Raw genomic sequence first — 72,089 nt, forward strand, 5'->3', positions numbered from 1 at the left:
CAGCTGGATTAGCACCATCCTTATCAGTGCCTTGTGGACCTTCCTTGATTGACTTCCACATTTCAACATCATTATAGCAAACAATTGCTTCAAACAAGACCTTCCATTTTGTGAAATTTTTCTGTTCATACAGTCTAGGAATCTTGTTAGTAGATACTTCTTGTTCTTCGTAACCAAACATTTTGAAAAATCAAATCAGTTTCTTTGTAAAAACAGAGTTTTAAAATAATCAGATCTGAAAATAGGTTGTTCAGATCTGATATATCTGGTGCGATTAGAACAAGATTTAGAAACAAAAATTCAAGCTTTAATTGAAATAAGAAAGAGAAAACACCAAAAGATTGTAGATCTGGAAGAAAAATGAAGAACGGAGCTGCTGACATCACTTTTCAATGGAACAGTGTCTGCTTACGTCATCTTTCTTCAAATCTTCAATCAGCAACAAGAATCTTACTAAAATAGCAGAAACAGGCTCTAATACAACTTGTCAGGTCCCCGATTTCAGGTAGATCTTACACAAATCAAGTCATAACTCACACAAATAAATGTGTTGACAAGGGAGTTAATGTTGGGTTGCTATATTTAGAAAGATAACCATTTGTTAAAGGCGGAATCAATAACAAACAGGGTAGTTGCTAAACAATAATCAAAGGTACCTATCACACACAAGATTCTCTTAAAAAATTTCCATTCATATAATGTTCATCATACAAATGATAATCGATTTAGGGTTTCTTGAAGGAAAAGTTTATCTGTACAATTCCTAGGACGGCTGCCACACTCAGAAATATTCTTTCTTATCCTAAAAGTGTGATTGCCTTAATCCGTCCTTAGGAGGCGTGACCTATGTTATTACTTTTATAGGCCTGACACCCCCTTTACAACTGTCATTCCTTCCAGAAACCCTAAATGCTAATACATATTCAAATTACATATTCAAAATTATTCTAAGTGTAAAACAAGTCTTTCGGGTAGGCTTTGTAGCTGTATTGGCTTTCCGAGTAGACTGTGTGCTCTGCCTTCCTTCAGTACTTGGTAACATAGATGTGTGCCCGGGATCAGTTTCCAGGTAGACTTTACTTAAAGAGTATTTTACCAAGTAAAATCTTCACTGGGTAGACTTCAATCTTCTTGACTTTATCAGACTTTGCCCGACAAACCCTTACGAGCAACCTTGTTCTTCAATGGTCCCTTCAACTCTTTACTATAAAATAGCTTATTAGCAAAATGTGCCAGGCAGCACTGTTCTTTGCTTGAGTTGAACCTTGCCCGATGTTACTTAGAGATATTCCATTAAACCCTCAAGCCTACTTGGACCAATGTATTGTTAAAGAATACCTTGCCTGGTCTTCCAATCACTTGGTTTCATGAGCTTGGTTAGCCAAAAGCTTACTCGGGAGTGAACCTTACTTGGCTATGAAGAACAGACTTGCTTGATAAAGTGATCCTTGCCCGGATTTGCATAAACTAGTGAACCTTGCCTGGTAATACACTAATTTAGGAACCCTTCCCGGATATCCACTAAAGAAGAATTCTAGAAGATAACCTTGCCCGATAGACAAAATATCATGCCCGGCTAAGTAAAACCTTGCTCGGAGGTCTAAGGTGTGCCCGGATCCATACTTAGCGAATTCTGAGGAGGTTGAGAAGATTCCAGTCTTCTATATATCTCTCTTAGGTCAAATCTTTGAACATAGCCCTAGCTGTCTCAATCAAAGTCCTATTCTTTCGTTCAACAACCCCATTCTGTTGTGGTGTATAAGGAGTACTAAATTACTAAAGAATACCACGTTCATCACAGTATTGAAGCATTCGGTTGTTCCTGAACTCAGTACCATTGTCGCTTTTAATTCTTCTGATCGGCAGATTATATAACATCTTAAGCTTCTTGAATAAGATTATTTAGTTGTTGAAGGTGTCATCTTTCGACTCAAAAAACATCACCCACGAGAAGCGTGAGTAATCATCAGTGACCACCAAACAATAAAGTTCCCCGGTGATACTTTTGACATTCAAGGGACCAAATAAATCCATGTGTACCCTCTCGAAAGGTATGTTGATTCAGTTGAGCGACTTAGTCGGGTGAGACTTCTTCTTTTGTTTTCCCTTTCTTACAAATCAAGCAATCTGTACTCAAATGAAAACCTTTGATGTTTACTCCATCAACAAGTTGGTTGTGAACAATATTGTTCATCTTATGAACACTGATGTGACCACTTCGTTGATGCCATAACACCGACTCCTTTTCTGAAGCCTTGGTCACAACACTTTGAACGATACCCTTAGTCGTTGATGCCACACCCATATTAAGAACATAAAGATCATTCTCCCTTGGTGCCTTCATCAGGACCCATTCGCCCGGTATCTTTAATCCTGGCTTCAGAATCAAACAATCTTGATTGGTAAAGTGAGTAGAGAATCCTTTATCACAGATTCGAGAATAACTCAACAGATTATTCTCCAACTCAGTGATGTAGTTCACATTATGAAACATCACCTTCCCTTTTGACAAAATACCCTCACCAACAATCTGACCTCCTTGATTTCCCGCAAACCCCACATATCCTCCTCGAATAGATTTTGCATTCTTTAGTAAATGAAGAGTTTCAGTCATGTGTTGAGAGGCTCCACTATCCATAATCTAACGTGAGTCATTGGATCTTGAAAGTCCCTACAAAAGTATGCGGTTAGTGAAACAAGGAAACCCAAGCCTTCTTGGTCTTGGGTTGTTTCAATTTTTCATTTAAAACATCTTCAAAGTCATCGTATTCACAATCAGACAATGAATCAACAGATGAACATGAACTAGATGAAATAGACTCAACAACTTGTTCAACAATTGGATTAACAAGTTCATTAGAAGACTCAACAGATTGTTCCTTATGCTCAAAAGGAGGTCTAAAAACTTGTTCAATAGGTGGTTTAAAATTTTCATCTTTTATTTTACCCTTTACCACCCAGTTTTTCCCAACATAACTTATCTTTTTATAAAAACCATCATTAGTCTTCTTCACGTTTGAAGACTCACCGACCTCAAAGTTCTTCTTGAACAATTCCTTCTCCACAACCCGTTTTTAAATCTTTATGGGCGGAGAAGTAGGTCTCACATATGAAACATTCACATGTGGTTTCTTGTTTACCACATGCCTTTTCACTTGGGAATTTGAGAATCGTTTTGGGCATGAGTAGAACAAATGTCATTCCTCATTACAACAAAAAAATTTTCTCCTGTCAACAAACTTGTTAGCTGGAGAACCTTGATTCTCTTCCCGATCTCTTTCAGTCTTAAGTCTATAAAACTCATCATAAGATAATTTTCTAAAGGTGGCCTCATCTGTTCCTCAGAGGTCTCACCTATAACAAAAACAATCTTTTGAAAACCATCATTCGGTTTTACAGACTCTCTGTTACCCTCTTTGTATCCAATACATTTTCTTTTATAGTAAAAACTGGTTTTTGCAAATTTTGAATTCTGATTACCAGTTTTATTTGATTGAGTTTCAGTTCTGGTTTTAGCAACTTTATTACCAGTTTTATCACTTGATTGAGTTTCTATTCTGTTGTTAGCAGATTGACTACCGGTTTTAACACATACTTGAGGTTCAGTTTATGTCAACACAAATTCAGTAGCTTGTCTGCCTACCTCACTCTCACATTCAGAATTGTGAGGAGAATTAACAACTTGCCTATCACATGATAGAGATGATGAAATATCATGATGTGTTGAATCAGGTAACATTCGTCGCCTTAAGAGACTCTTCAGGTTCTTTAGGAACATAAAAACTCCAAATCGGTGGCGGTACAACATGATATTTCGGTACCTCTTTTGGAACAATATGATCAAGGACACATGATGAGGCGAAATAGCTTTTAAGTTTAGTTTCAACTCTTTAAAATTTAGTTAGTTGAAGTTCTCTTTTAAGTGCCGCCTTCTCACCAATATGCCTTTTGATGGCAATTTGTTTATCCTCAACCGTGTGCTTAAGCATTGAGATCATTTTCTCATCTTGTAGGATTTTCACCCACAAGTTATTTTCACACGTTTAAAGCTTATCATAAGCCTCTTTTATACTTTGATAATCATGAAAAATTTTGTTATAGTCGAATATTAAAGAATTAATCACAAATTCTTTTTCATCATCTGACTCACAAATACGTTTAACCTCTTGAGTAGAAAATGTCCAGCCATGTTTGCATGATGAATGGATCCACTTGGAACATCTTCACTTCTCATTTCCTCAACTGTAGTCGGAACATCTTTAGTTGGCACTGTTTTTTCGCTCATTTCTTCACTGTTTGATTCCACTTAAAATTCATCAGATATGGTCTCATCTTCATCATCAACTCGAAAATCAATCTTTCCATGAGGCACTTCCTCTCCATTAAACCAACCTGCAAAACTTTCATAAGGAGGTAAAAATGATTGAAAAAATTCATTTGGAATAGTTACAAAACTCTTAGGAGATTCTATCTCCTCAGTGTTAGTCTTATTACAAAATCCATCACTCTCAGTATTTTCACCATCCGTGACATCATTGTTTCCATCCTCATCATCATTTTCAACATCTTCAACAGCTACACCTGCATTCACAAAGTTTACCTGTATCGGTTCTCCAGCTTGTTCCTCACCAATTACCTCAACAACGTTTGCCCTGTGATCAATCATATTCCAGTCGAAACCTTCATCCAATTGTGCATGACACGCTTTAGATGACGAGGCCTCAGGCTTCTTTGATGATTCAGCTAGTGCAGGAGAAAATATTTACACATTCAACGCATAACCCACTAGTAGTCGCGTTTATGTTACTTATACGTTGAAAACATATGCGCTCAGTTGACTTATTCGCTGTCCCGTTTCTTCGTTTAACACTACTACCATCGACTGCTAACAAGACGAAAAGCTAAAGATGTTAATGTATCAACAGACTCCCCTTTGGATTTTGCTTCGTCTTGTTTGTTTAAACACTTTACATTCTCGAACCTTCAATAATAACGATTTAAACTCAGTTGTCCAAAACAAAAATATTCAACTGTACTACTATCGCATTCCGATCCATGAATTTCAAGTTCTTATCTTAAACACGCATCGTTGAATCATCAATATGCAAGTAAGTACAACGTATACGTAAACGTTTTCGTCTATGTTCTTCTTCAATGCGAACGGTCATATATGTCCGATTCATATAAGGGTGTAGAACCAAATAACGAATACGATTTGTACCGACTTATAGATGTATGATAGATATTATGAAATATCTCATTTGAAGATACGATATAAACGTTTAAGACTTGTTATCTTCAACCTCCATTGATGACATCATCAAGCTTCAACCTCCATTAAAATGACATCATCAAGCTTCGGTTTGCATTGACACGAAATGCACCAAAAATGATAAGAATAAGATAAAAATCGAGTTTCTCGAGTAGAATTGGAGCCACATAGCTTTGATACCAATTAAAAGTTCATGAGATGGATCGTCATCACGTTTATAAACTGATTCTACTCTTTAACGCACCGAACGGAAATCTATGCAAGATGAAAAACACGATATTATCTCGTTTAAGCCCAAACTGTATTATATGAATCACACGATTACAAGATATGAAAGTTAACGTACACGAGACTTAATGGATCATAAAATACAATAGTAAAAGAAAAGGATCAAAAGCCTAATGAATTGAAAATAACAAACTTCAATCTATAGAGTAGCAACCGCAAGTTAGTGTATAGCTCAACAGTTCACAGCCTCCGTATAAGAATGTGTACGTATAAGTCCATAGCAATAGCAGCGTGTAACTCAACATTTATATCAATCAATACGCGGCTAATAAAAAGCGTATAACACATGTGGTCCATTATCAATCAAAATGTGGAAAATAGTAAACGTTTACCATGCAACATATAAATCCATTTGCATATCAATTTAAAAGTGGCTACCATACAACGCATAAGTCCCCCATTTACACATTTAGTGCATAACCCACCAGTAGCTGCGTATATGTTACTTATACATTGAAAACATATGCGCTCAGTTGACTTATCCATTGACCCTTTTCTTCGTTTAACACTACTATCCATCGACTGCTAACAAGAAGAAAAGCTAAAGACGTTAATGTTTCAACATGAAGTCCGAGTAGATCTCCTGACGTTCAGCCTCAAACTCCGCCTCAATACGTTCTTGTTCCGCACTTACCTCTCTCCAAATTATTTCCCAAGCACGTCCAGTATGTATGTTCTTCGCGAAACATAAATCAACGACCTTTTGGAACTGATTTGCTTGAGATTTAACTTTGACGTCCGAACACTATATCCTGCTCGAATGTAACACTTCAATGTCTTTCTGTGAGCAATTCACCAACCACATTGGATCATAAACCCGTATCACATCATATTTATTATCTCCATGATCCGGATAGATACTAGCTTCACCAGTTAACGACAAGTACGACCAACAAATGAAATAAGGATGAAAATCCTGTTCCATCGGGTATAAAGGTATAATACGTAGAGAACCTGGTCGAAAAATATCTTAATGTGTGAATCAATTATCCTTTAGGATTCTTTCTAGATCTTGACATGAAAACTCGTGGAACCTGAGGTATCCACTTCTTAAAATCTCTCTTAGCTTCATTCACCATGAACTCCCATATATCTTTAACAAGACAACTCTTCGGTTTGTATAGAAGGTCATAATGTGTACATATGGAATACACATGAAACCATGATAACGGTTTGAGTTCCATCAAACTATTGAAGTCTTGAACCCCAAATAATCTTCATATAGCTATCTTCCGGATTTTACTCAAATATGCTATACATATACATTTACCAAATGAAACATCTTTCTAAGTTTTCTTGTAATACCTCACTGGGTTTAAGTATACTTTCTTTGGCTCAAAAGTATGATCAGAATACCAACCCTTCGTTTCCTCCTTTGTGAATTTCTTGGGCTGTTTAGAAGGATCTGGCTCCATTTCCAATTCTTCATCAAATAATTCATCAAAAGCATCAAATACTTCTGATTCTCCCACATACTTAACCGATTCTTGTCTTTCATAAAATACAACATCCTGATTCAACTTCTCCAATGGTTTTTCAATGGAAGGATCTGTAATATATCAAGATCTTCCATTTTTTCCAATGGTTTTTCAATGGAAGCATCCTTAGTTTCAAACTCCTGTGGAGGTTCATCAATTTGAACATTTCCTCCAACAGAATCAAATTTCTTATCTGCTTTTCCAGACAAGGCACCAACACCGCCTTGCGAGTCATCATCATCATCAAGATCAGAAAAATTATCAGCTGAGTCACCAAAATCTAACTTTTCCTCATCTTCATCTTTCTTTTCTTATACTATCTTGGTCTCCTTAATAGTAGATTCAACAAGTACTACCGCAGTTGGAGCACTATCAATTACAGGTTCATCCACCATCATTCCTGTCTGGCTAGACCCCCCAGCCTGCACAGAGGCATCTACTTGATTTAAATCATCAACAATGATTGGTTCTTCAACTTTAGACTTACCTTTATCAGCACTTCTCTCATTATCATACTCAACCCGAAATAAGCCCTCAACAACACCTATATCTCCACCATAAACATGTTCAAATATCGTGTCACTTGCTTCTGCACGATCCACCTCGGTGTTGAGTCTAATACCCAGTTCTTGTTGATTTATCACAAAATATTTCATGTGTTCATTATAACAAATCATCATGTAGCTTTCTTTTCCTTTCATTTTCTTCCAATCTTTTATCGATTTCCACATTTTCAGCTCTCAATCTATCATATTCCTCAGCCAAACTTGTAATCCTAACCTCTTGATTGTCAACTTTTTCATTCAACACATTGAATTCCACTCTTGACGATCCGTCCAACAAAAAATATGCGTCAGAAAAACTCCCAAATGATTGTTGTGAGACATTTGGATTAGTTTCAGGAGTTTCTTTGGGAACTGGTTGTTCAACAGCAGGAGTAGTTTGAGGAATAGTCTTTTAAGCAAGTGGAGTATTCAAAAGTTTATCAACAGCATCATCCAAGTTCACGTCAAACACAGGAGTCTTCTCAACTTCAAAACTTTTACCAGCCTTGGATGGTTAAGGAGTCTTTTCAAATTTAATCTCCTGATCTTGAACCACATCAACATTAGAATCCTCTAGTTCATCAACTAACCTCAAAAAAAATTTAGCCTTCTTAGAAATGTGTTTTATACGTTTCTTCTTCGGTTGGCGTGACTCAGGCTCATAGGTATCATCTTTGTCAAATTTCTTCTTCGTATGCCTCTCTTTTTCCCTTAATTCATAAAGGGCACAAGGATCACCTAATATATTTCTTCGAATCTCAGATTCAGATTCATTTCCTCACCAGTTGGATCTACAGTTTGTTCAGCACCAACAACAGGTGGTTGTTGTGCAACTGGAGCAGGAGATGTTACTTGTTCAGCTTTAATTAATGCTTACGTTTCCTTTTTAGTTTTTGAGACCCTTCAGCTTCCTCAACAAGTTCGGCCTCATATTTTATAAACCAACTGCTCCCCCTATTGGCATGAACTTTTGCTTACGAACATTCTCAATTTCTCGGTTTGAAGAAGTTAATACATTAGATTTAAAAGAAAAGAACTAAACAAAATAAGCGTCTTTTGCGTAGCATGTCTTCATAAAGGGTTAGGCTTATACTTTGGAACCGTTGATGTAACAGACATGTCCTTGAGCACCTTGAGTAGCTTGGTTAACTTGAGGTTGGTTGATTGGGATTTGGTTGACTTGAAGTTGTTGAATGGGTTTGGCTTGAATTGCTTGGATGGGTTGAGCTTGGATTGGTTGAAGTTGATTTACTTGGTCTTGGTTGAATTGGGCTCGGGTGACTTGAGGTGGATATACATGTGCTTCATAAGCTTGATATTGAGTGTCTTGGGTTGGGAAGGATTAAATTTGGTTCATGTGTGCAAGTCTTGGGTATGCATTGCTAAAATGGCTAGGATCTCCACAATTGTAACAAGCTCTAATAATTGAGGGTGCCTAAGTAAACGGTTGAGCAAAAGGTAAAGTTTGGGGTTGGGTAAGAGGTGAGGTAAACAGTTGAACCATGAGTTGGTTGCGTTCAAGGCATGTGGTAAAGAGGTGACCAAATCGATCGCAATGGGTGATGACACTTGAGGTTAGGAAAATGGTGAAATTTACACGTATCACATAAAGGGTGGGGTCATGTGTAGGGCTTCTTGGTGGGTTGGGCTTGCGATTGGGCCAAGACATAGTTTTGAGAATCAGACTTTCTTTTATTTTTACGCTAGCGGGAAGAATTGTTATTGTTGTGCTTGGTGGAGTTATATAACTAACATTAATAAACAATATTGATGGACCCACTTTTCAAAGACATTATTGTCATTTAGTAATAAAACAAAGTAATCATTCAATCCACCTTAAACTTTGTGTTTTTAAACTGTAACACCCCGTAACCGCAGCGGAAACGTAAACGGGATGCAACAGACACATCTGATATCAACAGCATTGCTTATAAAGAAAACACCACTACATTAATTTACATCATATTACATTGTTCCGAGTTTAGTTCCCGTCTAGGCGATAGCACATAAGTTTTACGAACATTAAATTATCATATTTAATACAAAATGATCACTAAATTTCCACAAATAGCAAGCATCATCAGGCATGTAGCACTTACTCCAGTTTGGGAGTACCTAGAAAGCATGTAAAGAAAACGGGTCAACTACAAATAGTTGGTGAGTTTCACTAATTTAAATAAACAGTGATAAATCATTATGATAATCATATATTAGAGACATCTGGGGACACTGTTAACCCAGTACTGTACCCATTCCGGGGGCAATGTTAACCCGGATACACTTCTAGAGACATCTGGGGACACTGTTAGCCCAGTACTGTACCCATTCCGGGGGCAATGTTAACCCAGAAACACTTTCAGGGACATCTGGGGACACTGTTAACCCAGCAATGTACCCATTCCGGGGGAAATGTTAACCCATAACACTTTCAGGGACATCTGGGGACACTGTTAACCCAGTAATGTACCCATTCCATACGATTCCCGTACAATCAAATATTTATAAATACACGCAAATCCATGCGTTCAGTATGTACTTAAACATTTAAATAATAACATGCTTTCCGCCCCGGGAAAATATTTGAAAACAATTCAGAAAAAGGGGCTCGTGAAACTCACCTTATCGTAGGCAAATTAGTAATACAACACTCCAGCTACTAGTCCAAATCTGTAATACGATCCTTAAGTTCGTTACTATACAATCACTATTAACATAACTTTAACCGTGTTAACCGGCACATCTGGGGACACAGTTAACCCAGTACTGTACCCGTTCTGGGAGCAATGTTAACCCAGAAACACTTCACCGGACTCAGATTGTGATATCGTTTAGAGTTCACTAGTCAGATTTACTATTAGTCACTTTTCCCGTTTTGCGTGCCTAGCACGGTTCTCCATTTTTATGTTTCAAAAATCAGTTTGGTCACACATGACCCGAAAATAGTTGTTAATTGATAATTTAACTAAGTTGTGAAATTAGGGCTCGGTTTAGATGTCCCGATTGGCCGCGGGACCCGTTTCCGTCATTATCGTACCGGAAACTGTTAAATAGGTTAAAAACACTCAAATCATCCGAATTATTTTCGGATGATTCATTTTTACTTGTTTAACTCAATTATATGAAAATAGTTCATTTTTAGGGTTTTTATACACCAGTCAGCTCGCTTATGCGAACTTTACCGGTTTACGCGTTTTAAGCTTTAAAAGTTTGTTTTAGCACAAATAATTATCCGTTTAGTCTCGGATCTTGAAATTTTGCACAAATCACTTTTTGACAGAGGGGAATTTTATAAAAAATATTTCCAGAATTAATTTTTATATTTAACATTTATTTATCTATTTTTAAACACCATTTAAACACTAAATATGTCATAAATACCAAACAATCTTAGAAAAATCCCAAATTTTTCCTGGATGACCCCTGCCATCTCCATAGTCCCCTGTAATTTTTCCAGAACCAAAATCCCTTTTTAAATGCCATTTTCACTAAAACCAAGCTAGAAAACCCTAGAACTCGTTTAACCGAAAAGCCTACTTAGACTTCTCCAAATTACCTCAAATTTGGTGTGTGACTTATACATGTTATAAAAAGCTTATCTGCAATTTTCCAGAATTTTTGATGATATTTAACTATTTTTCACCATTTTTGGCCAAAACCGAGCATTAAATTCACCAAATATTCATCCTTTATCCAAAAATTACCAAAAATTCACAGAACTCATATTTTCATGTGTAAATCATCCCTGTAAAATTTCATGACCTAACTCTACACGAAACACAATCTGTCCAAATATACAAACATCACACAAAACCGAACTACCTTGAGTTTCTAGCTTCAAACCGCAAGAATCTCGCTTTCTAGCCCTTGCTAGCAACTAGATACAACACCTACAAGCACAATAACACCACACCAAGCAAGTTACACCCACAATCAAGCCATTTCTTTCATGGTTTCGGTTATGCTTTAAAAACAAAGACTTAACCGTAAAAATTCGTTTTTGGTTCGTTTAACTCCTTTCTTGGACCAAGATCCCTTGTATAACCCGTATACATCACTTGATCATGCAAGAATCGGTTCCATCTCGGGTTTTCACCCTTTTTCACTTGGAAACCTCATTTTCTTGAAAGAGAACTCAAGAAACGAACATAAACACGTACATAACACAATTTTACCTCGGTTTTTCTTGCTAAAAAACTCGGTTTTTGGTTCTTGATCTTGAGAGAATATGAATATGGTTGAATTGTGTTGTGAAAAAAAGAAAATGAATTGTTGTTGGGTGAGGGGGGTCCGATCGGACCTATTGGATAGGTGGGGGGGACCCACAACTTCATTTGTGGCCACAAGTTCAGATTCTCGTAATCTGGATAATGTTTTGGATAATCTGGTTCAGTTCGTTTTTCGGTTAAACGTTTAATTCGGCTTAAAACGAGGCTAAAACGGTCGTTTTTCGGCTTAAAAATGAAATTTATATAAAACTGATTTAAAAACTTCCAAAAACTTAAACCATGGCTTTCATTAACTTAAAACATCATATTATTAATAATTGTGCATCTTTTTCGGCTTGATCGATCGTCTCTTGCTCGGTTTGGTATTAAAGGCTTCGTTTAACGTACCGACGTACCGTTAAATCGAAATCCTTTTTCTGTGCTTTAATTTACTTATCCCGAAGCTTTAATACTTCGCAAACATCACTAAATAATATATATTTCGTCTATAATGCAATCCCCGATCGTTCGGGCTTCAATAACCGTTAATCGGTTAATCGTATTTCCAATACGATTAGCTGTATATTCGAGTATAATTCGTACTATGAATCATACATACTTGTATAAACGCATCATGATTCACATAATCATTATTAAATAACACATAAATAGTATATACCGGTTAGGGTATACCTGATTTTGCCGGAATCGTTACATTCTCCCCCGTAAAAGAAATTTCGTCCTCGAAATTTTTACGCGACGACTATTTCTTTTTGAGGAAATAGATGGGGGTATTTCTTCCGGAATTCGTCCTTTCGCTCCCAGGTATATTCTGGGCCTCGTTGCGAATTCCATCTAACTTTGACCAACGAAATCTTGTTGTGTCTAAGTTGCTTGATTTTTCCGTCTACTATTTCTACGGGTTCCTCTACGAAATTGAGTTTATCATTTATTTGGACACCCTCTAAAGGTAACACCGATGTCTCATCCGTCAGACATCTTTTCAAGTTCGATACGTGAAACACGTTGTGAACTGCACTCAGTTCATCGGGTAGCTCTAATCGGTACGCTACGGGACCGATTTTTGCAGTAATATTGAAGGGTCCAATATATCTCGGGGCTAATTTCCCCGCCTTTCCAAATCTGACTACACCCTTCCAAGGTGATACTTTCAAATACACTTTATCACCTTTCTCAAATGACAACGGTTTTCTACGGGTATCGGCATAACTCTTTTGCCGATCCCGCGCGGCCTTCAGATTGCTCCTAATTTCAAGGATTTTGCTGGTCGTTTCCTGGACCAGGTCTGATCTAATAACCTGAGTGTCGCCCACTTCAGTCCAACAGAGTGGTGATCGGCACTTCCGACAATACAATGCTTCGTAAGGCGTTGCCTTTATACTGCTATGGTAACTGTTATTATAGGAAAATTCAACGAGTGGGAGATGTTGATCCCAATTTCCCTTAAAATCCAGTACGCATGCACGAAGCAAATCCTCCAGGGTTTGGATGGTCCTCTCAGACTGACCATCGGTCTGAGGGTGGTAAGCTGTGCTTAGATCAATACGCGTTCCCAGCGCTTCTTGCACAGCTTGCCAAAGCTTGGAGGTGAAATGGCTATCCCGATCGGAGATGATTGAGATGGGTATCCCATGACGAGACACAATTTCATTTATATAAATCTGCGCAAGTCTCTCTGTGTTATAATTATTTCTAATCGGGATAAAATGTGCCGATTTGGTTAATCGATCCACGATTACCCAAATTGCATCATGTCCTCGGGACGTTTTAGGAAGATGTGTCACAAAATCCATCGTGATTTGCTCCCACGTCCATTCGGGAATTTCCGGTTGTTGTAACATTCCCGAGGGTTTCTGGTGCTCTGCCTTAACTCTCGCACAAGTCGTACATTTACCGACATACGTTACGATATCCTTTTTCATACCTGGCCACCAGTAGAACTCCTTCACATCCTTGTACATCTTATCCGATCCCGGATGTATGGAATATTTTGATCTATGTGCTTCGTCCATGATTAATTCACGAAGATCATGGAGGGTCGGGATCCAAATCCGACTTTTGAAATAGAGAATTTCGTCCACGTGTTGTTCGAAATTCTTCTCATTGCCGTAAAGTCCCTCCTTTTCCAATTGTTCCTCTTTCAACGCCTCACGTTGAGCGACTCGAACCAGGTCCGAAAGGTTCGACTGGACTATCATCCCCAACGCTCGCACTCGCAATGGCTTAACCCAATCTTTCCTACTCAAGGCATCGGCTACAACGTTAGCCTTGCCGGGGTGATAACGGATGTCACAGTCATAATCGCTCAACAACTCGACCCATCTTCGTTGCCTCATATTTAGTTCTTTCTGATCAAATATGTGTTGCAAACTTTTATGATCGGTGAAGATGGTGCACTTTGTACCGTAGAGGTAATGTCTCCAGATTTTAAGTGCGAAGATAACCGCTCCCAATTCTAAGTCATGCGTAGTGTAATTTTTCTCGTGTACTTTTAACTGTCGGGAAGCATAGGCTATAACCTTATTATTCTGCATCAACACGCATCCTAACCCTCTACGAGACGCGTCACAATATGCGACAAAACCATCGTCTCCTTCGGGGAGACTTAAAATCGGCGCTTGGCACAATTTTTGCTTTAACGTTTGAAACGCCGTTTCCTGCTCTTCTCCCCATTCATACTTTCGATCCTTTTGAGTCAGGAGAGTTAAAGGTTGGTTGATGCTGGAAAAGTTCTCTATAAATCGACGATAATATCCAGCTAAGCCTAAGAATTGGCGGATTTCCTTTGGCGTTTTAGGCGCTTGCCAATTCTTAATTGCTTCAATTTTACTCGGATCAACGTGTATTCCTTGATGGTTTACAACGTGACCGAGGAACTGCACTTCCTGTAACCAGAAGTTACACTTGGAGAATTTTGCATACAACTTCTCCTGATTCAGGAGCTCTAAAATTATTCTTAGGTGTTGCTCGTGCTCCTCTTTACTTCTCGAGTAAATCAAAATATCGTTAATAAACACGATGACGAATTTGTCGAGGTAGGGTTTACAGACTCGATTCATGAGGTCCATGAACACTGCCGGCGCATTCGTTAGCCCGAAAGGCATAACTAAGAACTCGTAATGGCCGTAGCGAGTCCGGAATGCGGTTTTTGGGATATCCTCTTCCTGAATTCTAACCTGATGGTATCCCGATCTAAGATCGATTTTTGAGAAATAGCTTGCACCTTGCAGCTGGTCAAACAGGTCATCAATTCGAGGAAGAGGGTACCTATTTTTAATGGTTAACTTGTTCACCTCCCTGTAATCAATGCACATTCTAAGGCTCCCGTCCTTCTTTTTCACGAATAATACAGGTACACCCCACGGGGAATAACTAGGACGTATAAATCCTTTATCCAATAATTCCTGCAACTGATTGGATAATTCTTGCATCTCGGACGGTGCAAGTCGGTAGGGTGCTTTAGCAACAGGGCCAGCTTGAGGTAATAGATCGATTCTGAATTCGACTTGTCGGGTTGGCGGTAATCCAGGAAGTTCTTCTGGGAAAACTTGTGGAAATTCGCGTACTACCGGGATATCATCCACCCGTTTCTCATCAGAATCTGTGGCGGTCAAGCTTGCTAGATACGCCATGCATCCCTGGCGTATATATTTTAACACCTTGAGGTGGGATATAAATGGTATCATTGTGCCCGACTTCTCTCCTTGCACTAACACCTCTTCGTCATCCGACACCCGGATCTTGACGATTTTCTTTTCACAGTTTATTTCCACTTTGTTGCGTGCTAACCAATCCATTCCCACTATCACGTCAAAACTACCTAATTCTACCGGTAATAAGTCAATCAGGAAGGATTGATCGTTCAGAATAAAAGGGCAATTCCGAACTATCTGATTAACTATCATGGTTTTACCGTTAGCGACTTCTACGGTATAAGGTTCTATGGGTTCACTAATCAGAAGGTTTGCTATCGATAGGAATTTAACAGAAACAAAACTTCTATCGGCGCCTGTATCAAATAATACAGAAGCGTAATGATCAGAGATGTGACAATCGTCAATTTCAGGTTAACCTCGTTAACTCAACTCCGTCAATTCAAACTTTAAGATCGTTGAATCTTTAACGCACACTTCATTACATTTAAACTAGGGTTTAAATGACGCTTAACACTTACTACATGTGTAGTCTTTCGGGATTTGCACCGAAACGCAAACGAGTTAACGCAAACGATTGACAAATAAACGACAAACGTCAAGACACTAATTATATGATTATTATGTGTTAGGATTATGTGCTATGTGATAATAGTATGGTCATGTTATCTTATTGTTCAAGTATGATGGAATATTCTAGAGAAAAACAACAATTGGAAGTTTAGGGACTAGAATGTAACTTGTTTGCTTATAAATATAACTTAAACTCTAAACCCTAGCTATTATTATTATCACCAAAAACCCGATCGGCCCCCTTGCTCCTCCCTATCCACGGCTGCCGTCCACCTCCATACACACAACCACCATCAATTCAAGCCCTTGATCCAAGAACTAGGTGCTAGGAAGGTATACTTGATCACCTCTTACCTCCTTGTTGTGTAATTTTTATGTTTGATGGGTTGTAGGAAAACCCTAAGTTGGCCGATTCTTGTATATATATGATTATTATGATTCTTGTTAATTGGATAATAGATTGATAACTAGTTTGATAGTATTGCATGTTAATTATTGTGTCCTTGATTGGGAGTGTAAATAAAACCCTAAGCTTGTATGTATGTGGGATTGATATGCATGGATAGTAATTATAGTATCTAGAGGGTTGTATGGATGCATGATAGCTCATAGGTTGTGATTATGTTGAGTTTTGATGTGAACAGATTCTGGACAGAATGTATATACGATGTTTAACTGACTGTAACGAAGTGTAAACGTGAAAATTGATTGAGATTGTGAGTACTGCAGTAAACTAGGTTGAGTCTAGTTTCTATGAAGTATAAATTCGTAATTTTTGGATAAGTGGAAGTATACTTTTATGATTTTACAAAAACGTGATGCAAAGCTGAGCTGTTAGACCTGCTGTTAGGCTATGTTGTAAATGTTATATCTCATGAACCACGAGACCAATTGGGTTGGTTCCACTTCTGGAAGTTGACTCACTGAGTTAGGAACCAAACCCAAGTGGTCTTGCATTTATTGGATTTTTCGTTTAACGGGAATTGCAAATAACATTCTGATGTGCATGAATCTGGCTGATATAAGTTAGCTGTAATGTTTTGATCATTGTGAGCAATCTATATGGAATAAAAATAAGATAAAAGATGTTCTGGAAACCTAAGATATGTATGCTTCTGTGGTAATTTTTGGTGAATTAATTGAGACGTTATAATCAGTGAACTAGTACAATCTTTCAAGTAGAAATTCTGTCATAACGAAACTAGCTGCTGAGTTGTATAGGAATGCATGAAATATGGTAGTTTCTATATAATTGTTGTAATTTTGACCAAAATACCCTTGCGGGGAAATAGTTGCTAGTTGATTGCCATGAATTGACCAAATTACCCTTGCGGGAAATATTGGTTAGTTAGTCTTTGTTTGTTGACCAAATTGCCCTTACGGGAATTATTGCTAGTAAGTAGGTTATTAACACATGACACGGAAGTAATTGCTCACTCATATGTCGTATCACGATTGTACTTGTAGAGTCACACACAATACACAAACGAAACACGAAACATGTTACTTGCATAGGTATTATGTGCCGAGTCTAGAGACTCGTTAAACGTTCCGACACTTAGAAAATCTCTTTGTTGTTTTAGAACGCTAGAGAGTTTTCTACGACGCGCATCACTCGGTGATCTAGATCGGATATTCTTCGCAAACAGTGAGTTCACTTTACCCCACTCTTAAACTGCTTTCAAACGTTTTTCACTTGGGGGAGATAACATACTCCGATAAACATATTTTCTGAGATAAACGCATATGAAAGATTTTGTTATAAATTATATATCACTTGTAAAGGCTAAGCGGCATTTGTAACAACTTGAAGTCCCACACATCGGACCGGTTAATATTTGGAATAGCGAGTCACTTTTGGGTAGTACTACTGGGTTTGACAAACCCCACCCGACGTTATAGCTCAACTGGAGGTTGAGTGGGTGTAAATTTGGGCTAACACATACCATGGTCTGGAGGACCTGGTGACGGACACTTGATAAACAGTCAGCTTCGGTCGCGAACCACTTAGCAATACTTGTTGTATAGATTAGCTACCTATCGATATATAATTTAACATAACACTATCTGGTAATGCAACACTTAAACGTTGTAACATGGTTACACGCTCAAACGTCGTAACGAGGTTACGCAATACTTAAACGTTGTAACGAGGTTACACACTCAAACGCCGTAACGAGGTTACGCAACATTTAAACGTCGTAACGAGGTTACGCAAAACGCTAAACAATTTATCTTATCTTACTTGTGAACTCACCAACCTTGTGTTGACACTTTTAGTATGTTATTCTCAGGTAGCCGAGGCGGGCGCGCGGTTTAGGAGCATGCATTATTGAAAACATTTTTATTCCGCAAATTTAAACTTTAACAGTTGCTTTTGGTTTTTAAGTCGTCCTGCGTGACGCAACTTTTGAATTAAGGTTTTACGCTTCCGCATTTACTTTCATTTAAACGTTTTTCTTTGGTTTGGTTATAACTAATGATTCCGATCCTGCCAGTTCACACCCTCTGACGGTAAAACTCCGTTAGTGGATTTTGAGGGTGTGACAGATTGGTATCAGAGCCATTGGTTATAGCGAACTAGAAGCCGCATGCATACTAGACTATAACCGCGACGACCCATTAGTTATAGAGTTACGCACTACATAGGCTTGTGTAGTCTTTAAATCTTATCTCTTTACCTCCTTCACTCATACGCGCGCATATACACGGCTTACCTGTAGGAATGTCGACGCCACCCTCATCATCATCCGATTCGATGACGCATGCTCACGGGAAGGAACCGCAGTTACCTACTGCCTCGCCACCCCGTGTAGTCCCGGAACTCGAAGCTCCCGCACCAAAGAGGTACCGCCCATCCGGAGGCCTGTATGATAACGACGTTAGCTGGGAATGGTATCCCAACATGATCAGACGTATGGTCTACCGTGAACAAGTTCCCCCATTGCCTCACCCGAACCACCCTGGTTACCCTAACACTTTACCACCCATAACCGAACCTGTGGAACGAGTCCTCGCAGCTGTCGTTTCTTGTTTGGAGCGTGATGTGGGTTACATGCGCTACACTAGAGAAAATGTTGCTAGACTGTTTAAAGATGGAACCGAGACTCAAGAGGAGATTGCCCGCATGACAACGGCAATGAAAGAAATGCAAGAGACTAGTGAACAACGAACCAAGGTTATGATGAAGATGCAAGCCGAGATGATAGACTTGCAAGAACAACTCCAAGAAGCAAGGACCCGAACGGAAATAGCGTTAGAACGTTGCGATATCCTACAAACGCAACTCGATCAGAACGCAGCAGAACCTGAGGCCGAGCCCGAAGTAGAACCTGAAGAAGATCCCGAAGAGGAGCCTGAGGAAGATCCCGAGGAAGATCCCGAGGAGGAACCCGAAGAAGAACCGGAGGAGGAACCGGCTGAGGAGGAGGCACATTCAGAGGTGTCCTCAGATGACGACATCTAGTGATGATGACACTTAGATGGAGGGGTTGTCTCCATCCAAACTATTATTTTTCTACGATTTTAAGGATTGATTGGAAATACTTTGTAGCGAATACAATGGTTTTAATCAAAAATTTTTATTTAGACTAATATGTGGTTGTGATGTGATTTTTTTTTCTTACCTACCTTTTATTACATGTATGGTGTGTTGTATATGAAAGAAAAATTCATGTTTAACATTTTATACTGTGATTCTAGGAAATGGCCGGAAGAAACGCTGGACGAGGACGAGGTAACATCAGCATGACTGCAGCTGAACTCCAAACCTTGCTGAATGACCATGTTGCTGCCGCTTTAGCTGCACACAATCAGAATCAAACAGGAGGTCCAAATGGAACGTGTACCTTCAAGAACTACTTAGACTGCAAGCCCAGTACGTTTAAGGGCACTGAGGGAGCTATAGGCTTCCTGCGTTGGGCTGAGAAGGCCGAGTCGGCCTTTGAGATGTGTAACTGTCCCCATGCCAATAGGGTCAAGTTTGCTGCTGGGACACTCGAGGATTCCGCCCTCACTTGGTGGAATTCGAACGTCCAGATCCTTGGCTTGGAACTGGCAAACGCGATGAACTGGGAGGAGTTCAAAAACATGATGCGAGAGGAATACTGTCCGAGGGAAGAAATTTCGAAGTTAGAGTCGGAGTTTTGGTCATTGAAAATGGTGGGTTCAGAGATTGAAGCCTACACCACTCGTTCGCACGAGTTGGCAGTGATGTGTCCGCGGATGGTGGATCCGCCGAGCAAAAGAATAGAGATGTACATTGATGGGTTGGCACCACAGATTCAGGGTATGGTGACGTCTTCCAGACCAGCCACGATCCAACAAGCGATCCGTTTGGCTCACAAACTAACGGATCAGGCTGTGACCCAGGGTGCGTTACCACCAAGGGGTTCGACTGTAAAAGCCCGTGACAACCCGAATAATGACCATGCCAGCAACAGCAACAACAGCAACCCGAACAGCGGGAAAAGAAAGTTTGACAACACCAGATCTTCATCCTCAAACCTCCCACCGCAACGCTACCGGAAGCCCGAATTTACTCGGAGTTTCAACACTCAGAATCACAACAACAACAACAACAACAACAACAACGGTAACGGGCAGGTTTCGAGCGGGTATGCTGGGAAACATCCAAAGTGCAATAGGTGCAACTTTCACCATGTTGGGCAGTGTGACCGTGTCAAGTGTCAAAGATGCGGAAAGATAGGTCACCAAGCGAAGGATTGTAGAGTTGACCTTGTGGCGAAGGGTGCTCCTAAGCCACCGATGATGACTAAGGGATGTTATGAATGTGGACAGGAAGGTCATTTCCGGAAGGACTGCCCCAAGCTGAAACAGAACGACAATAACGGGGGTAATGGGAGTGGCAGTAACGGTGGAGGAAATGGCAAAGGAAGAGCGTTTGTGATTGGATCAGGTCAAGCCCGCAGAGATCCGCATGTGGTGTCTGGTAAGTTCCCTGTAAACGATTGTTTTGCTTCTGTTTTGTTTGACACTGGAGCTGATAGGAGTTTTGTGTCAAAGGCCTTTAGCCAACTTTTAAACCTTACTCCAACCCCGTTAGACGCTAAGTTTCCTGTTGAATTAGCTAACGGTAAGACTGTAATAACAACTCATATACTTGCGGGATGTAAGTTGAAATTGTCAGGTCATGTCTTTGACATCGACCTTATTCCTTTTACGCTTAGTAGTTTCGATGTCGTTGTCGGCATGGACTGGTTATCTGAGAACCGAGCGGAGATTATATGTCATGATAAGATCGTCCATATTACCACCCCTTCAGGCGAGATCATTTCGGTCCGAGGCGAGAGAAGCGGCATGACCACCAGCATCATTACCATTATGAAGGCACAGAAGTATTTAAGAAAGGGTCATCCGGCAATTCTGGCGCAGATTGTTGAGAAACCTGTGGAGGAGAAACGAATTGAAGACATTCCGGTTGTGCGAGATTTTCCAGAAGTCTTCCCGGAGGATTTGCCCGGACTCCCTCCTATTCGTCAAGTCGAATTTCAAATCGAGTTGACACCCGGTGCAGCACCCATAGCACGAGCCCCGTATCGGCTCGCACCGGCGGAACTTCAGGAGTTGTCCACTCAGTTGCAAGATTTGTTGGATAAGGGTTTTATCCGACCTAGCTCATCGCCATGGGGAGCCCCTGTCTTGTTTGTCCGAAAGAAAGACGGGACTTTCCGGATGTGCATCGACTACCGGGAATTGAACAAGGTGACGGTCAAGAACCGTTATCCTTTACCCCGAATTGATGATTTGTTCGACCAGCTTCAGGGATCGAGTTACTACTCGAAGATCGATTTACGATCCGGTTATCACCAGCTGAGAGTGCGCGAAGAAGATATTTCAAAGACGGCTTTCAGAACACGGTATGGTCACTACGAGTTTTCGGTTATGCCTTTTGGCCTAACCAACGCACCAGCCGTATTTATGGATCTCATGAATCGAGTATGCAAGGCGTACCTCGACAAGTTCGTGATTGTTTTCATCGATGATATTCTCGTCTACTCCAAGAACGAGACTGACCACGACGAACACTTAAGGATAATTCTGGAACTGCTGAAGAAGGAACAACTGTATGCTAAACTCTCGAAATGTGAATTTTGGCTTCGAGAGGTTCACTTTTTAGGACATGTGATAAACGAGAATGGTATCCATGTCGATCCCGGTAAGGTAGAGGCCATCAAAAACTGGGAAGCACCTAAGACTCCGACTGAGGTGCGACAATTCCTAGGACTGGCCGGCTACTACCGGCGTTTCATCGAGGGATTTTCAAAGATTGCTCAACCCCTAACCGCTTTGACTCACAAGGGCACTAAGTACAACTGGGGTGACGCGCAAGAATCCGCTTTTCAACTGTTGAAAACCAAGCTTTGTAGCGCCCCTATTTTAGCCCTCCCCGAGGGAACGGAAAATTTTGAGGTACACTGTGACGCATCTATACAAGGTCTCGGTTGTGTGCTGATGCAACTTGAGAAAGTTATAGCCTACGCCTCTAGACAACTACGGGTTCACGAGAAGAACTACACGACCCATGATTTGGAACTCGGAGCTGTAGTGTTTGCTCTTAAGATATGGAGGCATTACTTGTACGGTACCAAGTTTACCATTTACACCGACCACAAGAGTCTCCAACATATCTACGATCAGAAAGAGCTGAACATGCGACAGCGTCGTTGGGTCGAGCTGCTTAAAGACTATGATTGTGCCATCAAGTACCACCCTGGCAAGGCCAATGTGGTGGCCGACGCCCTTAGCAGAAAAGAAACAGATAAACCCAGACGGGTGAGAGCATTGCAACTCACGATTCATGCCAGCTTACCCGATCAGATTCGCGATGCGCAACTGGAAGCTTTGAAAGATGATAATCTCCCATCGGAACTCATGCGGGGCATGAGCAAGCAACTTGAAACCAGGTCGGACGGGGTCCGATATTTTGAGAACCGGATTTGGGTTCCACGATACGGAGAGTTGAGAACTCTAGTGATGGACGAAGCTCACAAGTCCCGATATTCTATCCACCCCGGCTCAGATAAAATGTATCATGATTTAAAGGAACTTTACTGGTGGCCGAACATGAAAGCCGACATTGCAACCTACGTGAGCAAATGTTTGACTTGTGCCAGAGTCAAGATAGAATACCAGAAACCATCTGGTCTACTGCAACAGCCGGAACTCCCAATGTGGAAATGGGAACAAATCTCAATGGACTTTATTACGGGTTTGCCTAAGACACCGACGGGATGCGATACCATCTGGGTGATCGTTGACCGGTTGACTAAATCGGCACATTTTCTAGCGATTAAGGAAACAGACAAAATGGAAAGACTGACTCGTGTCTACATGAAGGAAGTAGTGTCGAGACACGGAGTGCCTGTCTCCATCATTTCCGACCGAGATTCTCGTTTTACCTCACACTTTTGGAAGTCGCTGCAAAGCGCACTGGGCACACGTCTCGATATGAGTACCGCATACCATCCTCAGACAGATGGGCAGAGTGAACGGACTATCCAGACCCTGGAGGATATGTTGCGTGCATGCGTCTTAGATTTCGGAAAAAGTTGGGAACCCCATTTACCCTTGGTAGAGTTTTCGTATAATAACAGCTACCACGCAAGCATTAAGGCAGCGCCGTTTGAAGCGCTGTACGGACGGAAGTGTCGATCACCACTCTGCTGGGCAGAGGTGGGTGATAGCCAAATCACTGGTCCGGAACTGGTACTCGAAACTTCGGAAAAGATTGTTCAAATCCGAAATCGCATGGCAGCAGCACGAGATCGACAAAAGAGTTACGCCGACAAGCGCCGAAAACCTCTCGAATTTCAAGTAAACGATCGAGTGTTACTCAAAGTCTCACCTTGGAAAGGTGTGGTTCGCTTTGGTAAGCGAAACAAACTTAACCCGCGATATGTTGGTCCGTACCGGATAACTGAGCGCATTGGTCCGGTGGCGTACCGACTGGATCTACCAACAGAACTCGGTGGCGTACACGATGTATTCCACGTATCAAATTTGAAGAAATGCCTATCTGATGAAACCCAAGTAGTCCCTTTGGAGGAACTACAAGTTGATGAACAGTTACGGTTCATTGAGGAACCAGTCGAGGTTTTGGATTGGGAAACCAAAACGCTCAAACACAGCAAAATTCCAAACGTTAAGGTTCGTTGGAACTCGAGACGTGGACCGGAGTTCACGTGGGAACGCGAGGATCAAATGATGAAAAAGTATCCTCACCTTTTTGAAGGGCTAACCAAACACCGGAAACCGCGAAACCCGGCAAACCGTCAAACATCACCGGAGGTATGAACTAAATTTCGGGACGAAATTTCTTTCTACTAGGGGATGATATGACAAACTGAAAATTTTTTCTAACTTTTTCAGGCTCTCATCACGACTTGACTCAATTTTCGGGACGAAAATTCTTTAACATGGGAATGATGTGACAATCGTCAATTTCAGGTTAACCTCGTTAACTCAACTCCGTCAATTCAAACTTTAAGATCGTTGAATCTTTAACGCACACTTCATTACATTTAAACTAGGGTTTAAATGACGCTTAACACTTACTACATGTGTAGTCTTTCGGGATTTGCACCGAAACGCAAACGAGTTAACGCAAACGATTGACAAATAAACGACAAACGTCAAGACACTAATTATATGATTATTATGTGTTAGGATTATGTGCTATGTGATAATAGTATGGTCATGTTATCTTATTGTTCAAGTATGATGGAATATTCTAGAGAAAAACAACAATTGGAAGTTTAGGGACTAGAATGTAACTTGTTTGCTTATAAATATAACTTAAACTCTAAACCCTAGCTATTATTATTATCACCAAAAACCCGATCGGCCCCCTTGCTCCTCCCTATCCACGGCTGCCGTCCACCTCCATACACACAACCACCATCAATTCAAGCCCTTGATCCAAGAACTAGGTGCTAGGAAGGTATACTTGATCACCTCTTACCTCCTTGTTGTGTAATTTTTATGTTTGATGGGTTGTAGGAAAACCCTAAGTTGGCCGATTCTTGTATATATATGATTATTATGATTCTTGTTAATTGGATAATAGATTGATAACTAGTTTGATAGTATTGCATGTTAATTATTGTGTCCTTGATTGGGAGTGTAAATAAAACCCTAAGCTTGTATGTATGTGGGATTGATATGCATGGATAGTAATTATAGTATCTAGAGGGTTGTATGGATGCATGATAGCTCATAGGTTGTGATTATGTTGAGTTTTGATGTGAACAGATTCTGGACAGAATGTATATACGATGTTTAACTGACTGTAACGAAGTGTAAACGTGAAAATTGATTGAGATTGTGAGTACTGCAGTAAACTAGGTTGAGTCTAGTTTCTATGAAGTATAAATTCGTAATTTTTGGATAAGTGGAAGTATACTTTTATGATTTTACAAAAACGTGATGCAAAGCTGAGCTGTTAGACCTGCTGTTAGGCTATGTTGTAAATGTTATATCTCATGAACCACGAGACCAATTGGGTTGGTTCCACTTCTGGAAGTTGACTCACTGAGTTAGGAACCAAACCCAAGTGGTCTTGCATTTATTGGATTTTTCGTTTAACGGGAATTGCAAATAACATTCTGATGTGCATGAATCTGGCTGATATAAGTTAGCTGTAATGTTTTGATCATTGTGAGCAATCTATATGGAATAAAAATAAGATAAAAGATGTTCTGGAAACCTAAGATATGTATGCTTCTGTGGTAATTTTTGGTGAATTAATTGAGACGTTATAATCAGTGAACTAGTACAATCTTTCAAGTAGAAATTCTGTCATAACGAAACTAGCTGCTGAGTTGTATAGGAATGCATGAAATATGGTAGTTTCTATATAATTGTTGTAATTTTGACCAAAATACCCTTGCGGGGAAATAGTTGCTAGTTGATTGCCATGAATTGACCAAATTACCCTTGCGGGAAATATTGGTTAGTTAGTCTTTGTTTGTTGACCAAATTGCCCTTACGGGAATTATTGCTAGTAAGTAGGTTATTAACACATGACACGGAAGTAATTGCTCACTCATATGTCGTATCACGATTGTACTTGTAGAGTCACACACAATACACAAACGAAACACGAAACATGTTACTTGCATAGGTATTATGTGCCGAGTCTAGAGACTCGTTAAACGTTCCGACACTTAGAAAATCTCTTTGTTGTTTTAGAACGCTAGAGAGTTTTCTACGACGCGCATCACTCGGTGATCTAGATCGGATATTCTTCGCAAACAGTGAGTTCACTTTACCCCACTCTTAAACTGCTTTCAAACGTTTTTCACTTGGGGGAGATAACATACTCCGATAAACATATTTTCTGAGATAAACGCATATGAAAGATTTTGTTATAAATTATATATCACTTGTAAAGGCTAAGCGGCATTTGTAACAACTTGAAGTCCCACACATCGGACCGGTTAATATTTGGAATAGCGAGTCACTTTTGGGTAGTACTACTGGGTTTGACAAACCCCACCCGACGTTATAGCTCAACTGGAGGTTGAGTGGGTGTAAATTTGGGCTAACACATACCATGGTCTGGAGGACCTGGTGACGGGCACTTGATAAACAGTCAGCTTCGGTCGCGAACCACTTAGCAATACTTGTTGTATAGATTAGCTACCTATCGATATATAATTTAACATAACACTATCTGGTAATGCAACACTTAAACGTTGTAACATGGTTACACGCTCAAACGTCGTAACGAGGTTACGCAATACTTAAACGTTGTAACGAGGTTACACACTCAAACGCCGTAACGAGGTTACGCAACATTTAAACGTCGTAACGAGGTTACGCAAAACGCTAAACAATTTATCTTATCTTACTTGTGAACTCACCAACCTTGTGTTGACACTTTTAGTATGTTATTCTCAGGTAGCCGAGGCGGGCGCGCGGTTTAGGAGCATGCATTATTGAAAACATTTTTATTCCGCAAATTTAAACTTTAACAGTTGCTTTTGGTTTTTAAGTCGTCCTGCGTGACGCAACTTTTGAATTAAGGTTTTACGCTTCCGCATTTACTTTCATTTAAACGTTTTTCTTTGGTTTGGTTATAACTAATGATTCCGATCCTGCCAGTTCACACCCTCTGACGGTAAAACTCCGTTAGTGGATTTTGAGGGTGTGACAAGAGACGAGGAATGTACATGTCACTACGCTGGGGTCCTGGCGTGCTTCGTTCGCCCCCATCACGAATGCTCGGCCTCGCGCCGGATTGGACGACGATGCCTGACCCACAGTTTGCCTCCCATTTCCTCCCTGGTTCAGCTTCGGACAGTTTCTCTTGAAGTGATCTGTGCTGCCGCATTCAAAGCAAGCACGGCTAGTGGTCATCATTTGGTTTCCTTGTGGGTTTTGTTGTCGGGCTGGTTGGGTCCTAAATGGCTGCGCACGGATAGGTTGCGGTTGTCGGTTCAGATTGTTCAGGTTTGTCCTACAACTCGGTGCGTAGTGCCCAATCCTGCCACACCGGTGGCACACCACCTCTTTGCACACGCCACCATGGTGGTAACCGCATTTCCCACACTTAGGAAACGTTCCCTTCTGCGGTTCTTGCCTTCCGCCTGAACTAGTCATGGCGTAGTTCTGGGCAGCGGGCCTAGCACGTTTGTCTTGCTGCTTCCCCGGGGTCCTATTATCATACGTACCTCGCTTTCCTCCGGCAGACTCTCCTGCCACCTTCAGTGACCCACTCCTCACGAAATCGTATGTGACAATACCAGCTTGCGTCACCGCACCCTCAAACGTCTGGTGTCCCCCAGCGTTGACTATACTCCTTACTACTGGAGTTAGTCCCCATATATAACGCTCCACCCTCTTTGACTCAGGGGTGACCAACCACGGCACCAATCGCGACAATTCATTAAATCTGTTCGTATAACCCAAGTGGTCTGCCCCCTGCATCTCCAAGTTCCACAACTCGTTTTCTAACTTCTGCAGTTCGTTTTTCGGGCAGAAATGTTCCAGAACAAGGGCTTTGAGTTCTGTCCAAGTCATGCGGTTTGTCGCTGCCTGACCGCGAGTTTGCACTATTGTGTTCCACCATGTCAAGGCATGGTCCGTGAACGTGCAGGTAGCATTCCTCAGGGCAGTTACTGATGTTCACAACCGACTCTATTTTCTCAATCCACTTAACCAACCCATTGGGTCCCTCAGACCCGCTAAATTCTAGGGGCTTGCACAACATAAAATCTTTAATTGAACATCCCCTTGTTGCAGGAGTCGGTTCAGTGCGGTTCGTTTCTACACTGGGTATAGGGCCATTACTGTCTGTAACGACCACCCTAGGCGGCGCGTCATTACTCGGAATCGGGTTACCGCTCGGTGGAGGATTAACATTTTGTTCCCCAGCATTATTGGTGGTCGTTTGATTGCTCGCAGGGTCTGGATTGGTCGTATTGTTAATACTGGCGGCGATGCGCGATACTATATCCGGTATCGCCGCCTCTAACTGTCGAGCAATCAGACGACTCACATCCACTTCTGACATTTGAGCTGACCGTTTAGGTGCCATTCTACACAACATTAAGAAAAATACATATAAGTAATACAAATTCCAATTTCGACACACAACACATATTCCATTCATTAATAAACATTAGTACATTTTACATAATCATCAGTACACATTACATTAACGTTAGCCCATAGATTAAGTTTTCATACATCAGTTCTACAACGGCATCATTTCGACATAACCCGCTATGGGTCAGTGCTTGAATGACACATCAAAATATCTACAATGGTATCCCAAAAAAAAAGACCCCCTATAGGCTAGTGACTGTATTATAACTACCCAAGATTCACTCTATGTTAGCATCGTCGCTAACTGCTAACACAGAGTATCAAAAAGCGGACCATGTCTACTACCACCCTAACATGATCTAAACACGGTGGTATACCAACCACACCAACACTGCCACCATCCCCACTAACACTGCCATCAAACCCCGGATCCGTGTTTCCATCCGGTCAATCATCCACTGGGAGTAGGCGTCCTCCCTCCTCAGCTGAGCGGTCGCATGCTGGTTGTCCAGTATGCAATCCGCCAAGTGATTCCTCCTCTGAATACCCACTGTCAAGGTGGTGGTGTGCTCATTCATCTGTTCGGTGAGCACTCGGAGCCACGCAGCCTCGGCGGAGGGACGCTCATACCTCACCGGCCTGGGGGTACCCCACACGGGTGGAGGCACAGGCCCGGGCTGGGGGCGGGAGGACTCGCCCCTGTAGTAAGTGGATCTGAGTGGGGTAAAGGTAGGTGGGACATATGGGACACTGATCCGCGCCGTGAGGCGGGGACCAGGTCTGGGAGGGGTATGGGCGACCTGTGGTGCGGGTGGGGTGGGGGATCTGGTAACCCCAGCAGGGGAGGACAAGCTAGCACTCCTATGGCTAGTCTCAGTAGGCTCGGTGCTGGAAGCTAAGCGTACACTCCTAGAGTCCCCGGAACTGGCCTCCTCCGGGTCCTCCTCTACCGATAAACTTCGTGATCTTGACATGCTTACCTGTACACAAGTTAGCAAACATATAGTTCCTTCCATAATGTAAATCATAATTAAATTAATATACACACATTTATACAACCTTGTCACATAAAAATACTATCATATACTTACACATATGTTGCCGATTTTACCTATTAATGTTCCCCGTGACTTCCCCTGAATTCCCTCGTGCGGACAAGTCTGTTATTATGTTCCGGACCATAATAACTCACTTGTCCATCCAAATTCATCCAGATCTCGTCACTATATATTATTAGTTGATATTCAGATCCTATAATACTTGAGCTACTGGTTATATTTTAGGTATCTTTTAAAGACATCCTAATTCATTTATAACTAATGGCTCTGATACCAAGTTCTGTAACACCCCGTAACCGCAGCGGAAACGTAAACGAGATGCAACAGACACATCTGATATCAATAGCATTGCTTATAAAGAAAACACCACTACATTAATTTACATCATATTACATTGTTCCGAGTTTAGTTCCCGTCTAGGCGATAGCACATAAGTTTTACCAACATTACATTATCATATTTAATACAAAATGATCACTAAACTTCCACAAATAGCAAGCATCATCAGGCATGTAGCACTTACTCCAGTTTGGGAGTACCTAGAAAGCATGTAAAGAAAACGGGTCAACTACAAATAGTTGGTGAGTTTCACTAATTTAAATAAACAGTGATAAATCATTATGATAATCATATATTAGAGACATCTGGGGACACTGTTAACCCAGTACTGTACCCATTCCGGGGGCAATGTTAACCCGGATACACTTCTAGAGACATCTAGGGACACTGTTAACCCAGTACTGTACCCATTCCGGGGGCAATGTTAACCCAGAAAAACTTTCAGGGACATCTGGGGACACTGTTAACCCAGCAATGTACCCATTCCGGGGGCAATGTTAACCCAGAACACTTTCAGGGACATCTGGGGACACTGTTAACCCAGTAATGTACCCATTCCATACAATTCCCGAACAATCAAATATTTATAAATACACGCAAATCCATGCGTTCAGTATGTACTTAAACATTTAAATAATAACATGCTTTCCGCCCCGGGAAAATATTTGAAAACAATTCAGAAAAAGGGGCTCGTGAAACTCACCTTATCGTAGGCAAATTAGTAATACAACACTCCAGCTACTAGTCCAAATCTGTAATACGATCCTTAAGTTCGTTACTATACAATCACTATTAACATAACTTTAACCGTGTTAACCGGCACATCTGGGGACACAGTTAACCCAGTACTGTACCCGTTCTGGGAGCAATGTTAACCCAGAAACACTTCACCGGACTCAGATTGTGATATCGTTTAGAGTTCACTAGTCAGATTTACTATTAGTCATTTTTCCCGTTTTGCGTGCCTAGCACGGTTATCCATTTTTATGTTTCAAAAATGAGTTTGGTCATACATGACCCGAAAATAGTTGTTAATTGATAATTTAACTAAGTTGTGAAATTAGGGCTCGGTTTAGATGTCCCGATTGGCCGCGGGACCCGTTTCCGTCATTATCGTACCGGAAACTGTTAAATAGGTTAAAAACACTCAAATCATCCGAATTATTTTCGGATGATTCATTTTTACTTGTTTAACTCAATTATATGAAAATAGTTCATTTTTAGGATTTTTATACACCTGTCAGCTCGCTTATGCGAACTTTACCGGTTTACGCGTTTTAAGCTTTAAAAGTTTGTTTTAGCACAAATAATTATCCGTTTAGTCTCGGATCTTGAAATTTTGCACAAATCACTTTTTGACAGAGGGGAATTTTATAAAAAATATTTCCAGAATTAATTTTTATATTTAACATTTATTTATCTATTTTTAAACACCATTTAAACACTAAATATGTCGTAAATACCAAACGATCTTAGAAAAATCCCAAATTTTTCTTGGATGACCCCTGCCATCTCCATAGTCCCCTGTAATTTTTCCAGAACCAAAATCCCTTTTTAAATGCCATTTTCACTAAAACCAAGCTAGAAAACCCTAGAACTCGTTTAACCGAAAAGCCTACTTAGACTTCTCCAAATTACCTCAAATTTGGTGTGTGACTTATACATGTTATAAAAATCTTATCTGCAATTTTCCAGAATTTTTGATGATATTTAACTATTTTTCACCATTTTTGGCCAAAACCGAGCATTAAATTCACCAAATATTCATCCTTTATCCAAAAATTACCAAAAATTCACAGAACTCATATTTTCATGTGTAGATCATCCCTGTAAAATTTCATGACCTAAATCTACACGAAACACAATCTGTCCAAATATACAAACATCACACAAAACCGAACTACCTTGAGTTTCTAGCTTCAAACCGCAAGAATCTCGCTTTCTAGCCCTTGCTAGCAACTAGATACAACACCTACAAGCACAATAACACCACACCAAGCAGGTTACACCCACAATCAAGCCATTTCTTTCATGGTTTCGGTTATGCTTTAAAAACAAAGATTTAACCGTAAAAATTCGTTTTTGGTTCGTTTAACTCCTTTCTTGGACCAAGATCCCTTGTATAACCCGTATACATAACTTGATCATGCAAGAATCGGTTCCATCTCGGGTTTTCACCCTTTTTCACTTGGAAACCTCATTTTCTTGAAAGAGAACTCAAGAAACGAACATAAGCACGTACATAACACAATTTTACCTCGGTTTTTCTTGCTAAAAAGCTCGGTTTTGGGTTCTTGATCTTGAGAGAATATGAATATGGTTGAATTATGTTGTGAAAAAAAGAAAATGAATTGTTGTTGGGTGAGGGGGGTCCGATCGGACCTATTGGATGGGTGGAGGGGACCCACAACTTCATTTGTGGCCACAAGTTCAGATTCTCGTAATCTGGATAATGTTTTGGATAATCTGGTTCAGTTCGTTTTTCGGTTAAACGTTTAATTCGGCTTAAAACGAGGCTAAAACGGTCGTGTTTCGGCTTAAAAATGAAATTTATATAAAACTGATTTAAAAACTTCCAAAAACTTAAACCATGGCTTTCATTAACTTAAAACATCATATTATTAATAATTGTGCATCTTTTTCGGCTTGATCGATCGTCTCTTGCTCGGTTTGGTATTAAAGGCTTCGTTTAACGTACCGACGTACCGTTAAATCGAAATCCTTTTTCTGTGCTTTAATTTACTTATCCCGAAGCTTTAATACTTCGCAAACATCACTAAATAATATATATTTCGTCTATAATGCAATCCCCGATCGTTCGGGCTTCAATAACCGTTAATCGGTTAATCGTATTTCCAATACGATTAGCTGTATATTCGAGTATAATTCGTACTATGAATCATACATACTTGTATAAACGCATCATAATTCACATAATCATTATTAAATAACACATAAATAGTATATACCGGTTAGGGTATACCTGATTTTGCCGGAATCGTTACATAAACCATGACCATTGTAATGGGACGGAGGGAATATTACTTATTGATTTTTGAAACAATACAATACTAATTTAATATTATATATGTGTATATTAAAACAAAATCTTGGTTTGAAAGTTTTGAGATGATTAGTTTGTTTAGACGAGTGAAACTGTTTTTTTTATTCATGAAATTTATATTTTGTTTTTTTGAGAAAGTGTATAGATTTATAAGTGTATATTTTAAAAAAAGTTTATGTATATATATACACATATACGGAAAGAGTTTAAATGAAAATGCACTTTGGGAGTTCAATGGCGTCCGGTTCATAAACAATATTATTTTTTTTATATTGAATAGATTCCAAATGATAATATATAAACAAAACAAAAGAACAAAACCGGTCTATGGGAGGTTCGAACCTGCTCCCCTGGCCAGGTACAAGCTTTTAACGAAGTGCACCTGCCACTGGGACAGGTGTCTAACATGTTAAATGGATGAAACTAATATATATAAACAAGATCACAAATCAAATACAAACTCTAAGAACCCTAGAATTCATTTGTGGCCCTTACACTCTGTCAATTATAATTGACAGAGGGGTTTTAATGAGGACGGGAAAACAATCATAAACCCTATAAAACACACCTGATTTGGTTACGAATTGGGGACTGGGAATTTGCATTGTGGCCAAGAACACAAACTCAAAAGCAATTCTAGACTATCTCTGTGATATAATTGATAAAGGGCTATGCGTCGAGGTGATATGAGGATGGTGTGGGATAATTGAATTGCAATAGCGACTAGTATTTAATGTGTTTTGAAGGATGATTCAGTCGTGGTTTGTTAAACTTTTAATTAGCTGTCAATTGGTTGAGGTTTATCACAATTAGGGTGTCGGTGGAACGCGTTTAGGATCAAGGAATGATTTGGTAACGCCGAATTTGTTGATTGAGGCCAGATTTTATGGGTTGATATATGGTATGGTGATGGGGGTCGATGTTGATGATGAGGGAGGTGGAGAAGGAGGGAAAAAGATTTTTTGTTATTTGCAATTAGCTCCTTAGGCTTTGGTGCTTGATTAGAAGGGGTAAAGGCTAAAGTTAAGGGTGAATTTTGCACATGTTGGATAGTTCAAATATTTTATTAAATAAATGAAACAAATACGATTGGTGTAATAAAATAAATGATCCATGACCAACCAAAATATGAATGTAAGTCCCCGATTTTTCGTTGATCGATACGAGATCTACACGAAGTCTAAGAGTGCGGAATCCTCCTACTCGTTTATGGTGTTGTAGACGAAGAACACGATTATACACAAGCATGCACACGAATGGGATAAACAGATCTACAGATAGCTTTGTATATTAATAAAAACGCATTACATACCGAAAGAGAAAACATATTATGGCCAACCCGTGGTGAGCTCTACCTCGGGTCTGCCCATGATAATTCGCCTATCTGTTTTCTCTAAACAACTTAACAGTTGCACTCAATACTCTATTGTTCTTTTCTATATTCTTAATCCTAAACATGACACACACACACACACACACACATATATATATAACCATCTTCGCGGGCTTGGGTTTGGGCCTCAAGGAGAATTTTCTCTAACTTCACCTATGGCGAAGTTGGCTCCCTCCCCAACTTTGCCCCAGCTAGTCGGAATTTCATAACGACACTCACAAAATGCACCAACAGACTCCCCCTTGAGCGTTGCTCTCAATTCTAACAAACACTAAAGATCATCTGTTACAAGACATGCACTAACAGACACCCCCTTAACTGATGATCTTCTGTGTTCTTCTTCTGGTAGGACTCGATCTTCAGACATTGCACTGTGATCTTCAAGGTTGAACTTCACATATATATGCAACATCAATCCCGTCTTCAACCAGCAGTGTCTGAATATGTCTTGTAGCTTCACAAATCTACCAATCACCCAACGTCTTCCATATCAAATATCCCCTTTAGTGTAAGCCCATCCAAATTATATCGAGATCTTTGATCTGCAACCCGGTGCCTAATCAATTATCTCAACCGTAATCGGTTCATAAGGTAAGGTTCAATCTTCAAATACTCAATAGCAAATGATCAGTTTCATCACGAAAACACCTTGACAGAATCTAACACACATGCCCTGTTTCATCAATAGCTTAACCAAGCCTCCATGATCTTTATTACATGAGCATCTTCAATTTTGCTAAGAAAACACATTTTGAAATGAAATTTTTAACCCCCTCTTTTCTTTGCAAAATACGCCCAAATAACCAAATATGTGTCTATTTCTAGTTTCAATTAATATCCCATTTGCAACTTCAACTCCATATCCAAACGAGTCCTTAAATTCATTTAAATAGCTGACCTGTAGTTGTTCACATGTAAGACCTAGAGATACCAATTGTAACTCTTTTTCGGAGCAACGTTTTCGGCCTCATAATAATTGTGTAAACCCGGCCATTCGGACGGAAACTCCAAAGAAATATTATCACCAAATTTTTCCTCAATGATCCTCTTTTCATATGATTGACAAATAAAAATTTTCTTTCAAGAAAGTTTCCTGAAAATACTACCTTTTTTTTGGAATACCATATCTTGAACGTTGGAGGAACAGAAAACATATCGTTAGTCTGACCTTTGGCATATCAGAAGTATAACTTACGGGTGAAGCGAACTTGCATAACTTCGCCTAACAACTTCTCCCTTCTTTAACTTCGTCTTCCAGATGTTCGTTGCCAGTAACTTCGCCTAGTTATGTATAACTTCGCTTTGTTTCGCTTCTCAGTCAACTTAGCTTGAGACAAGATCAACTCAACTTCGCTTATTAAATTCGATTAAGGACAACTTCGCTCAAACCCTATAACTTCACCTCTACTGTCTGCCCTTACTAAAAACATATCTGAAACGGGCTAAAAACACCAAAACACATATCTCGAACCATAGCATAAGAGCCTAAGGCTCTGATACCACTTGTAAATCCCTGATTTGTCGTTGATCGATACGAGATTTGCACGAAGTCTAGGAGTGCGGAATCCTCCTAGACTCGTTTATGGTGTTGTAAACGAATAACAAGATTATACACAAACATAAACACGAATGGGATAAACAGATCTGCATATCGCTTTATATAATCAAAACACATTACATACCGAAAGAGAAAACATATTATGGCCAACCCGAGGTGAGCTCTACCTCGAGTCTGCCCACGAGAATTTGCCTATCTGTTTTCTCTAAACAACTTAACAGCTGCACACAATACTCTCTTGTTCTTTTCTATATTCTTAACATACGCATGACACACATATATATAGATAACCATCTTCGCTGACTTGCTCTTGGGCCTCAAGGCGAATCCCTCCCCAACTTCACCCCAGCTGGTCAGAATTGCATAGCGACGGTCACAAAATGCACCAATAATTAAATTATTAGTTTTAATAAATAAAAACGTCTGGTTAATAATAATAAAAATTCAAACAGATCAAGTTTCGGATTTGAAAAATAATGAATGTTACATCGGAGGCTTGCCTATAGTTATCACGAATCATAGCTAAGTCTTTAAGCGAAGTTTCATTGTGAATACGAATCAAGTCAAATTTAGACTTATATTCATCACATAGAGAACATGATGAACTCTCAGATTCATTGACAATTTCAGATTTTACATTAACAAACTCTACACGAGTAGGATTAGGACTAACCTCCTCAATCTTAGCCATACAAGCAAAAGAATTTTGAGGCTCTTGGCTAGAAACATCAGAATCAGTCTCAGCTTCTGAATCATCACTTTCTTCACTAATCCATCTCCACTTTCATCTTGAAATTGTTCAAATATCTCAAACATGGCCAAATTCGAATGATTACCATTAGAAGAATTTCCTAATAGTCTCTGATTCAAGTCGATAACATCAGCAGCAACTAAAGCTTGTGACCCACCGTTTTTCACTGGTTCACCCCAGAAGTCTTTTCCTTTGATTCAGAATACATCTTACTAGAACTTCTATCTTAATTACGGGGCTCCGAATACCCTTTCTATGGTTTGTATAAATCTTTAGCAAAATGGCCATAATCTTGACAACCATCGAACCTTTAAATTATCAAACCCAACTCTTTTGTTCAAAGTAGGCAGATCGTTCCCTGTTTTCTGCATGAATTTCTTCACTTTCCTCACTATCATTGCTATATTCCACTTAAGATCCATAAGCTCCAAATCATCAGGGTCAATTTGGTCATAATCTTCATCGGTTAATTCACTAGTGGCAATTTTTCCATCCACCAGTTGTTCATATGACATCATTAAGAAAGAGAGATGTTGTTATGCTTCTTTCATATTAGAAGTAGAAGAATCATTTGCAACAACAAAAGGAATACTTGACCCACCAGATGAATTGTTGGAACCAGATGCCATAAAACAAAGATTAGGCTTAGAATCACCAGCTTGTTGAACTTCTTGAGTGTTCTATGAGTAGAAAGAAGAGATAGGAACTGAACTGCTACTTATCGGAAGAGAACCACCATACAGAGTAGGATCTTGATTATCTTTAGAAGAATTATGGCACCTCAAATCATACTCTCTTTCTTCGATCTTTTGCAAAAACTCCAATGCAATAAGATCATCATTCTTGAAGTATATGAACTTGGCAACAAATTCTTAACCATGTCAATTTGATCAAACTAAGTAGGTTCCATTTTCAACTTTGTCATTTTAGCAATAAGATGACAAAATCTCGTCAACATCTTCTCGACGGTTTCACCTTTTAAGAAACAAAAGTTTATGTATTGAAACTTCGACATAACTTTCTTGCTTTCCAACTTATTACCCATACTTCTCATTCTAAAGTGCTGAAATAGAGAAGAACAAATCTTGATACTATCAACTTGATGAAATATGTTATCAGGCAATGCCATTGTCAAGGTCAAATAAGCTTTTGTCTCGATTTCCAAAGCTTTCTTCTCCTCCACAGAGTAAGTATTATAAGGTTTTTCTTCATAGTTTGTACTCGAATCACCAATCATTGAAGGACAATATACGTTATCGATACTTTGAGCATAGTCAGGATGTACGGATCCCAAATGAGCTCTAAACCTCGATTCCCATTTGGCAAAATCACTCAATTTCATCAGCCTTGGGCATTTTGAATGAGATCAATCTCAACATCCAAATGCAACATTTTTTGCATAATCATGTTCTAAGACGCTAATGCATAGATATTTGCCATTTCTAAAATTATAGGGTTCAAACAGTCAATTTGCAAACTTTTGGGTTAAAAATGTCAAAAGATGAAATTTTTGGTATAACGAATGAAACAGTGGCTTTGGTAACGAACGGACTTATGTTTTAGTAACAAATGGGCTTTTAAGAATCACGAATGGATAACAAATAATGAGGAATAAGAGGATATTGTTCAAACAAATGAAACTTTAACGAATGATCAATCGAATGACCAAACAAATGAAGTATGATCACGAATAGGATATAAATCGTAACAAATGTAGTACAATAGACGAATAAGTTGTTATAACTGAATGACACATGGCAAAAACAGTTATTACTGTTCATACAAATGAACCATTATGAATAACGAATGTGCATTAATCCTATAACGAATGTGTATTCAAATCTTCAAACCTTCATACACACTCTAGATTCAAACTCAAATCCAGACCTCAAACAAACTTGTAATACCCCTTCAAATCTCAACCACATATCACAAACAAATACTCAAACTACTCGTCCAAACATTTCGAACCATATCCAACTATTCCAAACATCGATTATCAATCCAAACTCAAACAATATCACCAAAACCAGTCCGTATCAACCTCTATTCCCGCCAAAACTTACAATTCGTCAATTCATTTGAATTGAACTGAATTAATGCAATTAAACAGGTATAAATACTCAAAAATTAATTACGGACAGTCCGAGAGTCATTAGCATATCAATTATCAACAAATCAGTGATTAATTGAACAAAAAATCTCTCCGTACAACTTCAGAATCAAAATCAACACAATTAACTATCAATTAATGATTCAATTGATGTTAAACAACACCTAATCACTCAATCAATCGAACAGTGGCTTTGATACCACTTGAGAAATCATGTCCTTATAATCACGATTACAAATAATACAGTTATGATCAAGATCTAGTCACTTGGTATGATTAATTGATTAAGATTGATTGAATACAGTTAGGCTAGTGTGTGAGGGAGCATTTGGGCAGCATAACAAGATGAATTCAATAATAGTAATAATAACTGCTTGCATTAATAATTAGTTAAAGGCTATTTATAGAAGATAAAGCCATTCTTTATTTAGACCATAACGAATGGACTTCATTCGTCATCATTCTATAAGCTTATCTTTAAGACATACGAATGTACCACTCGTTTTCCTTATTCGTAAACAACCCTGATGAATGGACTAAATTAAACACGCATGAGCTCATTTGTTATTAATTTACTCTAACCAATGGCTCATGTACGTAACGAATGTACATAACCACATTTACCAAATACAAAATGCCCTTTACAAAATGCCCTTTTACATTATAAAGACCAAATACATTATAAACAAAGACCGAGACGACAAAACGTGTACTAACATTTTATTTAATATATTTTCTCGCCTACGTGTTAAGGTGAGTAATTTACACCCTCGGTTCTGTTTTGTTTTGGAGGTAACATGCATACCACAACCTCATGATTTATGATAAATGATTTCCTCAACCACAATTCTATTTTATGCGTTTATGTGTATTGCACGATTAATTGTTGAATGCTTAATTGTCAAAGTGTTTGTTTATTTGTCTATTGGTGGCCTCACCTCATTAGTATGATCATAGGTCATCCGAGTATACTTGACCGAACTAGTTTAATGGTGAAAAGACTTACTTGCTTAATTAATTGTTGTTAAAACCGCATCCGCATAAGACTTGTCTTGTAAGTACTATATATATATATATATATATAAGGATCAAGAGAGAACTCCTCCTTAGAGAGATAACTAGAGAACTAATATTGAAGTATTTTTAATTAAAAAAATATTTTAAAATTTTGCTTTTCATTCTTCTATATGTTGTTATTCTTCACCACAAAAAAAATATAAAAATTAAAAAATAATTTAAAAAAAAAACTTCTTGTAATGCATATATGCAACACATCGACATTTTTGTAATGCATATGTGCAATAGTGTGAATTTTGATATTTGAAATATTGTTGAATAGCATATATATATAAAGTTGTTTGCATTGTATATTTGCAATATTGTTATATTTTATACAAAAATAAAATAAAATCGATATACAACATATGTGCATTAATGTTGTATTACATATACGTGATAGTGTGTCTTGTATACAATTATTAGTATTGTATTCGTATTTATTAAATTGTGTGTATTATATAATGCATTTGTGTTGTGTTATATGCAATATAACACTATTTTATATATACAATACACATTAATGCACATATGCATTACATCGATAGTTGTTTTTAGTTTTTTTTATGAAAACAATATCAACTTGTTAGGAGGAAACAAAAATAAATCAAAAAATATTGTTTTAAAAAGCTTATAAATATTTTTTTATTAGTTCTTTATTTCTCTCTTTAAAAGGTGTTCGCTATAACTCCCAGCCCTATATAAATGTGTGTGTGTGTGTGTGTATATATATAGAGAGAGAGAGAGATAAAGGATCCAATACAATAATCTCTTATCGTACAATAGGTACGTGAGTGTCTGGAACGTCGATTTATGAAAACACGCGGTGGCAAGAGTGTAATTTTCTTCAAATCCTATTCCGTCACTAATTAAATCATTCGCTCATCAACCACGATCATACATCGACTCCTAAATTGCAGACCAAGATCAGAAACGTAATAAAATTTCATTCACAGCCATCATCTGCTATTTCACAGGGTTTCACACAAAACATCAGATACTTGTACATGATAATCAAAATCGATGAGAATTGATCAATTTACATCAACCTAATTGATCAATTAACCTTGAAATTGATCAAATTGATCATCAATTTAAAGCTTCAATCGATCAATTTTTAGAACATATTAGTTGAATGTATTAATATAGTGGCATTTTGTGGTTTTGGTCAGAACGTATTAGTTGAACGTTTAAACTTTTTGTTTATTTTGGTCAAAACGTTTAAACTTGTGGTTTTGGTCAGAATGTATTAGTTGAACGTTTAAACTTTTAGTGTCATTTTGGTGTTAATTTTGGTCAGAACGTTTAAACTTGTGATTTTGGTCGGAACATATTAGCTGAACGTTTAAACTTTTTGTTCATTTTGGTCATAACTTTTAAATTTGTAGTTTTGGCAGAACGTATTAGTTGAACGTTTAAACTTTCTGTTCATTTTAGTGTTCATTTTGGTCAGAACGTTTAAACTTTTTGTTCATTTTGGTCTAAACTTTTTACTTTAGAAGTTCTAGACAAAAATTTAGAAGTTCTGTACAAAAAGTTTAGAAGTTCTGTACGAAGAGTCCAAAACGTTTAAAGTTTTGTGCAGAACGTTTAAACATGACCCTAATCGTAGCTCAATTAAGTGTATTATTCTGCAATTTCATAATCGATTGATGATTCTAAAACCTCTTACACATCAATTCAATTGATTAAATCAACAACTTTTGATCAATTTGAAGATTATTAAACCATAGCGATAATGGGTTTATCGATTTTGATAATGCTTTAGTTTTGTGGATGATTTGATTACTATTGAAGGCTTGCAGCAAATGACGATATGTTGTGTGAGAAGTATTTTTGATTTAATTACAATTATGCCATCGCGTAGTTTTAATTGCAATTCGGATCGGGTGGTGTTGGGTCTCGCGTACCTAATGTACCATAACCTATTATTGTACGTTAACTCTCCCCTGTATATATATATATATATAGGGTGAGATCTAGAGATAACTTCTCTTAAAGAGAGAACTAGAGAACTAATAAAGATGATATTGTTACTTAAAAAAGAAAAAAAAACTGTCAATGTAGTGCATACGTGCACTAATGCCTATTGCATATATACAATAATGTTTTATTGCATATAATGCAATACAATTGCATTATACAATACACACTATTGAATATATATATATATATATATATATATATATATGCAAATACAACACTAATAATTGTATGTAATACACACTATCGCATATATGTAATACAACACTAATGCATATATATACTATATCGATTTTATTTATTTTTGTATATAATATAACACTATTGTAAATATACAATACAAAAAATTGTATATATGCTATTCAACACTATTTCAAATATCAAAATGCACACTATTGCACACATGCATTATACAAAAGTCGTTGTATTGCATATATGCATTACATCGAGTTTTTTAATTTTTTTATTTTTCTATTGTGAAGAATAAAAACATATAGGAAGGATGAAAGGAAAAAAATTAAAAATATTTTTTAATTAAATTAAAAATACTTCATTATTAGTTCTCTAGGACTCTCTCTAAAGAGGAGTTCTCTCTTGATCTTTTCCCTGTATGTATATATACATACATACTTATATATATATGTAGGGAAATGATCAAGAGAGAACTAGATAACTAATAAGTATTTTTAATTTAATTTGTAAAAAGATTTTTAATTTTTCCTTTTCTTTCATCCTTCTTATATGTTGTTATTCTTCAACACAAAAAATATAAAAAGTTAAAAAAATTTTAAAAAAACTCGTTATAATGCATATATGCAATACATCAACTTTTTTATAATACATATGTGCAATAGTGTGTATTATTATATGTGAAATAATATTGAATATCATATATGCAGTTGTTTGTATTGTATATTTGCAATAGTGGTATATTATGTACAAAAATTTAAAAAAAAAATGATATAGTGCATTTGTGCATTAGTGTTATATTACATATATGCCATAATGTGTTTTGTATACAATTATTAGTGTTGTATTTTCATATATTCAATAGTGTGTATTATATAATGCATTTATGTTGTATTATATGTAATAAAACACTATTGTATATATGTAATACACATTAATACACATATGCATTATATCGGCGTTTGCTAGGAACAATATCATCTGATTAAGAGGAAAGAAAAAAAATTGCAATTTTTTTTAATTTAAAAATAATTCTTTATTAATTCTCAAGTTCTTTCTAAATCCCACCCCTATACATATGTATATATACATATATATAATATATACATATATATATATAGGGGTGGGATCAAGAAAGAACTCCTCTTAAAGAAAGAACTAGAGAACTAATAAAGAATTATTTTTAACTTTTTTAATAAAATATACTTTTGACTTCTTTTTGGTTCGTCCTTAGTAAGGCCCCGTTCCCGGTGCCCTACTTTGACGTTAGATTTACTCATAAACACAATTTTAAATATCAGAATGAATTAAAACTTTCGCGGAATAGTAATAAAGGTCAACCATTCATTACAAACATTCATAACTTGTCCTAAAAACAGAACATAAATAGTTTATTTAAAACATCATGACAAAACTTCTTTAGATGTCAGTTCCTTCAATCCTGCCATGTGTTCGTCTCTCAAGCCAACTGCTTCCATATATTCACTTGCGTGCATACTAAAGTCAGCTACGCTTAGTGAGTTCTAGTTAATACAGGTAACATATAATACATCCATATACTTACTTATATACGCATCTGAAGTTACATATAACATACTTAGCTTTTTACCTTTCTTCGTACTTTCATACTTCATACTTTTATATTTTCATACTTTCATTCTTTCTTTCATACATACATATATACATACATTTCTTCCTATAACATTTGTAGATATTATTAGGGTCTATTCCCTACATTCGAAGATATTATTAGGGTATGTTCCCTACATTGGCAGATATTATTAGGGTATGTTCCCTTCATTCGCAGATATTATTAGGGTCTATTCTACATTCACATATATTATTAGGGTATGTTCCCTACCTTCGCTCTAACATAATTTCATACTAACAATCATACAATTTTGTACATGTCCTGCTTTATCAATCATTCATAGACGATTACATATTTTAACACTTACCTCCCTTGGCGATACGTACAATATCCGAAGATTGTTCACGTACTGACAAGCTTTAAATATATTCACATTATAATATTTATCACATATAGCATCCATTCATACACTTACCACTCAGGGTAAGTGTATTAAGTAATCACATTGAGTATGCACATAGCCCCAAAAACATAACAAGGAAGTGGGGCTAGAAACTCACCTAAACTCGGTTACGTTCACCGTTAACGGTTATTCCGTTCTTTATCTATGCGCGACTAACTGTATAACAATTACACGTATCAATTAACTATCACTACCCATATCGAGTTTCTAGTTTAATTATAACCCTCAATGAATGGGGGTCCAGGGTAGCGCCCCTCGCAGTGGGGTTCTATGGGCGGCAGCCCCTAGTAGGGTCCAAGGGGCAGCACCCCTGGCTGGGGTCGAGCTGGAAAAATTTTATTTCCATTAACTGCCTTAACACAATTTTCATTAGGATTCTTAATTTCTTATAATATATGCTAACTCATAAAGTTCGAGAACTTCTTTGTAATTAATCCATTTTATTCTAAGTCCTGGGACCTTTCTGTCATTCTTTCAAACTCTTATTCGTTATTTAGTTCCTTTAACGAATGGGGCTCATTCGTTACTTCTTAACGAATGACCTTTATAACGAATTGACCTTTATAACGAATTGACGTATTATAACGAATGACCCATTATAACGAATGAGGGTTCATTCGTTAGTTCTCCGTTAACGAATGGCATAACGAATGGCAGTTCATTCGTTATTCTTTCTTAACAAATTGGCATAGCGAATGGCCTAACGAATGAGGGCTCATTCGTTAATTCTTCGTAATGAATTGCTTAATGAATTCGTTACACGCGCCTAGGGTTTAGTCAGAGAATGTCCGAAACATTCTCTAACATTCCCTTACCTCGTATGCCGCCTTTTCGGCGCCGCCATGCCAGAAAAATGGGCGGTGGCATAAAAACTTGTTTCTTCACCGTTTTCACCATTTTTCGTCCCGATCGCTCCGGATCCGAGCTAGGGTGACCACTAAGCTCGTCTTTCGATCGGTTTATACCCGATTCAGTACAGATCTTGTACTTTATTGGTTGAGGGTGTCGGTTCATCGTTTTGTGACTAGATCTAATGGCTTTGGATCCATATAAGGTCATACTATCATTACCTCGGACCGGGATTGGTTCTTCTCCTTGGTTCAGTTAGAGAAAGAGAGAAATATGAGACAGAGAGAGAGAGAGAGAGAGAGCTTAAGTGTGTGTTTTGGATGGTGTATGGAATGGGTGAAAAATGGATGGATTAATGATAATTATGGTTTATATATCATGGGTCATGGGCTTAAGCCCATGGTCTTTCTTCTTTCCCTATTAATCCAAGTCCATTATCCATATTTATTTAACCCAAATCATAATAACTAATATTATTATTTTATCAACCGAAACAGGAAACAGGATGTTACAAGTCTTCCCTCCTTAAAGAGGTTTCGTCCCTGAAACCTAACTATTACTTAAACAATCTCGGGTAAAACTTGCGCATCTCTTCTTCAACTTCCCAAGTGGCATCTGATCATTTGCGGTCCATAACACTTTCACCAATGTGATATCTTTATGAAGTAGCTGATTTTCCTTGCGGTCATCGATCTCTACAGGCTGTTCGATATAGTTTAGTTGTTCATCAACCTCGTTGTCTACCAATGGCACATGCGACGTGTCATCGGCAAGACACTTTCTCAAGTGAGAAACATGAAATGTAGGATGAATTCCTTCTAGCTTTTCAGGTAAGTCTAGCTTGTAAGCCACTTCACCCACACGATCAACTATCTTAAACGTTCCAATGTACCTTGGACTCAACTTTCCTCTTTTCCTGAAACGAATAATTCCCTTCCAAGGCGAGACCTTGAGCATCACGTTGTCACCAGCGTTAAACTTGATTGGTCGTCGCCACTTATCAGCATACGACTTATGACGGTTTTGAGAAGCTTTCATTCTTGTCTTGATCTGATCGAACTTTGACAAGGTTTCTTGTACAACTTCTAGGCTTCCAATCTCTTTCTGACCAATCTCTCCCCAACATACAGAAGTTCTACAACGTCTACCATACAACATCTCAAACGAGGGTATACCAATACTCGAATGGTAGCTATTGTTATAAGAGAAATATGCAAGGTGTAGATGATCATTCCAACTTCCTCCAAAATCCAAAACACAAGCACGTAGCATATCCTTAAGGATTTGAATAGTCCTTTCAGACTGCCGATTTGTTTGAGGATGATATGCCGTACTGATGTTCAAACTTGTTCCTATAACTTCATGGAACTTCTTCCCAAATCTTGAAGTAAAGCGAGTATCTCTATCAGACACTATCGACAGCGGTACTCCATTCTTAGCCACAACCTCTTGTATGAACACATTTGCTAACGTTTCTGACGAGATGGCCTCTAGTATAGGCAGAAAGTGAGCACTTTTCGTTAAACGGTCCACTATCACCCAAATGGTATCATGATGTTTAGCTGTACGGGGTAGCTTAGTTATGAATTTACATGGTGATGTGTTCCCATTTCCATTCTGGTATCTCTAATGGCTGCATCCTTCCATAGGGTTTCTGATGTTCCGCTTTGACTTGCAAGAAAGTTAAGCACTTGCTGACATAATCTACTACATCATTCTTCATACCCGGCCACCAGTAGTCCCTCTTAAGATCCTGATACATTTTGGTGGATCCCGGATGAATCGAGTATCTTGACTTATGAGCTTCATCTAGGATTCGACTTCTAAGATTTCCATGGCGTGGAATCCACATACGGTTAAACCTAGTCTTAACACCATGAGTGTTATCCATCAGCTCGTGTTGCTGTCCGAAAATTCTTTTTTTCTTCATTAATCCTTCATCTACGAGTACCTCAGACCGCACCTCGATGATATCTTCAAAGAGGTCTGAGTTGATAATTAACTTATAAGACTTCGCCGTTGCAATATCTTCTTCATTCTTATGGCTTAACACGTCGGCGACCACATTAGCCTTACCAGGATAGTATTTGATATCACAGTCGTAGTCCATTATCAATTCTCACCACCTTTTATGTCTCATGTTCAATTCTTTCTGCTCAAAGAAGTACTTCAAACTCTTATGATCTTTATAAATGGTACACTTAGTACCATGCAGATAATGTCTCAATATCTTGAGAGCATACACTACTGCTGCTAGCTCTAAATCATGTGTTGGGTAGGTACTCTTATGAACCTCCAACTGTCTAGACGCATAAGCTATAACATTTTCTCGTTGCATTAGCACGCAACCCAACCCACGATGCGAGGCATCAGTACAAACAACCAAATCCTCATCACCATCAGATAGAGCAAGGATCGGAGCTTGTGTGAGTCTTTTCTTTAATTCCTCAAAAGCTTCTTCCTGAAACTTACCCCAATTGAATACTACGGACTTCTGGGTCATTCCGGTCAGCGATGCGGCTATCTTGGAGAAGCCATCAATGAATCCCCTATAATAGCCAGCCAACCCTAAGAAGTTGCGTATGTCAGTCGGGTTCTGCAGAGTCTTCCAATCCGTTATCGCCTCAATCTTAGCCGGGTCCACGGTAATCCCTTCAGGATTGATTACGTGACCTTGAAACCATACCTCACGCAACCAGAACGCGCATTCGAGAACTTAGCATACAGTTTCTCTTCCTTCAGCTTCTCTAATACTTCTCTTAGATGCTCAGCCTGACCGTACTCGCTCTTAGAGTAAATTAATATATCGTCAATGAAGATGATGACCGAATTATCTAACATCGGCCGACATACCCTATTCATCATATCCATAAATATTGCGGGAACATTCGTTATACCGAACGACATCACGAGGAACTCGTAGTGTCCATACGACGGTCGAAACGTTGTCTTAGGTATGTCTGCCTCTTTCACCTTTCACTGATGATAGCCTGATCTAAGATCTATTTGTGAGAACCAACTCGAACCTTGTAGTTGATCAAACAAATCATCAATCCGTGGCAACGGATATCTGTTCTTTACCATAAGCTTATTTAACTCACGGTAATCTATAAACATTCTCATACTTCCATCCTTCTTCTTGACAAACAGTACTGGTGCTCCCCACAGGGAACACTCGGTCTTATAAACCATTGTCAAGGAGTTTCTGTAGTTGGGACATCAATTCTTTCATCTCAGATGGCGCCAGGCGGTAAGGTGCTTTCTCGACGGGCTGTGCTCCTGGTATTAAGTCTATCTGGTATTCTATCTCTCGCTCCGGTGGCAACCCCGAAAGGTCCTCAAGGAACACTTCTAGGTAGTCACATACAATAGGAACATCTTTCACCTCTTTCGTCTCGTCCGTAGCTTTGACAACATACGCCAGGTAGGCACTGCACCCTCGCCTTAACAAACATTCGACATTTATCATCAAAATGACGTTAAGCCCTGAACTTTGTTTATCAACATAAACGGCCATCGAACTACCATCCAGGGACTTTAACCTTATTATTCTACTCTTACACACTATCTGAGCCTCAAAATCAGATAGCCAGTTCATTCCCAAAACTACATCGAACCTCCTAAGATCATAACATACAGGGTAACAGAGAACTCACGTCCCTCTAACTCTACCTTACAATCCTTAACCATTCACATTATTTTAACTAGTAGTTTCGGCAATAAAGGTTTTAGGCACACGACAACATTTCATTTTCGCTAACATACTAAATGTCGTAGCTAAAAAATTTCTATTCGCGCCCTAATCAAATAGTACTGAAGTAGAAATACTGTTTACTAGAAATGTACGTGTCACAACATCTGGAATCTGCTTGGCCTGCTCCTGAGTCGGCATGTAGGCCCTAGTCCTTGGCCTCACTTGTTCAGCATCTTTTTTCTCACTTCCTCCAGCTTCACCACCAGTGCAAGCCCTTGCTAGGTGACCGGTCTGACGTCACCTATAACATGCGGGCTTTGCATGGAAATCCAGAGCAAAATGCCCCATATTTCCAAATTTGTAACGGGCATTTGACCCTAACTTGAATTCCTCACCATGGGACTTTCCACACTTGTGACACACGTCAGAACCAGTACCCCACTTGCACTCACCAGCGTGCGTCTTACCACAAGTCTTGCACGACCTCTTCTCCCACACTTTTCGTCTCTTATCTTTGGGGTTCCATGATTGGGTACCGGGTCGCTTAGGAGGAACAACCCATTTCTTCTATCTCTTCTCTTCTAACACCACATCATCGACAGCCAAGTAATCGGAAACCATCTATGCGAGTTTGACGGTAGAGTCAAAAGTTGCAAGTTTACTTGCCTTGACTAAGGTACGGACGTTCTGTGGAAGTATTATTATGTAGCACTTGATCCTTTTCACCTCAGTGTTCACCATGTCACGCACCAACCTAGACATGCGGTTGAATTCAGTAGTGTACTCGTGGTGTGTCATCTTTCCCGCCTTCAGGTTCAGAAACTTTGTCTCGGCCCTTTCAACCTCAGCATCGGCACATAACCTTCTCATCACTAACTCTTTCAGGTCATCCCACCTCATGGCCTTAATTTCTTCTCGAGTCCTTCTCTCCTCTACTGACTCCCACCAGTACATAGCTTCATCTCCGAACGATTGGGTGGCATAACCCACTGCTTGGTCAGGACGACACTCACTAATTCGGATAACCTTATCCATGGAGGTTATCCATTGGAGAGTAGCAATTGCATCCCCCAAACCAGTTAGATTCGGTGGGTCGAAACCTTTGAACGACTTATAGTTACACCCACCTCGGCCTCTCTTTCTCTCATCAACTTTCACATATTGAACTTCACTCGAATCACATTCCCCATCATCAGCTTTCTTACCGTCATCCCCTACCCTCTCAGCGGTCCCCACATGGCTTCCAGTAGACTTTTCACGTTGCAGGTTCTTCACTGCAGCGGCTACAGCTTGAGCAATGGCAGCCGGAACCGCATGATCAAGTTAAAACCCCTTGTTGTTCTCGGATTCTGTCCAGCTGCACTTCCTTCCTCTCTGGTGTTAGTAATTGGATCTACAGAAGGTCCTCGGACAACACGTGGCCTACCATGATGTCTAGTACGACCTCCTTGACCGATGACCTTTCTTACTCCAGCCATTCGCATTCTATAAGGAAACAAACATCATCACTCAAGAAACTATTTAGTACAAGGATAGTAAGACAAACAGGTAATAACAGTGGCCAGCTCTGATTAGCAGATCACGTTACTTTCCGTGTCCTATACACTTCCCCTTATGAGTCTTTTTGTGCTGGTTATACTTTTAAGCAGTTAGATAATCAAACAGTTCATATAATTAAATACTCCTATCCCTAGCAGTTAAGCTAGATTCCTTACTTCCGTACATTATGCATGAAATTAATCATACATTTTACCTTTCTGAGCTTGCTTGAGTGACGCATGGCTTTCTTGAACTGGCATCTTCTTTCTTTTCTTTCTTAAGTCTCATTCTCTGTTTGAGTCAAAGCATGTATGATGCTTAATTCTCTCGAAGTTATGCTTTGATACCAACTTGTAAGGCCCCGTTCCTGGTGCCCTACTTTAACTTTGAATCTACTCATAAACACAGTTCTAATATCATAGTTAATTAAAAGTTACGCGGAATAGTAATAAAGATCAACCATTCATTACAAACATTCATAACTTGTCCTAAAAACAGAACATAAATAGTTTATTTAAAACATCATGACAAAACTTCTTTGGATGACAGTCCCTTCAGTCCTTCCATGTGTCCGTCCCTCAAGCCAACTGCTTCAATCTATTCACATGCGTGCATACTAAAAGTCAGCTATGCTGAGTGATTTCTAGTTAATAGAGGTAACATACTATGCAGCCATAAACTTACTTATATACGCATCCAAAGTTACATATAACATACTAAGCTTTTTACCTTTCTTCGTACTTTCATACTTTCATTCTTTCTTTCATACATACATATATACATACATTTCATCCTATAACCTTTGCAGATATTATTAGGGTCTGTTCCCTACATTCGCAGATATTATTTGGGTATGTTCCCTACGTTCGCATATATTATTAGGGTCTGTTCCCTTTCTCAACGCATTTCTTTAGACAAAGACTCTGTTTTTTCCTCTTTTCAGATAATAAAGATTTCTCAGAACATGGAGTGTGAATCAAACCCATGTTCGAATTGAAATTGAGATACTGATACAAGTTCTTCCCTTCTTAATCAGATAGATTCATATCTGTATGTTCCCTACCTTCGCTCAACCATACTTTCATACTAACATTCATACAGTTTTGTACATATCACGCTTATTCAATCATTCATACACGATTAAATATTCTAACACTTACCTTCCTTGGCGATACGTGCAATATCCGAAGATTGTTCACGTACCGACAAGCTTTCATTCATATTCACATTATAATATTTATCACATATAACATCCATTCATACACTTACCACTCATGGTAAGTGTATTAACTAATCACATTGATTATGCACACAGCCCCGTAAACATAACAAGAGGTGCTAGAAACTCACCTAAACTCGGTTACGTTCACCGTTAATGGTTATTCCTTTCTTTAGCTATGCGCGACTAACTGTATAATAATTACACATATCAATTAACTATCACTACCCATATCGTGTTTCTAGTATAATTATAACCCTCAATGAATAGGGGTCCAGGGGTAGCGCCCCTGGCAGCGGGGTTCTAGAGGCGACAACTCCTAGCAGGTCCAAGGGGCAGAGCCCCTAGTTGAGATTCTTAATTTATTATTTTATTTGCTAACTCATAAAGTTCAAGGGCTTCTTTGTAATTAATCCATTTTATTCTAAGTCCAGGGACCTTTCTGTCATTCTTTCAAACTCTAATTCGTTATTAGTTCCTTTAACGAACGGGGCTCATTTGTTACTTCTTGACGAATGGACCTTTACAACGAATTGACCTTTATAACGAATTGACCTTTATAACGAATTGACCTTTATAACGAATTGACCTTTATAACAAATGACCCTTTATGACGAATGAACCTTTATAACGAATGAGGGTTCATTCATTAGTTCTCTGTTAATGAATGGCATAACGAATGACAGTTCATCCATTATTCTTTCTTAACGAATTGTCATAGCGAATGTGCCTAACGAATGAGGGCTCATTCGTTAATTCTCCGTAACGAATTGCTTAACGAATTCGTTACACGTGCCTAGGGTTAGGTTAGAGAATGTCAGAAACATTCTCTGACATTCTCTTACCTTGTACGCCGCTTTTCCAGCGCTGCCATACCGGAAAAACGAGCGGTGGCCATAAAAACATGTTTCTACACCGATTTCACCGTTTTTCATCCCGATCATTCCGGATCCGAGCTAGCCCCCAATGCTCGTCTTTCGATCGGTTTATACCCGATTTCATCCGGATCGTTTGACTTTAACGGTTGAGGGTGTCGGTTAATCGTTTCGTGACTAGATCTAACGGGCTTGGATCCATATAAGGTCATACTATCATTACCTCGGGTTGGGATCGGATATTCTCCTTGGTTTCAGTTTAAGAAAGAGAAAAATGTGAGAGAGAGCTTAAGTGTGTGTTTTGGATGGTGTATGAAATGGGTGAAAAATGGATGTATTAATGGCAATTATGGTTTATATATCATGGGTCATGGGCTTAAGCCCATGGTTTTTCTTCTTTCCTTATTAATCCAAGTCCATTATTCATATTTATTTAACCCAACACAAGCCCAACACATAATAACTAATATTATTATTTTATTAACTGAAACAGGAAACGGGATGTTACATCCTTCTAACAAGTTTATATTGTTCCTAAAAAAAGCTCTCGATGTAGTGCATATATGCAATAATGTGTATTTTATGTATGCAATAGTGTTTTATTACATATAATACAACACAATTGCATTTTACAATTCACATTGTTGAATATATGCAAATACAATATTATTTATTCTATGCATTGCACACTAATGCATATATGTAATACAATAATAATGCACATATACACTATATCGATTTTTTTTAATTTTTATATATAATATAACACAATTGCAAATATACCACACAAATAACTGCTTATATGCTATTCAACACTATTTCACATATTAAAATACACACTACTGCACATAAGCATTATAAAAGAGTCGATGTGTTACATATATGCATTACAACGAGTTTTTTTTTAATTTTTATATTTTTTGTGGTGAATAATAACAACATATAAGAAGGATGAAAGAGAAAAAATTAAAAATATTATTATTTATTATTAATTAAAAATATTTTTTTATTAGTTCTCTAATTCTCTCTAAGAAGGAGTTCCCTCTTGATCCTTTATTATGTGTGTGTGTGTGTGTAAGAGAACTCCTTGCGAACTAGAGAACCAATAATAAAGGAATTTTAATTTAATTAAAAATAATATATTTTTTTTCTTTCATCATTTTTTTATGTTGTTATTCATCACCACAAAAATATGAAAATTTAAAAAATAAAAAAAAAAACTCGTTGTAATGCATTTATGTAATATATCGACTTTTTTATAATGCATATGTGCAATAGTGTGCATTTTGATATTTGAAAAAGTGTTTAATAACATATATACAGTTGTTTGTATTGTATATTTACAATAGTGTTATATTATATACAAAATTTAAAAAAACATTCAATATAGTGCATATGTGCATTGGTGTTGTATTACATATATGCCATAGTGTGTTTTGCATATAATTATTAGTGTTGTATTTTTCATATATTCAATAGTGTGTATTATATAAGGCACTTGTGTTGTATTATATGCAATAAAACACTATTTTATATATACAATACACAATAATGCACATATGCATTACATCGACAATTTTGTTTTTTAGTTTTTTTATGAACAATATCATCTTATTTTAGGATGAAAGAAAACAAATCGCAAAATATTATTTATTAAAAAAGTTAAAAATAATTAATTAGTAGGTCTCTAGTTCTCTTTTTAAAAGGAGTTCTCTTTAGATCTCATATAGATATATATATATATATATATATATATATATATTAAGAGTGTGCAAGTTAACCGCCGTAACCGTTAACCGAACCATAACCGAACCAATTTTAACCGATAACTGTCATAACCGATGGGTCGGTTTAATAAATTTTTAAAAACCGCCAAATACGGGTCGGTTTTGGTTAAAGATAATTCCAAAACCACCATAACCGAACCGACCCATTTATTTAACCAACAATATGTTGGGAATTAACTTCCACCAACATATTGTTGGATTGTACAATTTTGATGGTTTTGGTTTTACGTATGTTATAAAATTAAGTTGAATTTCATTGTTAGATTATATAATGTCATTCTCGTTTTTGATTATTTGGTATTAATATTATGGATACTTTGTGTATTATGTCATGTCGTTGTGTTGTAATAATGTGTGCCCAAATTTTATGCCCAATTACATTGTTTTGGTTATGGTTAACCGACCCATAACCGACCCACTATAACCTTCAAAACCGATTAATCAAAACCGCCATAACGGGTCGGTTATGGTTATGATTATCTATTAACCGACATGTTGGTTATGGTTATGGGTTTGACTCAAATCCGCCCCAAACCGACCCATTCACACCCCTAATATATATATATATATATATATATATATATATGTATATATATATATTTGTATATGTGTATGCATGTTTGTATGTGTGTAGGTATGTATGTTTGAATGTGGCTTGGTATGTTTGAATGTGTGTAGGTATGTTTGAATGTGTGTATCTAAGACATAAATACAACCAACCTACATACATGTAGGTAACATCATAAGAAAGGGAGTGAAATTAGAGATTAATGGAGTTACACCTTCACTTCTCGCACTTCTCGCTGTAATATCACTTCTCGCAAGATCCATCCCCTATATATATATATATATATATATCTTACTATATAATAAAAGAAGAAGGTTTTGCCACTTGTCAACATCAGATTTAATTTGCTATTGTGGCACCACCACATTCAATTTGCTATCGTGTTCCTCATACAAGTTATCCACATTCTGTTGTTTATAAATTAAAGCTTCCTCTGAAAGTCTCAATTCTTTGGTTTATCTAGGATCTTCTCTTTCTTTCTTTTCTTCAGCATATTCAGCATATTCAAATTTCAAATTCCACTGGTGAGCAGCAAGAAAACCCTAATCTCAAAACGAAAATAGCAAATCGATCTTCAAGGTATGGTATACGTTGATCCATGGTAAACCTATATCCCCTTCTCCTCTGCTATATTCGAATCTGCTTATGTTGAATCGATATGTCGAGGTATGTTCGTCATCTAATTAGGGTCTACATTTAATTTGGGGGAAAACTTGTCTGCTTAGGGCTTATAATTATGCGTTATAATCGCTGCCATCCTTAATTTACTATATTAGGGTTTAGAATTTTGTTGTTCAATATGTTTTTCATCAACTAGGGTTAACCATTTATGAATCTGATTTTGTTGTTCAATATGTTAGGGTTTATAAACTGAATAGGGCTTATAATTTAATTAGGGTTGTTCATGAATCTGATTAAGTTTGACATGGTTTTGTTGATCATGTGCACAGAGTTGAAAGAGTAAGGCATGCATTTGGTATGAAAGTTCCAAAAGTAGGTGCTAAATGAATCAACTTCTTGGTGTTGATGCGACTTTTGGCTTATTTGGAAAGTATATGGTGGTACAAGTCAAGAAAGCTTAGTAATACAAGATCTAGGTAAGCATTCATTTTGTTATTTGTTATTACTCTCTTTGATTTACATTCTCATATTGCGTGCACAAGACATATTGTATGACAAATAATGTAAAATCTATAACAAAATTGTTTTTTTAATAAAATTTTATATTGACAATCACTTAAGATCGTTCCTTTTAGGATACAAGTGTTTGAGTGAATGTTCTTAACTACAATTTTGATTGCATTTTATATTTTTGGTTTGTAGGATGATGAAGATGACTTGACGACACTTACTTTGCTGCAAAAAGTAAGATCAATTTACTTATTGTAATTTTGACTTTTTAAATGCTCATATACTTTGTGTTAATGTTGAGTAGTGTTAAACATTACTTTAGACTTTTTTAATATGCATATACTTTTTATTAGGGGTGTTTACGATCCGATTTTAATGGATTTTAGGACAAAACGTGAGCCAATTTTTTAATATCATGAATCGAAACTGAATAGTTGAAAATGAAAAACCGAACCAAACAAAACTGTTACAGTTTGGTTACATGGATTGAAGCATTTTTATTTGGTATAATATTGCCCAGGTACAGATGAATCTAAAAATCAGTTGGTATTAGCTTCGAAGGCTTATAAAAATGGATTCAATCAACCAGTAAGGTAATTGTTATCTAATGAAAATAACATATATTTTAAAATTGAACAAGATCTCATAATTAAACAAATTAACTAAATTACCTATATGCCTTGTTAAATTTGTAGAAGTTTATACTAAAGTTAGAATTGAAGTTGTAGCTCTGAACTGATGAACTAAGGTGAGGTGGTCTGGGGCGGAATGAACCGATATTGTTGAATCGAACTTTACTGCCATTGATTGGTATGATACACTTTGCTCTTCCTTTTTGTTAGTAATTTACTAATTAAATGATGTACTTCATTTTTGTTGTTCGATTAGTAAAATACATTGTTGTTGATTTCTTTTGGTTAGGAATTCGATTTGGCGTTCTCTTCCGCCATGGTCATCTCTGAATGCAAACTCCCATGTTGCTGTCATTGTCGCAAGTACATCAGATTTGGGTTGGGTCAAAGCTACAATTAATTTACAATGGGATTTGTATTTTAAGTGCAGATCACACAGTTGAAAACTAGAGATAAATTGAATGTGAATGGGTGTGTTTGTTGTCAAGGGTAGTTTGATAGCATATCATAACAAAATAACAGATCATATTTTGCTTTTAATCAAATGGTTAAAGTCTACAGTATAATGTTTGCATATTTTATTTGCTTTTGCTGTAGTTAATGATTTAAACATTGAATAGGTATATGTTAGTTAATTTATAATATTACGGCTCAATTGGATAACGGATAGAATAAAATATCACAAGCTTTTGAGTTGTTTGGTTCAACGCATTAAGGGTAAAATTGGTGTGATAATATTTCCCATATTGAACCGATATCGTTGCATACAAAAAATATTTTTTTAAATACTTTTCATATTTTATGAAATAGTTAAGTAACTTGATTACATTTTAATTTTATTTTTAAAAAGTCATAGATTATATTTATTAATATGTTTTTAAAATTAATTTTTTTAACCCGTGAGTCACACGGGCATATAAACTAGTATATATATATTTATATATATATATAGGGTGAGGTTAGAATAAGAAGTGAAAGAAGTGATTTGGTGCGCTGGATTATGTGATCTAATGGTTAAGATTCGTTGTAGTGTTTTTTTTTTTTTGCTGTGTTTTATTTTTGTATTTGTTTTATAACATACTAGGGGCATGATCGTCCAGTGTGCGATATCATATATGGAAACATTATCTATCTATAATTATCATTTTTCAATCCACACTTAAGACCCAACACCAAGAACATCACAAGATATATTACGGTGTATTTTAACTCAAAATAATCAAAATTTAAAAACAACACCAAAAACTAAACACACTAGCTTGAACATCATAAACCAACACTAATGAACAAAAACACTTTGTACTTGATTCAAATCAGTTACCAAGTAATCATATATATGAACAAAAACACACTTACAAATAACTAAAATTCACAACACCAAATACTTCCTTGAACAACATTATGCACCTCATTATTACACCCAAAGCAATAAAGCTCAGATCTGATACGACACAGCTTTAGCATTAGATTTGATGTTTTCGCATTTTTTTTCTTTTTCCCTTGCCTATAACCAAATCCCACGGTGATTATGGACGAAGGATGGTGAAAGATTTATGGTGTGTAGTTGTGAACATGGATCAAAGGTGTTTTAGGGGAAAGTGGCTGGAAAATAAAATATATATAAGGATGATGGTGGAGAGAATTAACCTTAACTGTGTAATTAATTTAAATATTCATTCAAAAATAACAAAACGAATATGGACTAAAATACCCTAGTGTGTTATATTCAATCCAATAGCCAAGATCTTTTCCTACACTTCTCACAAAAGTTTGTCTTTTCATTTTAACATTCCTATATATATATAGGGGTGGGATCTAGAGAGAATTCCTTTTAAAGAGAGAACTAGAGAACTAGTAAATAATTATTTTTAACTATTTTTAAAAAAATATTTTGTGATTTCTTTCTCTTTCCTCCTTATATTGTTCCTAAAAAAAGAAAAAAACTTGTCGGTGTAGTACTGTAGTGCATATATGCACTAATGCCTATTGCATATATACAATAGTGTTTTATTGCATATAATACAACACAATTGCATTATCCAATACACACTATTGAATATATGCAAATACAACACTAATAATTGTATGCAAAACACATTATCGCATATATGTAATACAACACTAATGCACATATGCACTATATGGATTTTTTTTAATTTTTGTATATAATATAACACTATTGCAAATATACAATACAAACAACTATATATATGCTATTCAACACTATTTAAAATATCAAAATGCACACTATTGCACATATGCATTATAAAAAAGTCGGTGTATTGCATATATGCATTACTCGTTAATTTTTTTTATTATTTTTTTATTTTTTTCATTTTTATATTTTTTGTGGTGAAGAATAACAACATATAAGAAGGATGAAAGAAAAAAAATTCCAAAAATATTTTTTTAATTAAATTAAAAATATTTCATTATTAGTTCTCTAGTTCTCTCCATAAAAAGGAGTTCTCTCATGATCCTCTCCCTATATATATATATATATATATATATATATATATATATATATATAAATTAATTTATTTATTTATGTTTTCACAAAGATGTATTTATAATCTTTTCTATATTTATATATATTAAACAAGTAATAATACATACTAAAATTTAATAAAACTAAGAGATCTTTAAATATCTATTAATGATATATAACTTAATAAAATAATGAATTGTCGTCAGACTCTCGAATCCTATTCGTCAACTTCGTATATTTATTTTTCCGCATTCAATTTTCATTCTTAGGCTATATCGTCAACGCATGATCCGCTTTCAACATTCTTAATATTATCTTTTCGATTTTGCTCGTCTATTGAGGTGAGTACCACATTCTACTTCTTTACTTATTATTTTTACCGTTTTGGGGACGTATGCGTTCATAATTATTTTTCTACTATTTAATACACCAACTGCAACTATTGTCACTTGTGCTTAACAATTTGTACCGTACTTGTTATGTGCTTATTTGCTTTATGTGAACCGCATTTGGAGAGGTCCAACATAATCTCAGAATAGTATGATCATACGACAGTCGTAATAGCTTCGTGCTTTTCGACATCTCATTTATTTTGCTCATTGGTTAAATTGCTTATCTCATTTGACTTGTTGCAATATTTAATTTTCTATTATATGTACATTAAAACTGGTGTGTTGCTCACTCAACCTTGTGTTGACAAATCTACTTTATTTTTAACGCATATGCGAGTCATCGTGTGATGTGAAGTTAGTTCAAGTTTTGGAAGAACACTTAAGAATAAAGATAGAGAAATTTAACAAGACTTTTGTTTCATGTTTTATGTTTGTTTGGTGAACTATTTGTCTTTTTGGATATTGTATTGAATAATTTATCTTAATTGAATTTTAAATTAACAGATATTGAAATTTCCAATATTACTTGATAGTACCTTGAGATATGTGAGCAATCAGATCACGCCCCGACATCGCCTTAGTTTGGGGTGTGACAATTGCATAGATTGGCTCCCACCTGATACCAACAAATGTTAACCGCTCAGGTAAAAAAAACAGTTAAAACGCTCAACTGAAACTCTATTTTACCTTATCAGCAAGCTTCTTCATAATGTGCCACATACATAACCTATGCCTTGTATTTGGAAACACAGATGCAATAGCTTGCTTCATAGCCGGGTCTTGATCATTAACAATAACCTTCAGTGCTCTACCAAACGACTTAAGTAACTTCTCCAATAACCATGTGTACGATTCAATTATTTCAAAAGCCAATAATCCATCAACGACAGTCACACTATGACAATGGTTTATCAATTTTTGTGAATGGTACAAAAACCATTTTGTACCTGTACATAAAAAAGTTATAAAAAACTTATTTATACATACTAAACACAAAGTAATACAAAAATTTTATATTGCACGTGTATGGATCAATAACTTACTTGTTAGTCTTAAATGTAGCATCAAAAGATACAATATCCCCAAATGCAAGATAATTACTCTTTGAAATCTCATCAGCCTAAAAAACACGAATTAACTCACCATTTTCATTCACACCATATTCAAATGAATAATCAGATGAAAATGTTTTATTCGCACATAATCTCTAAACAATCATCTCAGCATCATACTCTCTAATAAAACAATTCAAACCTTGTTTAAAGTTCTTACAATCATCTTTAGTTGCACCCACTTTTTCAAAACCACCATACTATGTTCTCATAACATTGAACGCTTTAACAAGTCCCAAGTTCTAATTAGACAACTCATAGATTGTTTCCTCTTGGACATGTGTTAACTTCCTTGCTGGTCAAACAAACTGCATATCACATTCTGCTACCACATCATGATTATGGCCTTCAAAAAAATCATGAACTTCGAAAATTACACAATCCATAGATTTAAATTGGAGTTGTGCATTACAACCACATCAAATAGTAGGAATTTTCCTCTTTTTATAATATGGCTTGTTTGATTCATTATAATCATCTCTCGAATCATAACTTTTGGCTTGCTTGTGACCTCTATACAACATGTAAAATACTTGGTCTTTAGTATCCCATCATGCATGTACAATCCACCTTTCCGATCACCAAATCCAACCTTCTTTGCATATTCACAATAAATATCATATTTTTTATCTGATGACGAAAACATCATTCCTTTTATAGGTTTGTAACAAGAAGCAACTTCATAAATAATATCATTTCCTGTATCTTCAAATAAAATACTTGCATCATCTGCAAAAACAAAATACATATGTTAGACGCTCATGAAACGCTCATACAAAATAGTATCATATTAACTATGTTCGTAAAACACTCATACCAAACTTATATTACTATCATGTTAAATATGCTCGTAAAACGCTCACAAGCTAAACTAAGATGAACTATCATGTTACGCTCAAAAAACGCACAATTACTAAACTTCACTTACTATCATGTTAAAACACTCATAAAATGAATATCAACCTCGACACAATCATGTTACGCTCGTAAAATGCTCATAATCTAAACTTCAAAACCTATCATGTTAACACGCTCGTAATACGATCATATTCTAAACTTCAAAAGCTATCATGTTAACATGCTCGTAATAGGCTCACAAACTAAACTAATATACTTGTAACATCCCGTTTCCTTTTTCGGTTAATAAAATAATAATTAATAGTTATTATGAGTTGGACTTGTGTTGGGTTAAATAAATGTGGGTAACGGACTTGGACTAATAAGAAAGGAAGGAAGACCATGGGCTTAAGCCCATGACCCATAATATATAAACCATAATTATTCATTAATCCATTCATTTCCACCCATTCCATACACCATCCAAAACACACACTTAAGCTCTCTATGATCTTTCTCTCTTTCTCTAGCCAAACCCAAGAGGAAACCGATCATCGATCCAAGGTAATGATGTTATGACCTTATATGGATCCAAACCCGCTAGATCTAGTCACGAAACGATGGACCGACACTCTCAATCGTTAAAGTCACAACATCCGGAATGAATCGGGTATAGACCGATCGAAAGACGAGCTTAGGGGTCACCCTAGCTCATATCCGGATCGAATGGGACAAAAAAAGGTGAAAAACGGGGGCAAAACGAGTGAGATCTCGCTTTTCCGGCGAGATCCCGGTTTTCCGGTGATGACGACGCCGGATAGGCGGTGCCAATGATTGGGAATACGATGAAAGGAAATCTGACATTTTGTCAGATGCCCTATACCCTAGGCGCGTGCAACGAATGGGGTCACGCCCATTTGTTAAGGAAGAAGTAACGAATGAGCTACTTTCGTTAGCCCATTCGTTAGAAGGTCCATTATCTATGAAAGTCCATTCGCTACAAAGGTTCATTCGTTATAAAAGTTCATTCGTTATAAAGGTCCATTCGTCAAGAAATAACGAATGAGTCCATTCGTTATGAAAGAACAAACGAGTTTGGAGGCAACGAATGAGCCCCATTCGTAAAGGTACTGTATAATGAATAAGAGTTTGAAAGAATGACATAAAGGTCCCTGAAATCAGAATAAAATGATTTAATTACATAGAAGCCCTTGGACTTTATCAATTGATGAATGGCACCTTAAAGGGGTAACGTGTTAACAATAAAATATTATTAAAGAATTCTAATGGAAATTGGTTAAGAACAAGTTATTGAAAATAAATTTATTCCAAGCTGACCTGACAGCTTAACCCCAGCCAGGGGCTTTGCCCTGGCTGATACCTTAAAGGGGTAATTGATACGTGTAACTGTTATACAGTTAGTCGCACACAGCTAAAGAAAAGAATAAGCATTAACGGTGAACGTAACAGGACTCAGGTGAGTTTCTAGCCTCGTTTCCTTTTTATGCTTTCAAGGCTATGTGCATACTCGATGTGATTAGTTAATACACTTACCCTAAGTGGTAAGTGTATGCCTTATATGATTTACATGATAATGATTGAAGTTATGAATTAATGCTTGTTGGTACGTGAACGATCTTCGGATATTGCACGTATCGCTAGGAAATGTGAGTTTTACATACGATACAAGAATGATATATGAATGATTAAGAGTATGTGTAAAAGTATATAATAGAATGTACATGTAAAGAAGCGTGTGTGTGGCTGCACGAAAAGAAGGGACCAGACACTAACAATATCTGAGATAGAAGGGACCAGACCCTAATAATATATGAGATAGAGAAGAAAGGGACCAGACCCTAATAATATATGAGATAGAGAAGAAAGGGACCAGACCCTACTAATATCTGAGATGGTAAAGATAGTTGTATATATATTATATATAACAAAATACGTAGCTGCAACAAGTCATATGAGAATAACAAATTAACCAAATGAGCAAGTATAAATGAGATGTCGAGAAGCACAAAGGCTAACAACTGGTATATGATCATACTAGACTGAGATTATGTTGGACCTCTCCTAATGCGGAAGCATACAAAGCAAATAAGCACGTAAACAAGTAAGGTATAAGTTGTTAACACATAAGACAATAGTTGCAGTTTTGAGTATAAGTATATATGAAAAGTCTATATACGCATATGTCCCCAAAACGTGGAAAACAAGTAAAATAGGGGAATGTGGTACTCACCTTAGCAATAAGCAAGAGATAAACGAATGCGGTAACGAACGGTAGTAAACAAGAGTCACGTTCTTCGAAAGTTATCGACGAGAAATACTAAGTAACAATAGTTGAGGAAATAAATAGGAATTCAACAATGAATCTAAAACTAGATAGTGAGTCGGGATTTGATAATCGAAATAGTTCTTGCGAAAGTTATTTAGTACTTTAATTTATCAAATTTATAGTATATTTTTAATAACCTAAACTTTTATTTATGAAATACTTAAGTCCATAAATATTGTTAAATTGTATAAAGAGATTCAAGATTGACTGGTGTTCGTGAAATAATAATTATTTAAAGTTTATAAATAATGATTACCTATCAATTAATATTGTAATATAAAATAGAATCATTTGTAAAAGTCTTTTATTTATATGTTTTATGTTTTTTTAGTTAAAGTTATAATAAATAGTATATATGAATATTTATATATAAAAAAATACATTTGGTTTATAAAATACTTGGCCAAATAATTGTGTAAAATAATAGGGTATATTATATAATTTCAATATGGATTTCAAATAAACAAAACCCTTTTTTTTAAAAAAAAATCATTATTATAAAAACCTTTATAAAATATTAACCATTTATCAACTTTAACAATATAACATACATATATATATGTATATATATAAATATATACATATATTTGTGTAAAATAATAGGGTATATTATATAATTTCAATATGGATTTCAAATAAACAAAACCATTTTTTTTAAATCATTATTATAAAAACCTTTATAAAATATTAACCATTTATCAACTTTAACAATCTAACATACATATATATATGTATATATATAAATATATACATATATATACGGGTTTTACTCAAAGTTCGGAAACATGACGGTTTAAGGAAAAAATTTATTTAATAATTATTATTACTATTATAGTTAATAAACGATTAAAAAATATTAAAAATAACTAAAATATCGGGGTGGCAGGGGGGTCGAACCCGCGACCTGCCGTCCCTAACGCAGTGTATTACCCAACTGGGCTAACCAGCCACACATAACTAAGATCAGAAGAAATTAAATATAAACAGACGCAAGGTATACAAGGTTTGATTATGAACCCTAACATTTCAATCTGGTTAATCTGTTACGAGTTTGGATAATTAAAGTTAGGGTTTTTGTTAAACGACTCAAAACGAACACAACACATATCTTAATTACCTAGTATGATGAAGAATTGATGGTGAACGGATGAACAACAGGTCGCGGCCAAGGTTGCATCAGAAGACGACGATCCAGGTTAAAGATCTTCAATTTATTGTAGGGTTAGGGTCACTACATGAGGATGAAGGTGTGCTGGGTTTTATTGTATTAAAACTTATGGTCACGGCTCTATCTCTAAACGGGTATACGCGGATTGTTAAGATAGTCAATACGTATCATACATGATCTTGTTTCCTAATTCATGACGTCGGTTGGCCGAAGATAGTTAGAAGAATCAAATGCACGGTCTAATTTCCAAGATTGCAACGAAGATTAAGGTGCAAGAAAATCATAAGGTCATGGGTTACGGATATGGTTCACGGGTATGGTCTTGTTGTTGGGTTAACGGGTTAGATGGGGGTAGGAGTTGTGAAAGTTGCAATTTAGTCCCTATAGGTTAGGGTGGGATCACTTTTAGGCTAAAGTTTGGATTTTGGGTTAAAAGTGTATATTATAGAAATTTATTTTATACATAAACAAATAATTAATCCAATATTAATAAATAATTTTAATTCGATTGACGCGATGTTTTATTGATTTAAAATTTCCGAGCGGGTCGGGTAACATAAATGTTGAAATGTCCGAGTTGTTACAGTCTCCCCTTCTTTAAGGAATTCCGTCCCGAAATTAAAGAATACTATAACAAACCATTAAACTTGGAGGAAATGAAATTTTTTTTTTTTTAAAAAAAACTTAAAAATTTATCATAGCACAGAACTTTGAATAGTTAAAATAACGCTACAAATGCAAATCCGATAAGGACACTTATATATAGGATATACCAGCGGCGTATCCACCATGTCCTTAACATTTCTACATATGTACCGTTATCCCAACAACTTTCAATTTCTATATTATAACACACAACTTTACGCTTCATGATTTCCATGAGAGGACTTCGATAATTATGTTCCGGACCATAATTATTGTTATCGTCGGATGGTCCACATGATTTGTCCAATAGTGTGGATTTCAAAACATTTAAAGTACATGATTTTGAGAAAACAAATGTTTTAAGGAGTTTTAATTGTAACATAAAACTCACCATTGTATAAAAAAAAGTTTTAAAAGTTGCAGTGGGTTAATAAAACAAAGAATTTTTTTTATATATTATTATATATATACTTTTTTTTGTAAAAGTATACGTATCTAATTTTGGAAAAAGAGATAACTTATTAATTGTTGAGGTGAATGAGTTGAGATAAATGAAGGTAAGGAAATAAGATAGAAGTAGGCTTCCCATAACTATCTATTTAAACAAAAGAAACTTTATTCATAAGGTACGATACGCGAAGGATAAATAGTTTAACTGAATAATTCAATGCCATAAAAGGCGTTACAAATCATAATTAAGAAAAAGACAAAATCAAGTAAGATAGATAAAGAAAACAGCAAAGTCTTTGGGGTCTTTGAGTAGCTTAGTTGACTTGACTTGGAACACCAAGAGGAGTTGCATTCATAGAAGTTGGAGCAGACAAGGTAGATTGATTTGGGGTAACTTGAATAACCTGAGTTTGAACAGTTTGCAAGAAGGTTGTTTGGTAGAAATATGTCAGGTAAACTTGAGCTTGTGGTTGCAGGGTTTGGTAGTGTTGGGTTAAGTAAGGTTGACTTTGATTGATGGGAGGAGCTTGAGGGACATGAGGTTGATGGGTTTGAGTCTGGTAAGCATGGGTCAAGTAGTATGGTGTAGTTGTAGATCGGGCTTGATGGGCTTGGGTAAGTTGCGGGCACGCATTACGGAGATAATTTGGGTCCTTACAATGGTAGCAAGCACGGGTATTAGGAATATAAAGTTGAGCTTGAGGGGTAGGTTGTTGCGGAACAGCTTGTGCAGTAGGCGAGACACGGCATGTGTTAGCAAGATGGACATAACGATTACATTGGGTGCAGCGACGGCATAGAGATTCAGCCGAGTGATGATAGTTACAAATGGAGCATGACGGAAAAGGACCGAGGTAAGGTTTCTTGTTAGAGGAGACTTGCGGGTAGGTAGGTTTTGTTGCGGCAAGGTTCTTACGTTTCTTGTTGTGAGGATGAGTGGAGGTAGAAGGTTTGTAGTCACTAGCGGAGAAATTAGTGGGAAAAGTTGAATCGATTGCATTGATGTTTTGAATTTGTGTCACTATCATAGAGATTGCAGCATCTATCTCTTTGGTGATACATGCAGCTATACGATGGTTGTGGGAATCAAACGATTGATGTCGAGGATAACAATGGTTTGTTGAATGAGACATTCTATATGGACAAAAAATGAGGATTTATAAAATGAAGGATAAATTGAGGAACCATAAGAATAGTAAAATATTTAACTATGAAGAAACTTATTATAATGTTGCGTTAAGAAGTAAGGGAATTGCGTCATGAAGATTAAAAGTAAAAGTTTATAAGATAAGGGGGTACATTGCGTAAATAGTTGTTAAGTGATGTAGTCAATAAGATTTATGTGTGATGACTACATGAGGAGTTAAGTCAGTTTAAAAATTTAGATTATTAAGTTAACAATAAACTAACGAAATATAAATTGTGGGTGTTGGCCTCCTATGAGTTTTCCATGGCAATTTGAATGGCCTAACAAACTAACGAAAACAACTAATTTGGACAGCCCATGAGCGTTACAATGCAATTTGATTGTCCCAACTAATTAACGAATTAACAATGCAATGAAGTATGTCGGCCCAGTGAGCGCTACATGGCGTTTTAACCGACCAAACTAAATAACGAACTATCGAAATAAATATGGGTAGTCGGAGTATCTTGTGAATCACCACGTTTGATTACTCCAACAAAAATACGAAAACAAGTTAAGAAATGGATAGTAGGAGTGCCCATGGGTTCCATGGATTTTTCACCCAACTAACCATTTAAATAACGGAACACAATAATCGGGAAAACCGAGTTTAGCCACGCATCACCGTGAATTCGGTTAAAAATCTACCTAAGGTGTCGGTAATATGACATTTATGGGTCTCGCTCAGGTCCATAGGGTTGAGTACTATGGCCAGGTTATCACCCAGGTAAGGAATATCGTCTTACCTTTGGTTCTTGGAACCGTTTTGCCAGCGCCTAACTCACAGTTTATCTTCCCCTTTCATTTATCATAGGGACATGCCAAATAACCTAACCTTAAGGTGTACGAGTGAAAACAATAGGTGGGAATTCTTAAGGAAGTTCCCGAAAATAAAAGCAATCTACTTTTCAAAAAATTTTCTTTGAATGTTGAGGCACAGCCTCGGAATTTGTGTGTGTGTGCATAACAATACAATAGATAACAAATAATAATTATCTAAGAAAGCTGTAAACAATTTAAAATTAAACATATAAAGGTAAACAGATAGGCACGTGTGGAGCACCTAAACATGTGTCTAAAGCAATATCTAACGACCTATCTTAAACCTTTGGCTCTGATACCAATCTGTCACACCCCAACCTAAGGTGGAAATGTCGGGGCGCGAACTGATTGTCACAGCTCTCAAGGTTACTATCATGCACAATATAAGTTTCAATCTCTATTTAATAATTTAAAATAATTCAAGTACAAAATACAACTTATTAAACAAATAACAATTACAAATTAAATTCTTGATCGTATCATTTCAAACTTAAAATCTTCACTAACTCTTCACCAACCTGCATTAAATTTCTACGATAACCTGCATATGCATTTAAAATAGAATTTTGTCAACAACACATGTTGAGTGAGCAACACACTAGTTTAGTTGTACATATAGTATATATAACAAAATACGTAGCTGCAACAAGTCATATTAGAATAACAAATTAACCAAATGAGCAAGTATAACTGAGATGTCGAGAAGCACAAAGACTAACGACCGGCGTATGATCATACTAGACTGAGATTATGTTGGACCTCTCCGAGTGCGGAAGCATACAAAGCAAATAAGCACGTAAACAAGTAAGGTATAAGTTGTTAACACATAAGACAATAGTTGCAGTTTTGAGTATAAGTATATATGAAAAGTATATTTACGCATATGTCCCCAAAACATGGAAAACAAGTAAAATAGGGGAATTTGGTACTCACCTTAGCAATAAGCAAGAGATAAACGAATGCGGTAACGAACGGTAGTAAAAAAGAGTCACGTTCTTCGAAAATTAACGACGAAAAATCCTAAGTAACAATAGTTGAGGAAATAAATAGGAATTCAACAATGAATCTAAAACTAGATAGAGAGTCGGGATTTGATAATCGAAAGAGTTCTTGCGAAAGTTATTTAGTACTTTAATTTATCAAATTTATTGTATATTTTTAATAACCTAAACTTTTATTTATGAAATACTTAAGTCAATAAATATTGTTAAATTGTATAAAGAGATTCAAGATTGACTGGTGTTCGTGAAATAATAATTATTTAAAGTTTATAAATAATGATTACCTATCAATTAATATTGTAATATAAAATAGAATCATTTGTAAAAGTCTTTTATTTATATGTTTTATGTTTTTTAGTTAAAGTTATAATAAATAGTATATATGAATATTTATATATAAAAAAATACATTTGGTTTATAAAATACTTGGCCAAATAATTGTGTAAAATAATAGGGTATATTATATAATTTCAATATGGATTTCAAATAAACAAAACCCTTTTTTTTAAAAAAAATCATTATTATAAAAACCTTTATAAAATATTAACCATTTATCAACTTTAACAATATAACATACATATATATATGTATATATATAAATATATACATATATATACGGGTTTTACTCAAAGTTCGGAAACATGACGGTTTTAAGGAAATAATTTATTTAATAATTATTATTACTATTATAGTTAATAAACGATAAAAAAATATTAAAAATAACTAAAATATCAGGGTGTCAGGGGGTCGAACCCGCGACCTGCCGTCCCTAACGCAGTGTATTACCCAACTGGGCTAACCAGCCACACATAACTAAGATCAGAAGAAATTAAATATAAACAGACGCAAGGTATACAAGGTTTGATTATGAACCCTAACATTTCAATCTGGTTAATCTGTTACGAGTTTGGATAATTAAAGTTAGGGTTTTTGTTAAACGACTCAAAACGAACACAACACATATCTTAATTAGCTAGTATGTTGAAGAATTGATGGTGAACGGATGAACAACAGGTCGCGGCCAAGGTTGCATCAGAAGACGACGATCCAGGTTAAAGATCTTCAATTTATTGTAGGGTTAGGGTCGCTACATGAGGATGAAGGTGTAACTGGGTTTGATTGTATTAAAATTGATGGTCACGACTCTATCTCTAAACGGGTATACGCGGATTGTTAATATAGTCAATACGTATCATACGTGATCTTGTTTCCTAATTCATGGCATCGGTTGGCCGAAGATAGTAAGAAAGATCAAATGCACGGTCTAATTTCCAAGATTGCAACGAAGATTAAGGTGCAAGAAAATCATAGGGTCATGGGTTACGGATATGGTTCATGGGTATGGTCTTGTTGTTGGGTTAACGGGTTAGATGGGGGTAGGAGTTGTGAAAGTTTCAATTTAGTCCCTATAGGTTAGGGTGGGATCACTTTTTGGCTAAAGTTTGAATTTTGGGTTAAAAGTGTATATTATAGAAATTTATTTTATACATAAACAAATAATTAATCCAATATTAATAAAATAAAAACATACTTTTTTTCTTTTTGGACAAACGATATAAAGCTATCTTCTAAAATCATTCTTAAGTGTTAGTTCGAGACACATCATCAAGCAAGGTTGTTCTTCAAGTTAAGCAAGATTAGTTTCAGAGCATACCCTTGACTAGACCAAGCTAAAACCAAGTAATTTGGTGGATCGAGCAAGGTTTGTTAATAAATAGTGGTCCAAGCAAACTTGAAGGAAGTTAATGAAGAAATTACTCTAAGGACTTCCAATGAGCAAGTTTCAACCTTGAGCAAGCTATAGTGTCACCTGGACACTTGGATTTGTTCAAATAAGTTAGGTAACAAAAGCTTGAAGGGATCCCTGAAGAACAAGTTTGCTCGTAGGGTATATATCGAGCAAAGTTTTATATTATCAGGAAGATTGAAGTCTGCTTGAAGGATATTTTCTCAGGAGAATATCCTAAGTAACGTTACTCGGAGAACTGTTCCCAAGCACACTTAATGGTTACCAGGTCTGCTCGGCAAAGACAAAAACGGCCAAGCTTACTCGAAGACCTGTTTACGCTTAGTAACTTTTGCAATATGTTTGAATATGTTTAGTATCATTAATTAGGGTTTCTAGAAGGAATGTCAGGTGTGCCTATAAAAGGAAACTTTAGGGCACGCCTATGGCCGCGGACATTGAGTGAATATTGTGATTTGACGGCTGTCTCTTTCCTGAAAAGAATATCATTGTACAGAAAAGGCTGCCACAAATACAAACATACCACCTAGAAACCCTAATCAATTTTCGTTGTATCCTTCACAATATAAATGGAAATCTTTTGAGTTTATTTGTGCGTTTGTTACTTTTATGTCCTTATCAGCAATCATTTGAGTATCATTGATTCCGCCTTTGATATTCATCGTTCTTTCACAAAAGTAGCATTTCATAACCTTCTTGTCGACACGTTTGTATGGGTTACGAGTGTGATTGAGTGAGATAATCGGGACCGACAAGTGGTATTAAAGCTTGTGTTGATGCATTTTTGAAAAACAATTGCTGATTTGTTGCTGAAACACTGTTGATTTTGAAGTTGAGGATTTATTTCACAGATCTGATTATTTTTAAAAATTTATTAAGTTTTCTTTTAAAAAAATCTTTCAAAAATACCAAAAACATGTCTGGAGTAATGGATGAACAAGAGGCTTCAACTAACAAAATTCCAAGATTGATAGGAAAGGAAAACTATATTAAATGGAAGATTATGTTTGAGGCTACCGTGTGCTATAATGATGTGGAAATGTGGAAATCAATCAAAAATGGACCCTATGTCCCTAATGGCACAACCAACAATCAGACAGTTGAAAGACATATGAGAAAGAAAGATGATAAAGCACTGTTTATGCTAAAGCTTGGTCTGTCTTGGGAGATATTGACTAGTGTGGCTCATGACACTACTGCAAAGGCTATGTTTGATGCCATTGTGGAAATGTTTGAGGGAAACATTGATCTAAAAGACATTTAGAAGGACAGACTGAAATAGCAGCTAGATAGATTCAAGTTCAAAGAATGAGAAAGATTGAAATATGTTTTGCATATGTTTGTTGCTATTGTCAATGAAATCAGAACCGCTAACCTTGTAATAACAGACTTTGATCTAAACAAGAAGCTATTGTCATCTTTATTAGGAGAATG

This window comes from Bidens hawaiensis, unplaced genomic scaffold (assembly GCF_021521415.1).
Source record: "Bidens hawaiensis isolate Kalapana, Puna unplaced genomic scaffold, B.hawaiensis_p1.1 tig00007915_1, whole genome shotgun sequence".
Taxonomy (NCBI): Eukaryota; Viridiplantae; Streptophyta; class Magnoliopsida; order Asterales; family Asteraceae; genus Bidens; species Bidens hawaiensis.